Genomic DNA, 72,089 nt, shown 5'->3' on the forward strand with positions numbered 1-72,089 from the left:
CTATCAGAAATGGACAGATCCAGTAGGCAGAAAATGATGGAAGGACATGGTTGAACTCGGGCAGCCTGGGTGGCTCAGTGGTTTAGCGCCTGCCTTCGGCCCAGGGCATGATCCTGGAGACCCGGGATTGAGTCCCACAATGGGCTCCCTGCATGAAGCCTGCTTCTCCCTCTGCCTGTGTCTCTGCCTCTCTCTCTCGCTGTGTCTCTCATGAATAAATAAATAAAATGTTGTGTTTTTTTTTTTTTTTTAAAGTACATGGTTGAACTCAAAAACTCAGTCAACTGGACATAAGGGACATCTATAGACTACTTCATATAACAATAGAATATACATTCTTCTCAAGCTCACATGTAACATTCATCAATATAGACCACATTTGGGGGCAAAAAACATCAAGTTTAAGAGTAGAAATCATACAATGTCTGCTCTTAAACCACAATGAAACAACTAGAAATCAATAACAGAGAGCTGGAAAATACCGCAATACTCAGAAATTAAGCAACATACTTCAAGTAACACAGGGCAAGAACTCTCAGAAATTTAGAAATGTTTTGAACTAAATGAAAACAAAACTTCTTAAAAGTTGTGAGACACAGTGAAAGCAGTGCTTAGAAGGAAATGTATAGCATGGAATATGTATATTAGAAAAGAAGAAAGAGCTAAAATCAATCATCTAAACTTCCATGTTAGGGAATTAGGAAAAAAAGAGCTAATTAAATCCAAAGTAGGGAGAAGAAAGAAATAATAAAAATTAGAAGTAAATGAAATTGAAAACAGGAAATCAGTTGAGAAAGTCAACTAAAACAAAGGCTGATTCTTTGAAAAGATCAATAAAATTGATAAGACTCAAGTCTGGCTAAAAAAAAGAGACAGATTATTAATATCAGAAATGAAACAGGGGAACTTCCTCAACTTGATAAAGACTGTCTACAAGACTGCTATCATATTAATGGTGAGAAACTTGAAGCTTTCCTGTTAAGATCAGGAACAAGGTAAGAATGTCCCCTCTCACCACTGCTTTTTAACATTGCACTGGAAGTCCTAGATTACCTAGGGTAATGCAATCAAGGAGAGGGAACTTAAAGCATACAGATTGGGAAGGAAGAAATAAAATTGTTCCAGATGATATGATCATCTATGTAGAAAATGTGAGAGCAACTATCAAAAAAGCTTAAAAACAAAAACTCGTGGAACTAATTAGCAATGGTAGCAGAGATGCAGGATGGAAGTTAATACACAAAAGGCAATTGCATTCCTATCTACCAGCAATGAACACATGAAATTTGAAATTTAAAACACAATATTATTTATATTAACACCCCCCAAATGAAAAAAACTAGGTATTAATCAAAATACATACAAGACCCATATGGGGAAAATAACATTCTGATAAATCAAAAAAGAACTAAATGGAAAGATATTCCATATTCATGGATAGGAAGACACAATATCGTCTGGATGTTAGTTCTTCCCAGCTTGCTCTTTAGATTCAGTGCAATCCCAATCAAAATCCTAACAAGTTATTTTGTGGGTATTGGCAAAGTGATCCTAAAGTTTATATGGAGAAGCTTCTGGTGGCAGGGTCTGTGAAAGGGGTGCAGGTGCCATGCCTGGATGTGAAGGTGGCAAGAAAATGCCCCTCAAGTGGCCCAAGAAGCAGGCCAAGCAGATGGATGAGAAAGATAAGGCATTCAAGAAACAGAGGAGCAGGAGAAACTCCAATGAGCTAAAAGTGAAGGCTGTGGGGATGGGCCCTGGGGTCACAGGGGAATTAAGATATCTGACAAAAAAAAAAAAAAGAAAAAGTAATCTGACAAAAAGTAAGCTGTTCCTTATGCTTGAGACAATGGTGATTCGTAATTCCATTCTTGTTAAACATCTGGATTCCCTGTCATGTATCTGTTGCCACCTGTAGCTAGAATGAACTGTTAGATCCTGTTGCACATTTAAGAATAAACTTCGGTAAAAAAAATAGTAATAAATCACTCCTTAAACAAAATAAAGTTTATTTTTTTTTAATTTTTATTTATTTATGATAGAGAGAGAGAGGCAGAGACACACAGGCAGAGGGAGAAGCAGGCTCCATGCACTGGGAGCCCGACGTGGGATTCGATCCCGGATCTCCAGGATCGCGCCCTGGGCCAAAGGCAGGCGCTAAACTGCTGTGCCACCCAGGGATCCCCAAAATAAAGTTTATATGGAGAGGCAAAAGACCCAGAATAGCCAACACAATATTGAAAAACAAAGGAGGATAGACAGTACCCAACTTCAAGACTTGGTATAAAGTTACAGTAATTGAGACAGTGAGAATTGGCAAAAGAATAGGCAATACTGAATAGACTGAATACAGGGCCCAGAAATAAACCTACATACATGTAGGCCACTCATTTTATTTTTATTTATTTATTTTTATTTTTAAAAGATTTTATTTATTTATTTGACAGAGAAAGATGTAGCTTACGGTATTAAGTAAATGATCCTATTTCTTCATACAAAAAGCATGTTACTGTGTCTTCTTTATTTTTTAAAGATTTTATTTATTCATGAGAGAGAGAGAGAGAGAGAGAGAGACAGGCAGAGACAGGCAGAGGGAGAAACAGGCTCCAGGCAGGGGGTCTAATGTGGGACTCAATCCCAGGACTCTGGGATCACACCCCAGGCCAAAGGCAGATGCTCAACCACTGAGCCACCCAGGCGTCCCAACATCTTTTTTTTTTTTTTTTTTTGTCCCGACATCTTAATTTTAAATCTGCATAACTAATTTCAGACTTCAGACTTCTAGAACTCTAACATTTACAGAGATTTAGAAAGATTTGCAGTAACTAATATATTCCTATATAAAATTATTTTTATATTTTTTCAGCAAAAGAAAATTGTAATATTCATACAATTCCTAGTGAATAAAGACCATGCCTAAAGCAAAAAAAGAAAAAAGAAAGAGAAAGAAAGAAAATAAAGGTGTAAATCTTTATCATCTTGGTTTAGGAAATGGCTTCTTAGATATGACAAAGAGTACAAAGCAACGAAAGAAAATAATGGATAGGGATCCCTGGGTGGCGCAGCGGTTTGGCGCCTGCCTTTGGCCCAGGGCGCGATCCTGGAGACCTGGGATCGAATCCCACATCGGGCTCCTGGTGCATGGAGCCTGCTTCTCCCTCTGCCTATGTCTCTGCCTCTCTCTCTCTCTCTGTGACTATCATAAATAAATAAAAAATTAAAAAAAAAAGAAAGAAAGAAAATAATGGATAAATTGGACTTCAGCAAAATTGAAAACTTTTGCTTCAAAGGACACTCTAGAAAATGAAGATACTCAATGGGAGAAAATATCTGCAAATTGTGTATCAGATAAAGGTCTCATGTCTAGAATATAAAGAATTTATGTACACTCCACAACAAAGACAACACAGTTTTTAAAATGAGCAAATAATCTAAATAGACATTTTTCTAAAGGAGATAAACCTATAAATGTCCAATCAGCCCATGAAAAGATTTCAACATCATTTGCCCTCAGGGAAATGCAAATGAAAACCACATTGAGATACCACTTCACACCCAGGTATGGCTTAATAAAAAAAGATGGACCATAGCAGTATTTGCTAAAGAGTAGGAAAACTGGAACTTGTGGTTGATAGAATAGTGCTCCCCTCAAAAGATGTCCTTACTCAGGGATCTGTGAATGTGTTACCTTACTTGGCCAAAGGAATTTTGCTTTATGAGTAAGTAAAGGATCTTGAGATAAGCGATGATGTGGATTATCCAGGTGGGCCACATGTAATTACAAGGCTTTTATAAGAGGGATTCAGGAGTGTCAGAGTCAGGGACGCTGGGTGGCTCAGTGGCTGAGCGTCTCCCTTCAGGTCAGGGTGTGATCCTGGGGTCCCGGGATCAAGTCCCACATCGGGCTCCCACAGGGAGCCTGCTTCTCCCTCTGCCCCCCCCCCCCCGTGTGTGTGTCTCTCATGAATAAAAAAATCTTTAAAAAATAAAAACTACAATTGTGCAGTCACTCTGCACATAATTGGTAATGCTAAGAATGGGTAGGATTCCTAACCTAAGGGATTAGAACCTGTAAATCTCTGTTACACAGGTGAGAACACTATCAGTCAAAATCAAATTTTTCTTGCCCAATTTGATGCACGATGAACTCTAGTCATGAAAATATGATTATAGTATTCTGATCTAATGTCATTGAGATCACGTACAGAAAATTCAGGAAATATGGTACATATAGCATTTCAAGTGTTTTACTTCCATGTAAACTTAAAAGAACATACATTTCCCACAAGGAAGGATTAGTCTAGGTCATTGGTGTATATTTACAAAACATTTCATCACTACAAATGCTAAAAGTTTCAAGATGGGACATTGGGAATGTTTTGCTTCCATGAGAAAAAAGATAATATGATAGAAAGCTGTAGCTTATGATATTAAGTACACGTCCTTATTTCTTCATACAAAAAGCGCATGACTGTGACATATTAGTTTTCTTTTTTTTTTAATTTTAATTTTAATTTTTAGATAGTCACAGAGAGAGAGAAAGAGGCAGAGACACAGGCAGAGGGAGAAGCAGGCTCCATGCACCGGGAGCCCGATGTGGGATTCGATCCTAGGTCTCCAGGATCGCGCCCTGGGCCAAAGGCAGGCGCCAAACAGCTGCGCCACCCAGGGATTCCGACATATTAGTTTTAGATCTGCAAAACTAATTTCAGACTTCAAACTTGTAGCACTCTAATATAAATGTGTTATTTTTACACCAGAAGGTGGGGGTAATAGAAAATAGAATAGGGGTTCCCTGGATGGCCCAGCGGTTTAGCGCAGGCTTCGGCCCAGGGCGTTACCCTGGGGTCCTGGAATTGAGTCCCACATCCGGCTCCCTGCATGGAGCCTGCTTCTCCCTTGACCTGTGTCTCTCATGAATAAATAAAATAAAAAATAGAAATAGAAATACCAATACCAAACCCTGTTCCTTTGCTAGGCGGGAATGTAAGACATTGCAGGCAGAGAACAGTTTTGGCAGTTCCTCAAAGTGTCAGACCCAGGGTTACCCTGTGATCCAGCAATTCTACTCCTAGAGAACTGAGATTTTTTTTTAAAAAATTTTTTTTTTTAATTTTATGATACACAGAGAGAGAGAGAGAGGCAGAGACATAGGCAGAAGGAGAAGCAGGCTCCATGCACCAGGAGCCCGACATGGGATTCGATCCCCGGTCTCCAGGATCGCGCCCTGGGTCAAAGGCAGGCGCCAAACCGCTGCGCCACCCAGGGATCCCGAGAACTGAAATCTCTACACAAAGACTTGGACGTGAATGTTCAAACCAGATTCATAATAGTCAAAAAAAGTGGAAACCAAATTCATAATGGTCAAAAAAAGTGGAAAATAGTCTATTCATAATAGTCAAAAAAAAGTTCAAATTCATAATAATAAAAAAAAAGTGGAAAAAACCCCAAACATCCATAAATCTCTTGAAGGAATAAACAAACGTTCGTGGAATGGAACATTATGCAGTCCTAAAATATGAAATGTACCGATGGAGGTACCGTCACCCGGGCAGCCCCGGCGGCGCAGCGGTTTAGCGCCGCCTTCAGCCCAGCGCGTGATCCTGGGGTCCCGGGATCGAGTCCCGCGTCCGGCTCCCTGCGTGGAGCCCGCTCCTCCCTCTGCCTGTGTCTCTGCCTCTCTCTCTCGGTGTCTCTCGTGACCAATGATAATAATAAAGTACCGACACGTGCTACTCGCCTGAGCCTTCAACACGATCATCTGTGAACCCCGCGGAGGCCGCACAGCAACCGGCAGGCGTGAGTGCGTCTGCTCGCTGCGCGCAGAAGCGGCGGGTCGGCGGCGACCCGGGTGGTGGCTGCTACCGGACTGGAAGGGTGTTTCCTTTGGGGTCCAGAAAGGGGTTCTGACAGTAGCGGTGATTAGCTGCACCTGTGCGAATATACTGAATCCCAGTGACCTGCGGCAATTCAAAAACGGGGCGGGGCGGGGGGGGGGGGGCTCGGCGGCGTTACTCTCTGCACATCCTCTACGAGCCCAGCTCGACCTCGGCATTCCGAGGGACTCCCCGCAGGAGAACACCTCATTCCGCGTAGACGTCTACACGCCGGCGCGTGCTGGAAGCGGCTCCGCGCGGTGTCCCCGCGAGCGCCCACTTCCGGCGAGGAGCCCAGACCGAAATCTGTAACCAAGGGAACGGGGCGGCCCCCGGAAGTGGCGTGCCGCGCAAGTTCCGGTCCCGCCCGTTCCGGGGCGCTGGCCTACCGGGCGTGGCCGCGCGGCGCACGCGCGCCCCTCCCCTCCCGCCGGGTCCGCGTGGCCGTAGCCATGGACGCTCTGGACCGAGTCGTGTGAGTGCGCTGGGGGCCCTCTCGGGGGTCGTTGGGGAGCGGGACTCCCGCGGGGGGAAGGAGGGCGGAAGCCTCCGCTCCGCCGGGCTGCCCCTCGCTCCTCCCGCTCTTTGGCAGTTGGGCGGGCCTGCGGCGGGCCGATGGGTGCCCTCGCCGGGAGCCCGAGAGCGCGCCCGGATGGTGGCCGCTTCCCTCCCGGCCGGCTGGAGACGCCCTGGCTTCCCGAGCGCTGTGAGGACGCGAGCGGCCGAGGCCTCGGGAGCCGACGGCGGAGGGGACGCTGCGGGTCCGGGCGCGGGCGTCAGGTGACTTTGGGCCCGAGGTCCCCCGCCCCCAGCGCTCGCGGACGTGGAGCCCTGATCGCGCTTCGTGGAGCCGCGAGAATTCCTGGCGGGGGTAGAGCCTTCGCTGCGCCGCACGCAGGAAAGGGCGCGAGCTTTTTCGTTCTCGGGTCGATGTTTGTTTTCCGCGCGTTCAGAAAATATTTATCGATCTCCTACATCGTCCCGCTGCTGCGTCTTGGGAGACGCCTGGGTCGAGACCCCATCAAAACGACAGATTCTTCTTTTGGTCATTAACTCAGAGATTTTTGCGCATCTTCTCTATGTCTGATGGGGGACAAGCAGCTGATCAAATACATGTGATTTGCATTGGCTGCTGGCCAGGGACAAGTGACAGCTCACACGGAATATAGAGCATAGAGCCCTTTTTTCTTTTTGGTATAGACATACCAAACATTTCGTGATTTTTTTTTTAATTTTTTTTTTATTTATTTATGATAGTCACAGATAGAGAGAGAGAGGCAGAGACACAGGCAGAGGGAGAAGCAGGCTCCATGCACCGGGAGCCCGACGTGGGATTCGATCCCGGGTCTCCAGGATCGCGCCCTGGGCCAAAGGCAGGCGCCAAACCGCTGCGCCACCCAGGGATCCCACATTTCGTGATTTAACACACCTGTGTCTTCATCAAACAGTACATGATTGGAAGCTTTATATTGTTTGACGCTTTATCTGGAGGAGAATTTTTTTTTTTTTAAGGTTTTATTTATTTACTCATGAGCGACAGAGAGAGAGAGGCAGAGACACAGGCAGAGGGAGAAGCAGGCTCCATGCAGGGAGCCTGACGTGGGACTGGATCCCGGGACTCCTGGGTCACGTCCTGGGCCCAAGGCGGGCGCTAACCCACTGAGCCACCCAGGGATCCCCCTCTGGGTGGTAAATTAAGTATGTGTATATTCTGTTTTTCTTTTTCTGCCCAAAGTGTCTACAGGACTGAGAGGAGATTGGAGGGTCATAGTTCCCTAAGAGAGGAGGAATTCTTTCAGTAGATGGGAGAGAACTGTTGGAAAAGCAAGATACACGGTGGAAGCAGAAGTGAAGCCCTTTTTCTGAAAACAGAAATGTATAAAAACATTCTATTCCTGCTGTCCCATCATAAAAATCAGGATAATGAATTTGTGGTCCCTTCATATTTTGCAGAGTGATTTGTCTAGATGAGTTTTCATATCTAGCTCATTTTGAAGATTGGCCTACTTGTGAATAGTGTGACCTTGGCCAAATTACCTCCCTGGCCTCAGTTGCCTCATCTATGAAATGAAGATAAGTTTACCTGTGTCCTGGGATCTTGGTGAAGATAAGCATTAAGAGTGGCTCTATAAAATGATGAGTCATCATTATCCCCCCCTTTGGTGGCAATAATATTTGACTATTTTGCCTGTGATGTTGGAGTGGGGTATTGTATACTTCCTGGTAAGGATTGTGGTCTTAAAACGGGACGGAAGATAGGCAGTTAGTAGCCTCTCTGTGTTTAGTGACTGCTCACAGATCGCTCTTTGGTGTGCAAGACTGCAGAAAAAATAATGCAGTAAAAATAGCCACAGGATTCATTAAATCTTTAAAGACATTTTTTTCCCTTTTCCTTTTTTTTTTTTTAAGATTTATTTATTTTTTCATAGAGAGCGAGAGAGAGGCAGAGACACAGGCAGAGGGAGAAGCAGGCTCCATGCAGGGAGCTGGACGTGGATCACCCCCTGGGCCCAAGGCAGGCACTAAACAGCTGAGCCACCCGGGCTGCCCACATTTTTTTTTTTTTTAAGTTTAGAAAAAAGCAGTAATAAGAATTGCTGGGGATATAAAAAAAAGGAAAGCCTTTTTTAAAAAACCAAAAGCTAATAAAATTAACAGTTAATAGTAACAACTAAAAACCCTCTACTAATATCTCCCTGAAAAGTGAGATTTTGTTTAATGGTAGAATCCTAACTGATAAATGTTATGTAATATTTGTTGGTTTTTAAGAATTTGCACCTTAGCCAAGTTGTGGTTTTGTACCATGAGGATAATGTTTTAAGTTATTATAAATTGTGATTTTTCTGAACAGAAAGCCCAAAACGAAAAGAGCAAAGAGATTCCTTGAGAAGAGAGAACCGAAACTCAGTGAAAATATTAAAAATGCAATGTTGATTAAAGGGGGAAATGCGAATTCAATGGTGACACAAGTACTTAGAGATGTGGTATGTATATATATACACTTATTTTTTTAATTTTTAAAAAAGATTTTATTTATTCATGAGAGACACACAGAGAGAGAGGCAGAGACACAGGCGGAGGGAGAAGCAGGCTCCAGGCTCACGCCCTGGGCCGAAGGCAGGCGCTCAACCACTGAGCCCCCCAGGTGTCCCTTATTTTTTAATTTTTAAAGATTTTATTTTTAAGTAATCTCTGCACCCACCAAGGGGCTTGAACTTAACAACCCTGAGATCAAAAGTTGCACAGTCTACTGACTGAGCCAGCCAGGCACCCCTGCCCACTTATTTTTCAGATGGTTTTGAAATTATTTTAGGAAGTTTTCAGCATAGTAGTTTAGGCTGCTGGAGAAATACATAGATAAGTTTGCCCTGTCCTAAGAACTGCTAGTCTTAGAGAAAATCTCAAGTTGGAGGTTATTTGCCTTGGCAGGACACTAACCACTGATTTTCCTTAAAGCAAATACTGTAGTTCCCTTAGTAAATTTCACCTGATTTAGATTACTAGAATTTGGCAATTTAAAGGAACATTTAAGGGACTTACCTAGTTTGTGACCTGAAATAACTGCGTATCACTGTCTATTCCTTCAGCAATACCAAGTACTGTGCTAGGTGCTGAGGATTAATAGTTAATATAAGACACACCTATCCCTTCAATGAGCTTGATAATGGAGACAGGCAAGTAAGAATTATAAACTATAGCATTGTGAATTTAGTGCTGCGGTGAAAGCATGTACAGGGTGGGATGGGAGGCAGAGTTAAAATCCCATAGGGGCAGCCACACACAGGTTGCGCTTACCAGAGGAGATACTTAAACTTCCTTTTGGAGAAGGAGTTAGAGCAAGTAGGAGGAGAGGGAGAGGAGGAGGAAGTCTTCCAGGGCTGAGGAAAAAACATGTGCGAAAGGGAATGTGAACGATCATGATGCATTTGGGGAACTGCAAATAACTGGGGATGGCTAAAGGAAAGTTGGCTCAGTGGAGCTAGAGGAACAGACAGGAACCAGATAGTACATGGAGTTTGAGCTTTGGTCTGAAAGCTCTAAGGAACCATTGAAAGATTGGAGATGACAGATATGATCAGCCCTTCTTTTTTTTTAAGTCTATTTTTTATTTTTTAAAGATTTTATTTATTTATTCATGAGAGAGAGAGAGAGAGGCAGAGACGCAGGCTCCATGCAGGGAGCCCAACGTGGGACTTGATCCCGGAACTCCAGGATCATGCCCTGGGCTGAAGGCAGGCACTAAACCGCTAAGCCACCCGGGCTTCCCATGATCAGCCCTTTTAATCAGTTTGACCAGAGAAAACTGAGAGCAAATGTAGGAAACTGATTCAGCCATTGCTGTTATTGAGATCATGAGTATCTGGAGTGTGGTAGTGCCAGTGAAAATGAGAGATGATCGGAGAGACTGGATGTTGAGGGTAGAAGAGTGTGGCCATGGTGTCTGGATTGAATTCTTGAGTGGCAGTGCCAATTCGAGAATATACCAGGTGGAGCAGGTTTAGAGAGAGAAGTGATAATGTTCAGTTCAGGTCCTATAATTATAAGTGATGAAGATAAAAGTTTTATGTTTTTTTTCTACCTCCATAACCTGATTTTTAGCCCAGTTTGTGGAACATGGTAGATGCTCAACAAATGTTTAATCAGTGATTGAAAGGCACAAGTCTATGGAGACACCTAGTTGGTGGTTGAATATTTAGGCCTTGAATACAACAGGTTCTTTGAGTGAAATTAAGTAATTGAATAGATTTTTATACTTGACTAAACTCAAAAAGCTTGTTAAACACTATAGTTTGGATATCTGAATGTCTAATACATGCTCATCCTTTGTGTCAGTGTCATTGTGTTGGTAGGATTCTGGCCCTGTATTTAAGTAAGCCTTGGGAACAGAACAATATTACAGGTTATTGCAGTAGTTAACATTCATATTGATGATTCTTGAGTTGTCACTGTGGTAACGTGCATGACACCAAAGCAGGGAACCACTTGGTCAAGAATTATCAAAACTTGTAGTACTGAAGGGACACCTGGCTGACTTGGAAGAGCATTGACTCTTGATCCTGGTGTTGTGAGTTTGAGTCCCACGTTGGCTGTAGAGATCACTAAAACAAATAAAACTTAAGAAGATTTAGTACTTAAAAAGAGCTTTTACTGCTGAATTTCCCTTGTTCATCAATTCTGATTGTTGATGAATGATCATTTTTCTTTTCATTATTTCCCTTATTTACCCCTTTCCCTAATGCAAGGGGATGCCTTAAATCTTTTTTTATTCCTTATGGTAGAGCAGAACTGACCCTAAAGGTAATAAGTGATTATTAATGAATGAGTGGAAAGAAGTAAGAAAAAAATGAGGGTTCAGTGACAGGAATTTTTTAAAGGGCTGTGTTTTAAACTCCAACTAGCGTTCTGATTGTCATTTCTGGGACTCTTTCTCTGGTCTTCAGACAACGTTACTTCAACTCTTTCAGCCTTTCCTGATAGGATTTATTTTTTATATTTTCTTTTGCTTTTCTTTCTACTGTCAAAAGAGTTTGCCTGGAAAGAACGGAATGGGAATTTAAAGAAATGAAAGGAATTATTTGAGTTGTATAGATTTTTGAAAGGACGTAGAAACTTTGAGAAAGTCCAGTCTAAGAGGATATTAAGCTTATGTTGCAGGGTTATATAAGTGATTAAAAGGGAGCCAAGCAGAAGACATTAGAATAGGACCCTGGGACCCTGTGATCCTGTATAATGCCTGATACAATGCAATTTTACTTTTACTTCTGCTTTTCTGAATGTAATTTGTTTTGAAAGCTATAAATTATGTTTTACAGTATGCACTGAAAAAACCTTATGGTGTTCTGTATAAAAAGTAAGTACTGACTTATTTTAACTTACATTGTTCTATTATAAAAGTAACAGTTACCTTATGGGAGATTCAGAAAACTATTTTGTTTAAAAAATATGATAGTTCTTTATATATCTATTAGTATTTTTAAATTTTATTTTGTTCCAGTTTGTGTTTTTACTTGTATTAAATATGATTACATAGTTAGAATCTTAGTACATATATATTATTTTGAAACGATTATGGCCTTCCAGAAAAGTTAACAGAAATTAGTAGAGTTCTCATGACCTTCAGGCACTTAATGTTGCATCTTGTGTAACCATAGTTATCAAAAGAAGTTAACATTGGTATAATAATGTACTTGATTTGGTTTGCACCAGTTTTTCCAGTAATATCCTTTTTCTCTTCCAGGATCCTACATTGCATTTAATTGTCATGTCTCCTTGCTCTCCCATTTGTGATAGTTCCTTAGTCTTTCCTTTTTTGATGACTTTGACAATTTTGATGAATACTTGTTAATTATTTTGTAAAATATCCCTCAATTTGATTTGTCTTAAATTTCTCATGAATAGATGGAGCCTTATGCATTTTTGGCAAGAATACCAGAAAAGTGATGTGCTTTTCTCAGTAAATTATAACAGGGAGCACAGGATATCTTATGCTGGTAGCATTAACCTTGGTTAAAGTGGTGTCTGCTTGGTTTCTCCACTATACATTAACTATTTTTCCTCTTATAATTAATAAATGTTTAGAGGAAATATTTTGAGACCATGCAAAGACTATGCAAATAATCCTTTCTCTCCACACTTTTTCTTATAAATTTTAGCATCCATCGATGGATCTTGTCTACAGAGGTGATTGCTCCTGGTGTTCTGATAGTGGTTTTCTATCTTCCTTGTTATATATTTATTAGTTGGAATTTTATGAAGAAAATCTCTCCTTTCTCCTTGTTGAATTACTCATTTATATTAGTGTGGATTTACAGTTATTTATTCTTTGGAGTTACAGTCCAACGTTATTATTTTGTTGCTCAACTTCTACATTTGGCCGTTGGGATCTCTTTCAGTTCGGCTCCTGTCCTCTTTCAATATGCTCCTTGTATTTGAGTACTTCCTTTCTGGTGCCACAAGATGCTCCAAGCTCATCTTTACTTTTTCTTTGTGGCAACCCTGAAATCAACCCCTTCTCTATGGAGACCTGTTTCTGTATATTGGAAATTGATAATTTAGAAATAAAGATCTGGGCACTAAGTATACTCTGTTGCTGTGGGAGTGTCATTGTCCCTAGATGCCTATGCATGCACACATCTAAATTTATATTTACCTATATTTGAAAAACTCTGAGTTCATACTGATACTTCCTGAAGAATCATGAGTTCATACTAATACTTCAGTTCCATTCCAATGCCACAGACTTCATTCCAGCCTTTCTTCTTTTCTTGTAACTTTTCTTCTTCTGACAGTAGGAAACTTGGCTTTCTTTATTGATAGTCCATATATATTTATTTGTATCATTTTAGTACATACATAGTTTCAGAATTTCTAGCCCTATAAGAAACAAATTAACAAAATAACTAGAGGATAAAATGTGTAAATAGTTCTTTTTAAGTTTAGAGTATCCAGTACAAATACTGTTTTCCAATGTAACATAAGTTAGGTTTTTTCTGCCTCTTTAATGTGTCTGTGTTGTTCCTTTAAAATACAGTTAGGGTCATTTATTATAGTTTGAATTCTGTTTTGGGTTTTTCTCCACATCCTGGTTGTTGTTTTTTAAGATTTTATTTATTTATTCATGAGAGACACACAGAGAGAGGCAGAGACATAGGCAGAGGGAGAAGCAGGCTTCATGCAGGGAGCTTAATGTGGGACTCAATCCAGGGACTCTGAGGTGTCCCTCCTGGTTGTTGTTTTAATTTACGTATGTAAAATTTACTCTGTGGTATACACTTTTATCGGTTTTGAAAATGCATTGAACTGTGTCGGCCACTACAGTTCATGATACAGAAACAGTTCCATCATCCTGAAAAATTTTTTTTTAATTTTTATTTATTTATGATAGTCACACACACACACACACACACACACAGAGAGAGAGAGAGAGGGAGAAGCAGGCTCCATGCACCGGGAGCCCGACGTGGGATTCGATCCCGGGTCTCCAGGATCATGCCCTGGGCCAAAGGCAGGCGCTAAACCGCTGTGCCACCCAGGGATCCCCATCCTGAAAATTTTTTAGTGCAGTGTGCTCTTGTTGTCCTCCTCCTCCCCGTTAACCAGTGAACTGTTTTTCATCCTTATAGTTTTTCCTTTTTCAGAATGTTACATAAATGGAATCATATAGCCTCTGGAGTCTATCTTCTTTCATTTAACAAAATGCCCCCAAATTACCTGTGTTGTTGCCATATGTTAAATTTTATATTAAGCCTTTTTTATTTATATTGTAACTATTTTCCTATTGATAATTGATCCTTTAGGTATTATTTTCATTGCTAGTATAATGTCTATTAAGTGGTTACACTAAAATTTACTTGTAACTTACCTTAATTTGGGGGAATTTGGGTTTTTCTTTTTTGCTGTTCTTATAATGCTTAAATGACCATTTTTACAGGAATGAGTTATCCTTTTGAATTAGTTCCTATATGAGATTCTTAGACATAAAATTACCGGGTACAACTTCATGCCCAGTAGAGCATATTAATTATATTACTTTTTGAAAAGATTGTCCTTTTGGCAGAGTGCTATATACAAGTTCCATGGGCCATTACCTACTTCTGGTTTATTTATTTATTTATTTATTTATTTTTTATTATTTTTTAAAATTTTTATTTATTTATGATAGTCACAGAGAGAGAGAGAGGCGCAGAGACACAGGCAGAGGGAGAAGCAGGCTCCATGCACCGGGAGCCCGATGTGGGATTCGATCCCGGGTCTCCAGGATCACGCCCTGGGCCAAAGGCAGGCGCCAAACCTCTGCGCCACCCAGGGATCCCCTGGTTTATATTTTTAAGCTAAGAAGTAAAAATCATACTTTGTTTAATCTGCATTTTCCATGTTTCCAACAGGTTATATTTGCTAATTTGTGAATTATAGTTTGCTATTAATCATAAATGCTGCAATAATTTTTCTTTGCCTTGCATCATTAAAAATAATACTTTTCTTCTATGAGAGTAATAAATATTTCTCTTAATTAGATTAATGTAATAATCACCCATAGCACTATGTACATTCTGACATATTTTTTCCTGTACATTTTTTCTTTTTTTCATTTGAGTATAGTTGACACACAATGTTACATTATTTTCAAGTGTAAAACCTAGTGATTTGACAAATGTGTACATTATGCTCTATACTCACTACAAGTGTAGCTATCTTCTGTCACTGTTATAATGTTTATGCTGTGTCTTTTATTTCTATGACTTTTTTTTAATATTTTATTTATTCATGAGAGACAGAGAGAGGCAGAGACACAGGCAGAAGGGGAAGCAGGCTCCATGCAGGGAGCCCAATACGGGACTCGATCCCGGGACTCCATGATCACACCCTGGGCCAAAGGCAGGTGCTAAACCGCTGAGCCACCCAGGGATCCCCCCATGACTTTTTTTTTTTTTTTTAAGATTTTATTTATGAGAGACACATAGGGAGAGGCAGAGACATAGGGAGAGGGAAATGCGGGCTCCCTACCGGGAGCCCGATGCAGGACTCAATCCCAGGACTCTTGGGATCCTGCCCTGAGCCGAAGGCAGACGCTTAACCACTGAGCCACTCAGGCGTTTCTATTTCCATGACTTATGGATTCCATAACTGGAAGCTGGTATCTCCCACTCCCCTTCATCCCTTTTCACATCTGTACAGATATTTCACGTCTTTACGTTAATTCTTTTTTAAAGATTTATTTATGTTTACATGTGTGCGTGCATGTGAACAAGGAGAGAGATGGAGGGAGAGGGGGAAAGAGAATCCTTAAAGCAGATTTCCCTCTGAGCATAGAGCCCAGGGTGGGGCTTGACCCTGGACCCTGAGATAATGACCTGAGCTGAAATCAAGAGTCGGCTGCTCAACTAACTGAGTCACCCAGGAGTCCCATTTTATTCTTTAAACAAAATTGAGATCATGTTATATATAGATTTTGCTTCCTAAAAATTATGAACTTTTTTAAATAAAAGATTTTATTTATTTATTCATGAGAGACACACAGAGAGAGAGAGGCAGAGACACAGGCAGAGACACACATACAATCTCAAGCACACTTACTGCTTCCCTGCAGGAAGCCCCATGTGGGACTCGATCCCAGGACTCCAGGATCATGCCCTGAGCCGAAGGCAGACACTCAGCCGCTGAGCCACTCAGCATCCCTGAACTATTTTATAGAAGCTTTGTTTACATGATTGGAAATCAAAAATTATAAGTGAAAATATACTCTTCTCAGAACAACTACGTCTCAGTTTATCATGTATTTTACCAGAATTTCTTTATGCATATTTAAGCAAAGAAAAAAATATATTTGTATTTCTTTCCTGTTTACTTGAAAAATAGCGCGTTTTATTCACTGCTTCTTCAGTTCTACTAGGGTTCTTGGTCCAAAGCACCATTTATTTCTCTCTCTCCTGGATTTCTGTGATAGCTTCTTATTAACTCTTTCCAGTCTTGCCATACTACAGTGCATTCTCACACTGTGGACAGAACAGTCCTTTAAATAGAAAATTTGAGTCTGATCTTTTTTTTTTTATTTTTAAAGGTGAATTTATTTTATTTAAAGATTTTATTTATTTATTCATAGACACAGAGAGAGAGACACAGACACAGACAGAGGGAGAAGCAGGCTCCATGCAGGGAGGAGGATCTCCAGGATCACACCCCAGGCTGCAAGCGGCGCCAAACCGCTGCACCATCGGGGCTGCCCGAGTCTGATCTTTTTATCACTCCTTCCTGAAACTCTTTAGTGCTTCCTGTTACTCAATATCTACGTTCATTACCTTGACCAACAAGGCCCTATATCATCTGGGCCATGTCTACATCTTTGATCTCATGCCCCACCATTTTCCCTTTGGACACCAAGCTTCAGTGATACTCTCCTTCTTTCCATTTCTTGAATAGTCTAGGCTTGTTTCCATCTCAGGATATTTGCTTATTCTGTTCATTCTTCTTAGAATGTGCTTAGCCTCAAAACTTTTGAACAGCATATTCTTCATCTATCAAATCTCAGCTCAAATATTCATTTTCTACTCTTCATAACAGACTACCCTATTTAATTTTGTCCCTACAGTTACTACTTTTTGAAATTTAATTTTTCCACTAGAATGCTCCACGAAAGCAAGAATCTTGTTTGTTTTCTAGGATCCTTAGCTCTTATAACAGTGCCTGGTACGTGATAGGTACTAAATACATGTTTGAATGAATGAATATCCCTCCAGTTTCATTTTTGATCATCTGAACATTAAATTATCTTAATATATTACTTAATTGTTATGGGTGAATAGCTTAAGATTATTGAAATTAAGGTAACCTTTTAAAAATATTCTTAGGAAAAACATTACAAGACCATTTGAGGATCAGACATCATTGGTGAGTACAACAATCTTTTTGTTTGTTTTTTATTTTAGGGCACATGGAGGGAGGGTAGGACCAGAGGGAAAGGGAAATACAATCTCAAGCACACTCCAAGATGAAGGCAGACCCCAATGCAGGGCTTGATCCCATGACCCTGAGGTCACAACCTAAGCTGAAACCAGGAGTCAGTCACTTAACTGTGCCATCCAGGCACCTCAAGAATCTTTCTGATTTAAGAGAGCGTATAAATAAATGATTACTCAAACTAATTACTACTCCTTTGGTATTCCTAATTTGTGATGTTTTGAATTAGAAATCATCCTATATGAGGTAATTTTAATACAAAGTGGAGGAGAAATAAGATATTTATTATTTTGAAATAAGACTTATACTTTCAAAAATATGACTATAGATCTTACATTTCACTATGACTAGTATTACTATTCACTGCTTGCAAATACATTCACAATTTTTAAAAATTGAATTATATTTTATGTGTATAATTAGTAGATTATCTAAAGGAAGCTTGTTACAGGTCTTTTTATAAAGCAGGTTTTATTTTTCAAAACCTGACTTCTTTCTTTGGGTATTTTTAGAACAAGGAATGCTGCTTGAACTGTTGCTAACAGTTGTCAGTTGTTTACTAATTGAATTCCTTTTTGAGTGTATTGGCAACCAAACTAAATGAAAAAAGCTAGTGAATGAAATTAGAAGATAAAGAATAGTGTATAGTAAATAGTGAATAGTGAATGATGGACTTTGTGCATGTGATTTTATTGCTTCCTTTTAAAGAAAATCTTAAGGGAATAAGTGGGTTAAAATAAATTGAGCTTAAAAAAGTCAGAATGGGAGATGCCTGGCTGGCACAGTCAGTAGAGCATGTGACTCTCTTCTTTTTTTTTAAATTTAATTTATTTATTCATGAGAGATACAGAGAGAGAGACAGAGACAGAGACAGAAGCAGGCCCTCTGCAGGGAGCCTGATGAGGGACTCCCATCCTGGACCAGGGATCATGCCCTGAGCCAAGGGCAGATGCTCAACCACTAAGCCACCCAGGCGTCCCGAGCATGTGACTCTTGATCTCTGGGTTATGAGTTCAAACCCCACATTGAGCCTAGAGCTTACTTTAAAAAAAAAGGAAAGTAAAAGATACTGAAAAAAAATCAGAATGGAATTATGTTCTCCTAAGGGGAACACCATTACTTATTTGTTTTTCCTTTTAGTTAGTGAATTTCTTTTATTTCTTTATTTAAATACTTACTTTAGAGAATGCGTGCGCAGGTACGCACATGTGGGGGAGGAGTGGAGGGAAAGAATCCTCAAGGAGACTCCCTGCTGAGCATACAGAGCCCACCACAGGGCTCCAGCCCAGGATCCTGAGATCATAACCTGAGCTGAAATCAAGATTCAGATGCTCAAACGACTGAGCCACCCAGGCACCCCTGGTTAGTGAATTTAGAAGAAAGAACTTTTGAATAGAATCTTAGTAATTAATTAGAAGGCAAAATTGGACATCTTAATTCCAATGTAGCAACTAACTACTAATTAAAAATTATAACATTTTTTTAAGAAAAATCAAAATTTAGTTTTTGAAAAAAATTTTTTTTTCATTTTATTTATTTGAGAGAGCACAAGCAGGGAAAGGGGCAGAGGGATAAGCAGACTCCCCACCAAGCAGGGAGCCTAATTTAGGGCCTGACCCCAGGACCCCAGGCCCATGACTTGAGCCAAAGGCAGATGCTCAACTGACAGAGCAACCCAGGTACCCCAATATTGAGGGGTTGTTTAAAAGATTTTTATTTATTCATTCATGACAGAGAGGCAGAGACATAGGCGGAGGGAGAAGCAGGCTCCATGTAGGGAGCCTGATGTGGGACTCGATCCTGGGACTACAGGATTATGCCCTGAGCCGAAGGCAGATGCTCAACCACTGAGCCACCCAGTTGTTCCAATATTCAGTTTTTTACAAAATTACTTTCATTGTAGTTTTGAGTTTTCAGTCATTTGTTGAAGAGATTATGAAATTGAAAGTAAGGGCTCTAACCCAAAATTCTGTCTCTCATATACTGCTTATCAAGGGCTTGTTTTGTCTAGGCACCATGATGCTTTTAGTTGAGTGATCACTTTGTAGCAGTGATGTGATGTAGAATTTGTAGCATTCTGTACTTCCTTTTCTTTCTTGTTTTCTTTTTAAAAGATATTTATTTATTCATGAGAGACACACACACACAGAGGCAGAGACATAGGCAGAGAGAGAAGCAGGGAGCTTCGGGACTTGATCCCCAGACCTGGGATCTCACCCTGAGCCAAAGGCAGACGCTCAACCACTGAGCCACCCAGGCATCCCCGTACTTTTTTGTTTTTTTTTTTTTTTTTTTTTTTTTTTTTAAGATTTTATTTATTTATTCATGAGAGGCAGAGAGAGAGAGGCAGAGACACAGGCAGAGGGAGAAGCAGGCTCCATGCAGGGAGCCCGATGCAGGACTTGATCCCTGGACCCTGGGATCATGCCCTGAGCTGAAGGCAGACACTCAACCATTGAGCCACCCAGGCGTCCACCTGTATTTCTTTTTCAATACAGTTTTGAGGGCAGCCTGGGTGGCTCAGTGGTTTAGTGCCGCCTTCAGCCCATGTCGTGATCCCGGGGTCCTGGGATCGAGTCCCACGTCAGGCTCTCTGCATGGAGCCTGCTTCTCCCTCTGCCTGTGTCTTTGCCTGCCCCCCCCCTCTCTCTCTCTGTCTCTCATGAATAAATAAATAAAATCTTAAAAAAAAAATCTAGTTTTGATACGACAGCTTTTCTTACACTTGAAATTGTGAGTTTTCCTCTCTTTCATCTCCCACTTCCAGAGATAGCAGATATTTCACTGGACATAGAAAATCTCAGATTACTAGAACTCAGAATGGCTGTGGAAACAGTGGTCATGTTGGAAATGTGGTTGAATTCCTCCTCCTGACCATGTATCCCTCCAGTAGCACTTTTTTTTTCCAGTAGCACATTTCTTATACTACGATCTTGGAACTGCTTTAGAACAGAGTTGGCAAATTTGTGGGCCAAATCCCTGTTTCTGTGAGATATATAAACTACGAATAATTTTTATATATATATATTTTTAATTTTTATAATTTTTATATTTTTAAAGGGTTTCTTTCTCTTTTTTTAGGGTTTCTTTATTTAAAAAAAGCTTGTAAAAGGCTTAAAAGTATTTACTGGCCTTTTGCAGATAATTTGACAATGTTTTCTCTAGTTTGAACAAAAACTGGACTTCTTATGGAGAACAACAACAGATGAGTACTATAGTTATGTGAGAGGTAGCTCATGGATGGCTTTGGGGTGTTAGTGATAGTAAGAATGTAAAAAAAAATTTTTTAAGAAAGCATTTTCATTTATTTGGACACTTAAATTTTTTTTTTTTTTTTAAGTGGGTTCCACACTGGGCAGACTAGAGCCCAGTGTAGGGCTTGAACTCCCGACCCTGAGATCAAGACCCAAGCTGAAGTCAGGAGTTGGACATCAACTGACTGAGCCACCCAGGCACCCCTAAGAATCCTTTTTTGGAATGCCTGCTTTGTACTAGACACAGGATAAGGTACTTGCCCATATGACTTTCATGTGGCCTTTGCAGATTTTTGTAGGAAGGTCTTATTGTCTGCGATTTACACATGATAAAACTAATTCTTAGAAAGGTTGACCAGATCTGACAGTAAATGGCAGAGCCAGAATTCTTGGACTTTCTGACTCTACATCCTCTATATCAGGTGGATAGGCAGGTTTGGTAGTTTTTTGCCCTGTTTGCTTCTGCTTAAACACTGGAATGAATGAAAACCAAACTAGGAGTCCACACCCCAGGGAGTCTTGTAACCTGTAAAGAAAACTTGAGGATTATGATCGTTTCATCTAGAGTTAGAGGTTTAGGGACCCCTGTGTGGTTCAGTCGGTTAAGGTCTGCCTTCAGTTCAGGTCATGATCTCGGGGTCCTGGGATTGAGCCCCACACCGGTCTGTGCTTAGTGGGGAGTCTGCTTCTTCCTCTCCCTCTGCTCTTCTTCCCTGCTCATGTTCCCCCCCACCTTGCTCTCACTTTCTCAAATAAATACATTTTTAAAATCTTTAAGAAAAAAAAAGTTTTAGGCTTTTTGAACCCTGAAGTGTCCCTATTCATGTGTATTTTAATGCATGGTAAGATGTACCATTGATGATAGCAGTAATGTCTAATGAATAAAGGCGTTTATTCAACAAATGAAATAGTGTGTTAATCCAAAGCTGCATAGTTGAAAATAGTCTCATTTAATTTATTAACCTAAACTTTCCAGTATATTTTTAGTCTTCAATTTATATATTTTTCTTAGGTACCTCAAATCAGAAAAATTGAAGTAAAAAGCTAGAAATAAAGTCCTTTTCTATTGTTTATTCCTATCTAGTTCATTAAGTATTCATTACTGTTTTTATTTTTATTCTTTTTAAAGATTTTTTATTTATTTATTCATAGACACAGAGAGAGAGGCAGAGACACAGGCAGAGGGAGAGAAGCAGGCTCCATGCAGAGAGCTTGACGTGTGACTCGATCCTGGGTTTCCAGGATCACGCCCTGGGCTGCAGGCAGCACTAAACCGCTGAGCTACCGAGGCTGCCCTCATTACTGTTTTTAAAGTTCTTATATTAATGCATTAACTGGAGTTTTTTTGGTTTTACAGGAATTCTTTTCAAAGAAGTCAGATTGTTCTTTATTTATGTTTGGCTCCCATAATAAGAAGCGGCCAAATAATCTAGTAATAGGTAAATATCATTTACTTTATAAATACTGTTATTTACAGCTTGTGACTCAGAATAATTGATGGTATTGCGGGTTCAGGAGTAACAAGTGAGTGCTAAGCTAGTTTTTTAACATTTCTTTGTGAAAATGTTTCCTTTTTTCTCTCTCTTTTTTTTTTCCTTCTTGTGACTTTGAATAAAATTTTTTATCTACCAGACTGCAGGTAAAGAATAGGCATGTAAATACTACTTCACCTAAATTTGCAGAAATTTTCCTAATATAAAACATATGTACCTCTTAAATCAGTGTTAGAGAAAAAAACAAAGTAGTACACCTAGCCATATAAATTAACCCTTCCCTGGTAAGTATTGACACTTGGTCTGGCATAGTCACTGGTGTAAGCAAGTCCCTTTCCCTCTGTGGGCCTTTATTTACTCATAAAATAAGGGAGTTTGGTTAAATGATTTTTAAGATTCTTTCAAGGCCAAGACTGCAACAATTTATTTATTCTAGATAGAATTGAAAGCTTAAGAAAGAGGGAACATATTTGGTGGGGCCTAAGAAGAAAAAAAGAGGCAGATTCTAACATTTTGAACATGCCAGTTTGAACATACCATTAAAGTTGGATGTTTGGGAAAAATAAATGCTAACAAGAAAATGTATTTTCCTTCGAGGTCGTATGTATGATTACCATGTGCTGGATATGATTGAATTAGGTATCGAGAAGTTTGTCTCTCTAAAAGATGTTAAGGTAAGATAGCATAAAAGTAAAAAGCATTTTGTAATATTGCTCTTGGGCAGTAGTGACATCTTGTGGTGAAGAGTACTGTTACAGTTGTGTAACTTAAATAAGAATACTATTTTTATTCTGTGCTCGGAGATTAAAAAAAAAAAAAGCGAGTTTCATTTTATCTTTTAAAATAAGGTCTGTTGGGACTCCTGGGTGGCTTAGTGGTTGAGCATCTGCCTTCAGCTTGGGGCATGATCCCAGGGTTCTGGGATTGACTCCCACATCGGGCTTCCCACAGGGAACCTGTTTCTTCCTCTGCCTGTGTCTCTGCCTCTCTCTGTGTGTCTCTCATGAATAAATAAATTTTAAAAAATATATATTTTTAAAATATATCTATATCTATATATAGAATATAATACATATGGGGATCTCTATATTTAAAATATATCTATATTTATCTATCTATATATATAGAATATAATACATATGGGGATCTCCTGACAGACTTCAGAGTGATTATTAACTCTTGTCTGGGCCCACAGTTTACATGCTATCCTCTCCCTCTGAATTGTCACAGAACCTATTTTATGGAATTTCAGAAATACCAGAGTTTTAAAAGTGAGCCCCGTTTGAAACCTAGGATACTTTAGCTGATCCTACAGTAAGGCTGCTGGCCACCAGAATGCTAGTTCAGTACTTAAGTTTTGCATCTTTGTGACTCCTTTGTTTGAATGTTATTATAAAATAGAAGGTAGTAAATAGTCTTAGAAAGGCAAGAAAACTGTCCTGATTTTGCTTCTGGGTCCAGTCGGGGTTTCTGCTCTCTCAGAATTCTGCTTCTGGCTTCTGTTCCATCAAATAGTTACTTCATTTAGATTTAGGAGGTACCCTGTGTAAGCCTGAAATTACTTTCCCTATTAGGTAGATTTGGGGATTAAGCCACAGAGGAATTCTCTTGGTGACCTGGAGTCATACATGTAGTAAATGGTATAACCAGAGTGTTGAAAGAATACATACTGAATTTTGTAATGGAAAATTACATAATTGTTCTTATTTGTGGGTCTTTGAGGGTCATGGTATAGTTGGGAATTATAAAATATATAAAATATATAATTAATATATAATTAATTGTAAAATAATAAAATATATAATTTTACTCCTTTGCCTAGGCTCCCTTAAAAAGAGGACTGCCTTCCAAGTTTTCAGTGGGTTTGAGAAAGGCTCTTACCAGTTCCTTACTTAGCGACAGCAGCTTCTTCAGGTACAAGGTAGAACAGTGGCCTGAGATTAGATTTAGAGACAGAATGTTTGGGTTGAAAGCTTGTGTTTGCCATTTAGATGATTTTTTGTGACATGACAAATCAGTTACTTCCTTGACCTTCAATCGCAATCAAGTATTAAATAGGTATATAACAATATCAGGCGCACCTGGGTGGCTTAATCAATTAAGTGTCCAACTCTTGATTTCTGCTCAGGTCATGATCTCAGGATCGTGAGATCAAGCCCCTTCAGGCTCCATGCTCAGTGGGGAATATGCTTGAGATCCTCTTCCTCTGCCCCTCCTCATACTCTCCCCCTCTCTCAAATACATAAATAAATCTTTAAAAAAATTAAATAGATATAACAATATCAAATGAGATGATATATGTGAAAATGCTAATCAGTGAAGATGATACTTTGGAAGGTGTTTGGTAAAGTGTGTAAACTGATGCTTTATTATGGTGGGAGCTATCATTTTATTACAGCTTATCTTTAGGGCAATTCATGACTCCTTGGAGATGAGCACTATATCCCCATTTCACCTTCACTGTTGCTAACTTGGTCACCAGTTAGTGGGGTGTGAGCACTGGCTGATTATGCATGCCAACTCCTCCACTCTTTGCATTTCACTTCCTAAGCAAAGAAATACTTCCAATACCGTGTAGCTTCTATATCAGACCACAGAACTATTATTGTCAGATCTTATTCTTAACAAGAGCCATTTAAATTGAATACTAAGTGTTCACTTGTGAAGCATATCCATAACTGTAAAAGTCACTATGCTTACATTGGCAGTTTCTACACAGACTATTATTTTAAGTTTATTTTTTTTAATTCTTACATTTTATTTATTTATTTATTTATTTATTTATTTATTTATTTATTTATTTATTTATTTATTTAAAGATTTTATTCATTTATTCATGAGAGACAGAGAGAGAGAGGCAGAGACACAGGCAGAGGGAGAAGCAGGCTCCATGCAGGAAGCCTGATGTGGGACTTGATCCCGGGTCTCCAGGATCAGGCCCTGGGCTGAAGGCAGGCACCAAACCTACTGAGCCACCCAGGGATCCCTGATTTTATTTATTTATTTGAGAGAGAGAGACAGAGATAGCAATACAGATGGTGAGAGACAGCATGAGCAGGTAGGAGAGGAGAAGCACTCCCCTATGAGCAGGGAGCCTGATATGGGGCTCCATCCCAGAACCCTGGGATCATGGCCTGAGCCGAAGGCAGATGCTTAACCGACTGCACCACCCAGGTGCCCCTTTACTTATTTATTTGAGAGAGAAAGAGAGAGCATGAGCAGGGGGAAGAGGGAGAGGGAGAAGCAAGCTCCCCACTGAGCAGGGAGTAGGACACAGGACTCTATCCTGGAATCCTGGAGTCATAACCTGAGCAAGCCAAAGGCAGATGCTCAACTGACTGAGCCGCCCAAGTACACCCCCCACCCCCTCCCACCGGACTACTAGCTAGACCTTCACTTTCACCTCATTATTCCATTATAGCCTTCCATTTTTAGTTTGTTTTGGAATTGCATGTTACATTATCTCTTTTTCACATTTACCTCCTTATTTTCAAGACCTCTCCACCAGTATTTCTTTTTTCACTTGCCTGTTTTTATTGCCAGGCCAAACCTCATCCTCCTATTTACTCTCAAGCAACAGGTGATTCAATTCTACCAGGAAATTGAGTCATTCTAGGAATCTATGTTCTAAGATGTGGCCAAACTTCTAGGGATGGTTATTTTATGTAAAATTAGCCTTAATGAATGAGATGATTAAAATTTAAGGCTAGTTGGTTTTATTTTAGATAGGATAAGATATATATTGCAGATGCCTGGGGACATTTTATTTCGTAAGTATGTATATGATTTATTAGAATTATTTCCTTTTTTCTGTTAAAAAAAAAGCTTAATTCAGGGGCAGTAGGTTGGCATAGTAGGTTAAGCATCTGACCCTTGATTTCAGCTTAGACATGATCTCAGGGTTTTCAGATTGAGCCCCACATTGGGCTCCATGCTCAGCGCAGAGTCTGCTTAAGTTTCTCTCTCTCCCTCTGCCCTTCACTGTGTATGTTTGCTTGTACTCTCCCTTTCTGTCTCTCAAATAATCTTTTTAAAAAACTTAATTCAGACTGTTAGTTCAAGAATGTCACATAATTACGATGTTTTTAGTTTATTATAGTCATAGTACTAATATAGTGTTTTGAATTTTTAGTGCCTTCCAGACTATTCAGATAAAGCTCATCTGTTGTAGTTTCTTCTAGTTCTGGGTTTTCACACTGTGAAAAATATTAGTGACCGAAATGTTAAATACTGTTTCATATAACTTGTTAGTTATATTTTTTTGATGTGTATTCTGGGTCATAGAATGATGCTTATCACTACACATTGTGGTCAGGATGTTGTGTCACTCTCTCCTACCGTCTGTACACTTAACAGGCCCCATAGACCTGGGAGCAGGAGCAGCTGGGAAAGGGTGGCACAGACAGTAAGTGGAAGAATCACTGGGTCTGGTGGGTCCACTCAGGCCCCAGATCACACAGACAGATCTTAGGCACACGTCCTAAGTGTAGAGAGTTAAGGTTCAGAGTTTAAAGCAGAGAATGTCAAGAAAAGTCATGGTGAACAGGGAAGCAACAGGTGACATCTGGTCCTAGGGCAGAGGATGTTTGTTTCTTGTCTGTTTCTAGATTTGTACAGTCCTTAATTGGAACCAGAGTAGAGGTGCTTAGAATCAATGGAAAGTTCAGACTAACACCCATTCGCCTTCATAAACTCATCATTCAGTTAAATAATTTTTTCTATTAGATTTTTTTCTTTTATTTTGGTGGCTTTTAAAGGTTTTTATTATTCATATCACATTCTTTGTATACAAAATCCCAAACTGGTGAAAATCTTTTATAGTAAGAGCTTCAACCATGTTGAGTAAGGATTGCCCATACTATAGGTTGTATGAAATTCTGTTACTTCATGTGAATGTTTAGTTGGTTGTTTACATTAGCTTTCATTTAAAAATACTGTTTATATGATGCAGTAGGAAAGGCAACAGTGGTAGTAAATAATTTAAATAAATAATTAACTCTGGGATGCTGGCTCTTAAAGGGCTATGTATGTTTTGCAGCAGTTTTAGCTTTTTATTTTATTCTTAGTATAGAATAATGTTAAAAAGTAGCCTGTGTCATTCTTGGACCACTAATTCATTTGCAATGTGAGGGAATGAAACAAAAAATTATATTTTAGCTTAAAAGTTGAAAATACAGTCTTAAGTCTTTAGCTTTTATTCTCTGTTCATAAATATAGTTTTAGGATAGTCAAAATATGAGAACGAGTCACTATAAGTATTGACTACTTACAAAATAATTTTAATTTTTTGGGAAGAGTATTAAGTCGCTTTTTTTTTTTAAGTCACTTATTGATAACACATGATAATGGACGATACACAAGCTTTAATCCTATCTATAATTTTACCTGATACCATAATTCGATTTAGATATATTGCATAGGATGTGTCAAAATCATAATAACCAAATAAACTCCAGGACTTTGCTTGGGCCACCTTTTGAACGGTGAACTCCAGGTCACAACGCATTAACTGTCAGTTCACCTACACTGAGGTTTGTGGAGACGGTGGCTTCTGTGCCCAAACAGGTTGCAAATAAATTTAGGATGGAACCTGGCGTCACCCTGAAGGAATTCTAACTTTGCACTGGTTGGGTAGTTTACCAAGATAGTTTCAGAGCAGACTAACTTTACACGGCACATTTTTTAAAAAGACACATTTACTCAGCGTCATGATCAGACTTACCACATTTAGCAATCAACAGCATGAGTGCAAAAAAAAAAAAAAATCTACATTAAAACCCTTTGTTGCTGGGCAGCCCCGGTGGCACAGCGGTTTAGCGCCGCTTGCAGCCCGGGGTCTGATCCTGGGGACCCTGGATCGAGTCCCACATCAGGCTCCCTGCATGGAGCCTGCTTCTCCCTCTGCCTGTGCGCGTCTCTCTCTCTCTCTCTCTCTCTCTCTCTGAATAAATAAATAAAATCTTAAAAAAAAAATATCTTTGTTGGAATGCTTTACATTTTCCACAGAACAGAAACTAACCTGTTACACAATTATTCACAAATACTGTCCTCGAGTTTTTTTTGCCCATACGCATGAGTAGTGTCTGAATATCTCTTTTTTTTGTAGCAGCTACACCCTGCCACCACTATGCTTGGCCGAGTTCATAGATCTGTTGTAACCTGTAGCTTCCCTGTCGGTTCTTTGCCTCCTGTTAAGGTTTGTTTCCTGGCAGTAATTAAAACCTTCTGTCACTGCCATAGCTGCTGCTGCTGCTGGAACCACTGTAGCCACCCTGGTTTTGTGGTTTGGCAAAGTATTGGCCTCCACCACCATAGGGGCCTGAGCTTCTGCCTCTAGAATTTCCTCCTTTCATGGGTCTAACAATTGCCAGAATCATTATAGCTTCCACCATCTCCCATCATTGTTGTTCCCATCATTATCAAATCTGTTAGAGCCATCCTCCTGCCACCATATCCACCACTACCTCGACTGCCACTAAAGCCACCTCACCCAGTGAAGTTCCCTCCACGACCAAACTTGTCATTCCCACCAAAACCACCTCCACGACCACCACCAAAGTTTCCAGAACCACTTCGACCTCTTTGGAGGAAGCACTAGCCATCTCTTGCTCAGATAGGGCTTTTCTTACTTCACAGTTGTGGCCATTCACAGTCTGGTGTTTTTGAATGTAATTGTCTACAGAGTCATGGTCATCAAATGTTACAAAAGCAAGACCTCTTTTTTTGCTACGGCCTCAGTCATGTCATGATTTCAGTCACTTCAATTTTCCTATACTGTTCAAAATAATCTCTTAGATGATGTTCTTGAGTGTCTTCTTTAATGCTACCATCAAAAAGCTTTTTCGCAGTTAAGTGGGCTTTGAGAATCTTCTCTTGAGATGTCCCTCTTTGGTCCCGCAACTCCTCCATCCACTTGGTGTGGTCTTGCATTCATGGCTGCATCCACCTCCTCCACAAAGGCATAGGTGACCAAAGCCTCTGGAGCGCGTGATGTTTGGATCCCTCATTACACACAGTCTGTAAGCGTTCCCCATTGCTCAAAATGGCTCCTCAGACTTTCATCAGTTTATTTATTTTTAAAGATTTTTATTTATTCATTCATGAGAGACACAGAGAGAGAGGCAGAGACACAGGCAGAGGGAGAAGCAGGCTCCATGCAGGGAGCCCGACATGGGATTTGATCCCGGGTCTCCAGGATCACGCCCTGGGCTGAAGGCGGCGCTAAACTGCTGAGCCATCAGGGCTGCCCTCATCAGTTCTTTTAAAGCTCAAACCTCTTACAGAGATTCTGAAGCTGCTCAGACTCTTTGGGAGATGCTGACTTAGACATGACAGCAATGGGAGAGGAGACTTGAACAAAGGTTACTCAGTGGCGTCCACCGCCATAAAGGAAGTATTGACTACTTTCAAATCAGCTTATAAACAATTTAGAGTTGATAATTATATAATTTTTTTTTCATTTCCTAGAATAGTAAATGTCCCGAGGGAACAAAACCCATGTTAATATTTGCTGGTGATGATTTTGATGTAACAGAAGACTATAGAAGGCTGAAAAATCTTCTTATTGGTAAGCATTTTAGTACTTCTTAGCCCCAGGGTAGCTGAGGTAGGCAATCTAGGGCTGTCATTGGTAGCACTTTGCCACTTGACTGTAGATACACAGCTTTTTCTTTATTATGATCTCTTTCTTTTTTCCCCGTTTTCATTATTTGCTTTATTCCCCACTAGGAGCAGGGGAGAAGTTAAGGGATTCTTTACTGCATAGACCATTATTATTTTTTGATGTTATAGTAACTTCAGTATCAACCTATTTATAAAGTGTTTTATGCTTTATGAAATGCTTATACCCATTTCCCATCATTATTCATCATTAAAGTAAATTTAGAAAATTGAAAAGTTAAATTTTAAGATAATTATATATCATCTGCTTTGAACTCAAAAGCCTCTATTAATTTTTTAATTTTTCTTAGTCTTATTTTTCTTAGTCTGGGCTTTTTACACTATAACTCTTTATAACTTAGTTTTGTTTTGCCTTTTCTAATCTCTCCTAATTTCCTCCCTCCTTTTTCCATTTAAAAAGTGGCTTATTAAAAAAAAAAAGTGGCTTATTCAAAATATATTAGGTACATTCCTATTTTTTTTTTTTTTCTGATTTCATTCTTATTTACCTAATTTCTTTGATTCTTGCAAGTTTCAGATCAAGTTTCTTCCCTGGAAACCTTCAGTGACTTCCCAGCTCTTTTTCTTTTTTTTTAAGATTTTATTTTTTATTTATTATGAGAGGAACAAAGGGAGAAGCAGAGACGTAGGGAGAGGGAGAAGTAAGCTCCCTGCAAGGAGCTCGAGGTGGGACTCAATCCCAGGACCCCAGGATTTCGCCCCGAGCCGAAGACAGATGCTCAACCACTGAGTCACCCAAAAGTCCTGACTTCCCAGCTTCTTTTATCTCATTATTATTGTCATCCCTAAGTGCTAGGCGTGTACTAGGTACTTTATATGTAGCTTGATTTTCATAAGCTTTATTCTCATAATCTTGTAAGGTTGTCTTACAGGTTACTTAGTTACCGTTGTTCCTAATGATTTATGTATTGACTGTATCTTTTCCTAAGTGTTCAGAAGTCACCTTAAAATCCAGCATATAGTTATTGTCATTGTCTGGGATTGACATTAAGTTTATCTTTTTTTTTTTAATTTTATTTATTTATTCATGATAGTCACACAGAGAGAGAGAGAGAGAGAGAGAGGCAGAGACATAGGCAGAGGGAGAAGCAGGCTCCATATAGGGAGCCTGACGTGGGAGTCGATCCCGGGTCTCCAGGATCGCGCCCCGGGCCAAAAGCAGGTGCCAAACCGCTGCGCCACCCAGGGATCCCAAGTTTATCTTTTTTTTTTTTTTTTTTTTTTAATTTTATTTATTTATGATAGTCACACAGTGAGAGAGAGAGAGAGGCGGAGACATAGGCCGAGGGAGAAGCAGGCTCCATGCACCGGGAGCCCGACGTGGGATCCGATCCCGGGTCTCCAGGATCGCGCCCTGGGCCAAAGGCAGGCGCCAAACCGCTGCGCCACCCAGGGATCCCCAAGTTTATCTATTTTAGATCACTTTTTCTCCCCTTTATTGAAAAGCTGCCATTATTGTTCTCTAATTTCTTAAAGGTTGCTAATATTAATCCTACTTAAAATTTTGTGATCACATTTGCCAGCTCTTTTCTAACTCTGGAGGGTAATTTAGTTTGTCCCTAGGGATATAAACTCTTCTGATATGCTAACATTTTTTTCAGGTTTAAATAATTTATTCCATTTGAGTTTTTCTTACACCATTCTTACAAGCTTTGCTGCAGTGTTTTAGTTGCACTTCTTTTGGCTTTTTTTTTTATAGGCATTTTTTTTTTTAAAGATTTTATTTATTTATTCATGATAGTCACAGAGAGAGAGAGAGAGAGAGAGAGAGAGAGGCAGAGACACAGGCAGAGGGAGAAGCAGGCTCCATGTAGGGAGCCTGACATGGGATTCGATCCCAGGTCTCCAGGATCGCGCCCTGGGCCAAAGACAGTCACCAAACCACTGCGCCACCCAGGGATCCCTTCTTTTGGCTTTTTATATATACTTTGCCCTAGACTACTTTTGGAAAGTTGATGGAGTATATGTTACAAATAAATTATTATTTTTTGGTGCACATTGTTTTTATTAAAGAACAGGAACAGGACCTATGGGCAGGAAAAACTACCTATTATAAATAAATTAAATTAGAGACATGCTCTTTATGAATCTAAGCCAACTGGGGTCCTTGGGTGTCTCAGGCAGTTAAGCAGCTGATTGAGGTGGTGATCTCCGGTTGTGATCCCAGAGTCCTGTGTTGGGCTCTGTGCTCAGTGGGGAGTCAGCTTGAGGATTCTCTCTCTCCCTCTGCCCTTTTCCCCCACTTACATTCTCTTTCTCTCTAAAATAAATAAATCTTAAAAAGAAAAAAAAAAAAAAACCTGAGCCAACTGAAAAACATTTGTGGGCAGACACATTGCTTTCATTTTCCTTGTGATTATTTATGGTCTTATTGTTGGGATTGCAATTTTCAAAACTTCTGATTTCTCTCGTTAATAATGGCTATTTGGGGGGCACTTGGCTGGCTCAGTTGGTAGAGTATCAGACTCTTGATCTTGGGGTCATGAGTTCAAGCCCTGCATTGGGTGTACAGATTACTTTAAAAAGTAATTAAAAAATTATTTTTTAAGAAGAAAAAAAAACCCTGAGTAGTGTTGTAACCTGTTAAAACCTTACTAAAGCTCTTGAGTTTAGTGATACTCCATTTTACAGGTGGGAAATTGGAAGCTTAGAGAGGTTAAGAGCTGTTAAGTAGGTGAGCCAAAATGAAAACCGAAGCCTGAGTGAGCTTCTCTGCCTCCACTGTCTTGCCTATGCTGAACAATTGACTCATTGCAGCCTTTGCTATAGATTTACTTGAATTTTTCATGAATTAAAAAAAATGCATGAAAGGCAGTGACCAATATTTCCTTCTTTGAATATTACACATCCCAAAATATCAAGGGTGATTTTTAGTCAAGATTTCCTTTTTCTTGTACTCCATTGGTGCAGATTTTCTGCCTTTCTTCCCCCTACTTCTTCTGTAGAATTGTTAACTGTCAATACATACTTATTAAGAGAGAGAAGGCTTTCATTTGCTTTTAAGTGGTTTTTATAAAAACTTATTTCGTGTTTCCACTAGATGGCAGGAATAACTCATATAATGCAATGGTGAAGGGAAGGGAGTGAAAACTGAAAAGGAATCTGGGGAAAGAAGAAAGGTAGAGGAATGAAGTGAGATTGTCAAGTCCCAAGGGAAGTTAGTTTTTAACATAAATAGGAAGTAAGACCAGCTGCAGAGTCCTTGGTGTATGTTTTGTATTCATATGAAATAAAGTAGAACAGTAGGTAAAGAGAATTTTATTATCAAGGGCTTCCTTTGAGGAAGTTTTGGGGTTTTTTTGTTTTTGTTTTTTTTTTTTTTTGCAATTGGTCAGAAAGAAAAGTTAACTTATTAATAACTTCAGTGTTTTTATGCCTGGTACCCATGTTCATTCTGAATTTTGTTTTTGTTATGCTTTCTTAAATATACTCTATAGATTTGTAGTGAATCTTAGTGGTCTTGCTTTTCTTTATAGGAAATCAGTAAAATATCTTTTTTTAGATTGCGTCCTAATTTTTATGGTTACTTTTTTTTTTAAGATTTTATTTATTTATTCATGAGAGTCAAAGAAAGAGAGAGGCAGAGACATAGGCAGAGGGAGAAGCAGGCTCCCTGCAAGGAGCCTGATGAGCGACTTGATCCCAGGACTCCAGGATCACGACCTGAGCCAAAGGCAGATGTTCAACCACTGAGCCACCCAGGCGTCCCTGGTTACTTTTTGATAATACTATTTCTTATATACAAAGATGACAGTATATCAAGTAATAGGTTAGTTTTATTAAATGTTCCTTTAAAGTCTACCTTAAAATTTAACTACCTAACTGGGTTGTTTTTTTCTAATTGCCTTTCTCTATATCAGTGGTGATATTAATTTTTTTAACCTTTCTCATTTCCTAATTCTTACTCGAAAAAAATATATTGATGAAAATGACTGCCATAGATTAGGTCAGGTAATCTGCGACTTTACAAAGGTAATCATATTAGTCTACTTGGGCTGCTATAAAAAATACCATATACTGGATGGCTTTTTTTTTCTCAGAGTTCTGGTGGCAGAAGTCCAAGATCAGAATTTCTGATGAGGACTCTTACTGGCTTCTTGCTGTGTACTCGCCTGGCTTTTCCTTCATGTCTACGTGGGAGGACGGAAGGGAGAGAAAGGAGGGAGAGTGTCAGCTTTATAGGTTCTCTTCTTAGGACACTATCCAATGGGACCAGAACCCAACCTTCTGACATGCCTCATTTAACCTTACTTTCTTCCTTAGAGGCAGTTTCATTAGGAGTTAGGACTTTAGCTATGAATTTGGCAGGGATTGGAGGGTAGAGGGAGCAAAAATCAGTTTATTATGGTAATATTCCCTTGTAGATGAAGAAATTGGGATCAGTTAACTTATTTGTCTAAAGTAGAGAATCAGGATCTGATGTATTTATTCTCTAACTTCAGATCTCTTGGTCTTTCCTATCAATGTCCTAATGAAACTTCTGTGCCCTTTCTCAGTTTATTTACTCATGGACACACAGCCACACCTGAGATCTTATTTTTACTTGCAATTGATCCATTGAGAAAAGGTCCAAGCTGGGGCTTTCCTTCCAACCATTACCAATTTATCTTCTATTTAACCAGGTTATCTTTATCTGTACTTATTAATATCTCTTTTTTTAATCTCAACCGTCATTCCTGCCCATTTTAGGATCAGTCTTTTCAGCAATATTCTGAGTTTCGATACCTTTTAATTCATTGTCCCTTTGATTTTTTCAGATTCCTCCTATACTTTCATTGCTCCATTTCTGGAATCACCTGTTTCTCCAAGGAGCCCTGAACTTTTTTAAATTGAGAAATTATTTTAGAAATCACAGTCTGTGTGCTAGGGATTGTTTCATGACTGGTCTTGTTTGTACACTTTTTTAATGAACAGAACTATCAAATCTGTTTTGTTTGTTAAGATAAAACATATTCCTCAGTTCATATTGAAATTTCTAACTCAAATTTAGGACAATAAGATCTTAACTTCATTGACTTCACGTATGTACCTTCTTTCATCCATGACAAAAATCCAGGTTCTCAGTGATCCAATGTAGTAATGTATTTATTTTATATTGTACTAACCATACATAGTCTCAATAAAATTCATATTATTAAGAATAATATGAATATTGAGTGCAGTTGAAAGTTTTGTGGTTTTGTTTTTGGATTTTTTGTAGAAAATATATTCTTTTTTAAGGATTTTATTCATTTTTAAAGATTTATTTATTTATTCATTCATTCATTCATTCATTCATTCATTCATGAAAGACACAGAGAGGTAGGCAGAGGGAGAAGCAGGCTCCCTGTGGGGAGCCCGATGAGGGACTCCATCCAGGACCCCAGGGTCACAACCTGAGTGGAAGGCAAACACTCAACCACTGAACCACCCAGGTGTCCCCAGAAAATATATCCTGTTAAGAATATATGGTCAGAGATACTTGGATGGCTCACTCAGTTAAACACTCAACTCTTGATTTCAGTATCTGCTTAGGTCATGGTCTTGGGGTCATGAGATTGAGCCCTGTGTCAGGTTCCTTTTTTTTTTTTTTTTTTTTTAATTTATTTATTCATAGACTCAGAGAGAGAGGGGCAGAGACACAGGCAGAGGGAGAGGGAGAAGCAGGCTCCATGCAGGGAGCCTGATGCAGGACTCGATCCCGGGTCTCCAGGATCACACCCCAGGCTACAGGTGGCACCAAACCGCTGCGCCACCAGGGCTGCTCTGTGTCAGGCTCTATACTGAGTGTGGAGCATGCTTTGGATTTTCTCTGTGTCCCTCCCCCTGCTCTGCTCTTGCTCTCTCTCCCTTAAAAAAAAAAAGAAGAAAAAGGAATATATGGTCAAATCACTGTGGTTTTTGTTTTTTTAAAGGTAGATTTATTTATTTATTTAGAAAGCATAAGGATGGGAAGAGGGAGGGGGAGAATCTCAAGCTGACTCCACGCTGAGGGTGCATCTCTACGAGGAGTTCCAGTCCCAGGACCCTGAGACCATGACTTGAGTAGAAATCAAGAGTCGGACGCTAAACCGACTGAGCCACGTAGGTGTCCCAAAATCACTGTGTTTTGAAGTCACTTGAAATAGTTCTTTTCTGTATAATCATGATCAGTACACAGGTTCATTGTTTATTTTTAAGGATTACTTTACATTTTTTCATTTTAAATTATAAACAACTTTTGAGGCATAATTTACATACAAGGAAGTCTGCGTATTTGAAGTTTTAAAATTTGATGGATTTTGACATGTATACACCTGTGAAAACACCATGGAAGTCAAGATACAGAACCAATTACACCCAAAAATTAGCCTGTGCCTTTTGCAATCTATCCTGTTTCTGTATTCTAAGCAAACATTAATCTGCTTTCTGTCATTATGGATTATTTGCATTTTGTAGAGCTTTAGGTAAATAGGATCATACAGTATGTAGTTGTTTTGGTCTGGTTTCTTTCACTCAGTTTTGAGATTTGCTGTATCATTAGTTCATTTCTTTTTATTGCTGAGCAGTATTCTACTTAGAGCTGTTCCTCAATTTGTTTATTTCTTCATCTGTCAGTGGACATTTAGATTGATTGCAGCTTTTGATTAGATTAAAATTTTAGTCAGGAAACACCTGGGTGGCTCAGTGCTTGAGCATCTGCCTTCTGTTCTGCTCAGGTCATGGTCCCGGGGTCTTAGGATCAAGTCTCACATCAGGCTCCCACACAGAGCCTGCTTCTCCCTCCGCCTGTGTCTCTGCCTCTCTCTTTATGTGTCTCTCATGAATAAATAAATTAAATCTTAAATTTTTTTTTAATCAGTTGAGCTGCTGTGACCATTTGTGTACAAACTTTTGTGAGGGCATAATGCTTTGATTTCTTTTGGGTAAATCCCTAGCTAGGAATGGAATACTTGGGTCATTTGAATAGTGTTTGTTTAACAGTTAAAGAAACTATTCTCTAATATGGTTGTACCATTTTACATTCTCAGGAATAGTATATGAGAGCTCCAGCTGTTCCATGTGCTTGCCAGTACTACATTATGCTGATAGTAGTGTGTTTCTAGAGTCAAATCTACAAAGTAAAGTAGTGCTATTATTGAAGTTGTAATTTGAATTTTCTGATGACTAATTATGTTAAATATCTTTTCATGTGCCTATTGGCCATTCGTATATCTTTGGTGAAGTGTCTATTCAAATCTTTGCCTTATTTATTTATTTTTGGAGGTTACTTATCTTCTTGGGCACTAAGAGGGGTGTGTGTGTAATAAAGTAGGGATATGAGTGTGTGAGAGAGAGATCCTTTGTCTCTTTGACATGTAATTTTTGAATGTTTCCGCCCAGTCTGTGGCTTGCCTTTTTCTTTTAATGATGTCTTCAAAGAGCAGATGTTTTTAATTTTTGTGAAGTCTTTTTTCTATTTTTTTTCTGTAATGGTATGTTCTTCCTATATTACGTTTAAGAATCCATTGCTTATCCCAAGATCACAAAGATTTTTTTTCCAAGATTTTCTTCTTGAAGTCTTAAGAGTTTTAGATTTTACATTTAATTATGACCCATTTTGAGTTAGTTTTTGTGTATGGTGTGAAAGAAGAGTCGATGTTCTTAAACCTTTTTGCCTTCTTTTCATTCTTTTTTTCCCTTTGTGTTCTTTTCATTTGTTTGTTTACTTCTTTCAGAGGTGGGGTGCAGGGAAAGAAGGAGAGTGTCTTAATCAGACTGCACAGAGCTGATACCAAGAGTTTGACATTCAACCAACTATGGCACCCAGGCACCCCTTCCTTTGCATTTTTAAACGCTTATGGAAAAAAACACATATGCCTGTAGCATTTGCATTACAAAAGCTGTTTCAAGGTAAACGGAAATGTACATATCTTGTTCCCCAGAAAGACTGACTTTATTAGTGCTACCAACACAGTGAGCAGGCTTTATTAACTTGGCCCATGAAGGAGAGTCAGATTTTGACAAAATCATTGGAAACTTGTTCATTAATTATGTTGCAAATTTAGGTCAAAATACCTTGAGGGGCGCCTGTGAGGCTCAGTGGGTTCAGTGTTAAGTAACTGCCTTCAGCTCAGGGTATGATCCCAGGGTCCTGGGATTGAGTCCCACCTTGGGCTCCCTGCTGGACAGAGAATCTGCTTCTCCTCCCTCTGCCTGCCACTCCTCCTGCTTGTACTCTTGTGCGTGTTCTCTCTCTCTCTCTCTCTCTCTCTCTCTCTGTCAAATAAAGAAAATCTTTAAAATAGAGAGAGAGAGAGAGAATACCTTGAAAAAGTACATACTTTGTTTATAAAAATTTCCCTGAGATTTTTGTTTGGGAGAGTAGGGAAGGGTGGTGTATATATGTGCATATATACACTTGTGTCTATTTTATGCACGTTAGTGATTTTCTTTCAATTAACCACAAAAAAGAAAATGCAAACAACAAAGGATGTGCATGTCCATGCACAAGATGATTCCCTTCTGAGCTAATCAGAAGAGAGACAAAAAATGGTTGGGTGGCTACAAATTGGGACAATCTCTTTACCACATCACTTGCCTTGTAATTCTTCCTAAGTAATTAAGTTGAGTAAATATTTTTTTTTTTACATACAATCTTTTTTTTTTTTTTTAAGATTTTTTTTTTAATTTATTCATTCATGAGAGACAGAGAGAGGCAGAGACACAGGCAGAGGGAGAAGCAGACTCCATGCAAGGATCCTGATGTGGGACTTGATCCTGGGTCTCCAGGATCACGCCCTGGGCCGAAGGCAGGCGCCAAACCGCTGAGCCACCCAGGGATCCCCAAGTTGAGTAAATTTTTATGTGTAACTGTTTCTTAGCTAAATGTTATTTGTGTACTTCCATTTAGCCTCCTTGGGGTTCAGTCTACATAGCTGTATACTGAGAGGACCAAACTTGATTGCTGTTTTTCAGACTTCTTTCATTCCTATGCTACCTTCATAACACTAGCCAAGCCCATGTAGTGTTCATAGTGTTGTTCACTGGAGAGGTTTCTTTACCCTGACTCCTTTTTTTACAGGGAAACTTTATGTCTCTACCATGAATGGAAAATGGTATCTGATAAAATGATTAATACATAGTAAATTATATCTGTTTGTGTATCACTTAAGATCATCTCATGTGCTATCAGTGGTAGGATGACCACCACACTGTGGGAATACAGCCTACTCATGGATCTCTGTGGTTCTTTTCTGGTTTTAACAATTTAGTTTATTATCTTTGATCATATAATTGAGATTTCTTGTTAGAATTTTCTCCCATGCTGGCCTCTACTAGAAAACAAAGGCAAATTTGATTTAATAGTCAAAGTTTGAATAGCTGGGTTTTGTGTGTGTGTGTTTTAAGATTTTATTTATTTGAGAGAGATTACACATGCAGGAGGAAGAGCAAAGGGAGAGAGAGACAAGCAGACTCTGTTGAGTGTGGAGACCTACTTGGGGCTCACTCTCACAATCCTGAGATCATGACCTGAGCTGAAACCCAAGGGTCAGATGCTTAAGTAACTAAGCCACCCAGATGCCCCTGAACAGCTGTTTTAATAGAAACTTGCAAAAAAAAAAAAAAAATAGAAACTTGCCATCTTTTTTTTTTTTTTTTTTTTTTTTTTATGAGAGAGAGAGAGAGAATATAGAGGTGGGGGGGGGGCAAGAGGCAGAGGGAAAGGAAGAGAGAGAATCTTAATCTTAAGCAATGGAGGCCTGGGTGGATCTTATAACCCTGAGATCATGACCTGAGCTAAAATCAGGAGTCAGATGCTTAACTGACTAAGCCACCCAGGTGCCTCATAGAAATTTGCCATCTTGGGACGCCTGGGTGGCCCAGTGGTTGAGCATCTGCCTTTGGCTCAAAGGTGTGATCCTGGAGACCCCGGATCGAGCCCCACATCAGGCTCCCTGCATGTGGAGCCTGGTTCTTCTCCCTCTGCCTGTGTGTCTCTGCCTCTCTCTGTGTGTGTCTCATGAATAAATAAATAAAATCTTTTTTTTTTTAATTTGCCATCTTAACCTACCTGACTCATAGATAAAAATTTTATGCTTTGACTTATATTTTTTAAAAAGTTAATATAAATACAGTGTACTCCTATGCTAAGCATTGGCTTAGGGTGAGAACTTCAGAAGTCAAAAATTCCATGGTTCAACGAACTAACCAGTAAAGTCATGAGCTTAAATGGTAGAGGGATGGGACTGATATTCTTCAGGGATCAGTTTTTATGCCACCTTTTTATCTTCTTAGGTGAATATTGATACAATGTGGAGCATTTTACAGTGTGGCTTTCTGTAACTGGATTTACAAGCATGACAGTCCCATGTCAGTTTTGTTGTTGTTGTTGTTTTAACACTCTTAAATTTGTTTTCAGATTTCTTCAGAGGCCCCACAGTATCAAATATCCGTCTGGCTGGTTTAGAGTATGTTCTGCACTTCACTGCACTGAATGGGAAAATTTACTTCCGAAGCTATAAGTAAGTCATTTCTTAGCATATTTTTGAATACAGGGTTAGTACTTTAGTGTGACTTTTATAGAGCTTAAACTTAAAATTGGTGTTGGGTCAAAAGTTTGTTTGGAGAGCTTGCAAACTAGCAGTGGCACAGCAGATCTATGCTGATCCTCAAATCTGTCATTCCCCTGCCCACTTCTGCCTCTGAAACCCTGCTTTTCCAGGACCCCAGAGCATCTGATGCTACACTCCTCTGATCTTAGAACCTGATTTTCTTTGACCCTACTTCATGCAATATCTCCTTTTCTTTTCTTTCTTTCAATCTTTTATTTATTTGAGGGGGGGCTGAGGGGGAAGGGCAGAGGGAGGAGGAGAGAAAGTCCCAAGCACACACCCCATGGAGCCCAACACAAGGCTCGATCCCATGACCCATGAGATCATGACCTGAGCTGAAACCAGGAGTCGGATACTTAACCAATTGAGCCACCCAGATGCCCCTCCTTTACCTGACTGAATTTAGAGCACCTAGCCACAAGTCTTAGGCTAGCCAAAGCGAATCTCAAAACTCTGAACCTAAAAACTGGAATCTGAAAGGAATGAGAAGATTCAGTGGCTAGATTCATTTTACCCTCTTTCTCCAGCCTAGACCTAGCCCTGCCTCTACCACAATATAAATATAAATCCTAACACTGATTTTATTTTCATTGAAAAGCTTAATGACATGCTACAATTGTGCCTTTTGAGGTAAGCATGGTGTGTGTGTGTGTGTGTGTGTGTGTGTGTGTATTTTTAATTTAAAATAAATTATTTTTAAATATTCACTGCTTATCAATAATTCCCATTTTTGTCTTAACTGTATTGAGTCAGAGATACTCTTTTCACCATGATTAGATTAGTATCATTTCTTTTTTTTCTATTTTGCTTTTGTTTAGATAAATAATAATAGTAGGCAAAATGCAATAAAATATCTACATGATTGCCATATGTAATTAGAGATTTTATAATAATTTTTATTTTTTTAAAGCAAGATAGATTTTGTAATCTTTTGAGCTTGTTGAGATTGAAAGCCTTAAGTCTGTTTAAGTTTCCAAAGTTAGCTTTGGTGCTATGAAGAATATATTATGTTATAAAGTTAGAGGATGGGACACCTGGGTGGCTCAGTGGTTGGGTGTCTGGCTTTGGCTCAGAGCATGATCCCAGATTCCCAGGATTGAGTCTCACGTCAGGCTCCCCACATGGAGCCTGCATCTCCTCCCTCTGCCTATGTCTCTGCCTCTCTTTCTGTGTCTCTCATGAATAAATAGATAAAATCTTTAAAAAAAATAATAAAGTTAGATGACTCCAATTTATAGATTAAGAAAGATGAAAAATCAATAACATAAAATTTTTTTTGAAAACTTGTGTCAGGGGGATTCCTGGCTCAACGGTTTAGCGCCTGCCTTTGGCCCAGGGTGGGATCCTGGGATCGAGTCCCATGTCAGGCTCCCTGCATGGAACCTGCTTCTCCCTCTGCCTGTGTCTCTGCCTCTCTCTCTGTGTCTCTCATGAATAAATAAATAAAATCTTAAAAAAAAAAAAGTGTCAGCAGACCTTGGGGCTACAAAAGAGCATAAAAATATAAAAATCAAAATCTTTGAGAATGAGAGATGAATTATTATTCATCAGTAATCTAAAACTCTTTCATTGTAAACAGTTTCAAAGAAGAGTATTCACTTGTATCAAAACTTCTATTTAGTGAGAAATATTAATTTGTGAAGAAAGAAATGCAGAGAAAATAAAACAAAATGGACAGAAAATTAGCAAATCAGACTTCAGAACATGGATAAATTAGCAGTGTAATTCCATATATCCACCCATCCACTTACTTTAAGAAGTATTGTTGGAATTGCCATTAGGTTAGCATAGCATGCCCCATAGTGAAAAAAATAAGTTTGAACTTTCAAGATGAGAGACCCTACTGTAAATTTAATCCCAGGTGTTTTATGTAGGCCCTGTAAACCTACTAGCTATTGATTTATAATAGAAAATGGACTGTGTGATTGAGAGCAAGCTGTTAGTAAGGGGGGAAAAATCATTCGATGCAGATTAGGTTAGTCTGCAGAGGCTGTGCCACCCTTGGGAGAGGAAGGAAGCAGTGGTCTGAGGAATGAGCATCACCTCTGAGCAGTGAGCTGGCTCTGGGCCAGGCTTAGCCACATTATCTAAGCAGGTCACTTCATAACCTAGGCCTCCATTTTTCTTTTGCAAAAGGTGGTGATACCATTTAGGTAATTCTGCAGTCCCTCTAAGATCAATAGTAATTCCTTTATAAAAGGGAGAGGGTTGCGGATAGAGGTGGGAGTATGCCAGAGAAGTGGTGTGACCTAGTGTGGCTCCTTAAGCACTCTTGCAGGGTATGCTTTCTTTGGTGTCCTGCCCTCTTTCTTTTACTTGGAATCAGCCCTTAAGTAATTAGTAAAAGGTAACAGTTAACATTGATACACATTATGAAGATTAATACGCTTAATCTTAGAAAATGGCTTTGAATTTTTTGGATGAAAAAGTATAAACATGAAATTATGTTTGTATAACCTTTGATCTGACCTTTTGGGAGGGAATGAATCATTGTACTGACCTCTTCCCATGTATCTATCATATGCTAATTAATTCTTCATTTGCAAGTGACCATTTATATTCCTTGGAGAATTTTATTCACTGTAAAGTCAAAGCCATGAATATAATACAGGAAATTTTTAGTAACTGACACATTTGCCTTTACCATGGCATTCATTAGGTTCTGTGGGGAGAAACATGCAAAACAAGGAAGTATTAGCATACCTTAAAAAGCAAATAGCATCATAGGCAAGGAGTTTAAGTAATGAAAACATCAGCAGAAGAGAGAGTTATGGAAGGGAGAAAAATAGGGAAATTACAACTTGAACAAGATTGGTACTGGCAGTCTTTCTCAAGAAATAGGCAGATAATGTTTTAAAAGATACAGAAATTACCCATCAACATCTCTAATAGCCTGAGCCCATGTGAGAAGGAAGGAGTTGGGTTGTCTTTGTGTCCCTGCGTCTTGTACCATACAGTCTTGCAGAATTGAATGTCAGTTTTGATTTAGAGCTTATAGGGAGACCAAAGGAAATGAAGCTTAAGGTTAGGATCTGAGATGGAGAGTAATAGGCATTTGATGTAACAGTTTTGGGTGTAGGTATTTGGCTAGAGACATGATGGCCTGGAAATGAAATGTCTATCTTTAAAAATAAAGTGCAGTGTGTATGATGGGATGGAAGTGAAAGAAAGGGTTTTAATTTAGTTTTTTAATGAGTCAGTGTCAGTCTCTTCTTTTTGCTTAGAGGGATCACAAAAATCATTTGTAAGTCTCTATTAATACATTTGCTCTGGGGCTCCTGGGTGGCTCAGTCGGTTAAGTGTCTGCCTTCTGCTCAGGTCATGATCCCACAGTCCTGGGATCGAGCCCCATGTTGGGCTCCCTGCTTGGTGGGGAGTCTGCTTCTCCCTCTCCCTCTGCTGCTCCTCCTGCTTTGTTTGCTCTTTCTGTCAAATAAATAAAAACTTTTAAAAAATATTTTATTTATTTATTCATGAGAGACACACAGAGAAAGAGGCAGAGACACAGGCAGAGGGAGAAGCAGGCTCCATGCAGGGAGCCCGACGTGGGACTTGATCCCTGGACTCCAGGATCAGGCCCCGGGCTGAAGGTGGCACTAAACCGCTGAGCCAGCAGGGCTGCCCCTAAATAAAAACTCTAAAAAATACATTCCCTCTGAGAAGGAGTAAACAGATTGTTCTCTTAAAAGACTAATAATAATTTTGGATTCTAAAATAATAATTTTAGATTCTAGATTTCACTGTTAAAAGTTTAATAAAGAAGAAAAATTAAAAATTATAGGTCTATTACCAGAAACCTTACATAGAAAACTAAAAACTGAAGAAAGTTTTCTTGTAAACGTGCCCATCGAAGAAATTATTGGTAGGAGGATACTTGTATGGATAAAAGGTGCCTGGGTAATGTGAATCCATCAGACATGCATGCCATGGGTTGTTCTAGATCTACAACTTTTCCGTTTAGCTGAAAATTAGCATCTTAAGTGGTAGAAACATTTTTAGTTTGCCATTTTTATATATACAGTTTCCCTGATTTCTTAAGTCTACTGAACACAAGATGCTAATCAAGATACTAATCAAGATACTAATCTTGTTAGGAGTTCAGTTTTATAAATACCATTTATTTGGAGGTATTGAAAATGTGGATGCAGAAGTACATGAATTACAACAGAGTCAAAGGGTTACTGCCACCATATGCTTTGAATCAGCTTTTAGGAAAGATGCCCTGATATCACCAACTTGAGCTTCTAAAAATATTTTCCCCCACAGTGGCCCTGAGATAGGCAAATTCCCCCATTATGCAGAGTGGCCTAAGGGCTCTTGTTTTGGCCTTTTCCCCTCAAGTCCCATATGAATATTCATGTTATCTTTTACTGTTTGTTGTTGTTAACACTTCTGCTTTTTATATATCCTAGGTTGATATTTGTTTTGTTTTTGCCTTGTTCGGTTTGGTATAACTAACTGTCTGATACGGCATATTTATCATTAAGACTTCTTAAAGCGAGTAGGTGCACCTCCCAATGGGTGGACTGTCTGCATGTCATGCTTTGGGGCCCAAAGGGCTGTTAATGAGCATCTGAACACTCACTTCTGCTTCCTGGAGTTTGTTGTTCCTTGGTATTTCTTACTGTGCTTTTACTCTCTCTCATGTCATTTGTTGCCTCTCTCACATTCCACCTTTAGTGTGAAAAGTTTGATCTTTTATAAGCATTGTTATTCATTAAATTCTTTTTTTTCCATCTTGAGATCTGGCCACTATAACAAATTGAGTCAGCTCAAATCTTCAGGTCTTTGAGCTGTTCTTGTGGTATCACTCACAAAAAGAATTTGTTAGTTTCCCCTCCTCCTGACTGTGTCCCTCATCTATTTCCACATTCAGAGCTATTTGGACGTATGGAATCTAGAAAGTTGTGGTTTTGTTATATTAAGATTTTAAAGTTCATTCCAATCTATAGAGATCAGTAGGTGTCTGTACTATGGACAAAAGTAGATTCTGAATGGGAGTCTTAGAGAAATGAGAATTTGTTAATTATGTAAATGTAATATTTCAAAGGCCCGGTTTGAAATTGTTTTTATAATTATGTAAATCTATAAATAAGATGAAGAAATCAAATCAAAGGATTCCATTTCTGGGGTGCCTGGTTGGCTCAGTTGATTAAGCATCTGCCTTTGGCTCAGGTCATGATCTACATCCAGGTCCTGGAATCAAGCCTTGTGTCCTCATCTTTGGGCTCCCTGCTGAGCAGGGAGCCTGCTTCTTCCTCACCCCCTATCATGCTCATCTCACTTTCTGTTTCTCAACAATATATATATATTTTGACCTTTTTTTTGTACTTCATACAGGTTGCTGCTGAAGAAATCCGGTTGTAGAACACCAAGGATTGAATTGGAAGAGATGGGGCCCTCGTTGGATCTGGTTCTGAGGAGGACACGTCTGGCTTCAGATGATCTTTATAAATTATCTATGAAAATGCCAAAAGCCCTCAAGGTTTATAACTTGCATATTGTTGCCATATTTATTTGTAAATTCCACTCTTCTTTCCAAAAAGGGTTTGTAGCATAGTACAGTAAAGGACAGACAGAAAGAGATCAATAATGGAGATAAAATTAGACTCTCAGAGCAAAGAAAAGGAGGAAGCAGCAAGTAAGCCAACCATAAAGGATAATAAGAGAGTTGTAGAAACCACGCGTTAGCTGTGGTTGAGAGCTTTCTGGTAGCAAGACTGTCAGTTTTCAGCAAGAAAGAGAATTGTTTGAGGCATTGTGGAGATTGGGAATTTAGAGCACAGGCTGTGTAAACCATACTGGGATAAAATGTATTTTGACTTCTGAATGGTTCTTAAAAACAAGTAGAAATGGCATCTCTGGAATGCCCATAAAGATCGAAATGATAGTCACAATTCCTTAAGCTAAACACAGGAAATTCTCTCAGTGCATGACAATGGTTAACATAGTCTATAGTGTTGTTGTCCGAAGTGTGGTCTGACAGTTTACCTGAGAATTCTTAGAAATGCTGAATCTCAGGTCCTACTCTAGACTTGTTGAATTATAACATGCATTTTAACAAGATCCTCAAGTCATCTGTATGTATTTGAGAAGAAAGGTCTCTAGAATAGACTATATTCTTGAATAGGTGCTCACTAGTGGGAATTGCTAGTAACATAGTTGTACACTAGATTTTTACAAGGCTATGATAGTAGATACTATTATATATATTTATATACATCTATATATTCTTATTTCACAGCCAAAGAAGAAGAAAAATGTCTCCCATGATACTTTTGGTACAACTTATGGAAGGATTCATATGCAGAAGCAAGACCTAAGCAAACTACAAACCAGGAAAATGAAGGGGTTGAAGAAGCGACCTGCAGAAAGGATAACAGAAGACCAGGAGAAAAAATCAAAGAGAATTAAAAAAAATTGATAGAGGGATCCCTGGGTGGCGCAGCGGTTTGGCGCCTGCCTTTGGCCCAGGGCGCGATCCTGGAGACCCGGGATCGAATCCCACGTCGGGCTCCCGGTGCATGGAGCCTGCTTCTCCCTCTGCCTGTGTCTGCCTCTCTCTCTCTCTGTGACTATCATAAATAAATAAAAATTAAAAAAAAAATTGATAGAATTAGCCAATAATGTTAATTGTAGTCTGTTTTCTTTTTTTTTATTTTTTTTAATTTTTAATTTTTTAATTTTTATTTATTTATGATAGTCACAGAGAGAGAGAGAGAGAGAGAGGCAGAGACATAGGCAGAGGGAGAAGCAGGCTCCATGCACCGGGAGCCCGACGTGGGATTCGATCCTGGGTCTCCAGGATCGCGCCCTGGGCCAAAGGCAGGCGCCAAACTGCTGCGCCACCCAGGGATCCCTGTAGTCTGTTTTCTTAAGAGAGTTATTAATCATCGGTCATCTCTAAGTTTCTTACAAGATTTTATTGTATATTTTTATAACATGGTTATTTATCTCTACTATGTATTATATATATTGTGAACAGTGATATACTAGTATTAAGTTGAAGGTCAGCCTCTTACATGAGACATATCCTGGTGGGCCATTTTCTCTCTCTGTTGTGGTATTACCTCTGCGCACCCCCAACCCCCTGCAAAGTCTCATTGGGTTGGTAGGTGAGGAGGGATCTCTGGAACAACCATTGATATTTTAAAGAATTTCTGGGTTAACCTTTCTATAAAGGGAGGAAGCCGTGGAAAGTGGAAGTGGCCCAAAGGAACTGAATATGCACTTAATATGAGTTACCTGGAAAGGTAACCCCATCTTCCAGCACATACCTACAACCTGACTTTTGTGTTTTACTCTTCTGTTATTTTGCCAGTTTCTTTTGAGATTTTTAACTTTGTGTCTTGAAACATTTCTCGAGCATGTCCACTATGTGACCATTGACATTACCGTACTAAGGGGTATCTGAGGAGATACTGCCACTGAGCCCCATCTCCCCTTCTGGGAGAGCAAAGCCGTTTTGGTAGGGCTGGAAGTGAGAAAGGGGAGCCTGGGGAAGGTGTGAGACCGAGCACTTCAGGGTGCTGAGTAGCTCTAGGCAGCTAACGGTAGGGTCCGTGAGGGCCCTGGTGTTTGTATACCAAAGAGGAGTTAGCCAAAACCTAACGGCTGGTTGTGAGGTTTTCTTGAAGATGTGCCTTATGCCTCCGGAAATGGGAAGCAGCTTTCTACTGCCTTTTCCTCTTTGCGTATTTGTTTTCCCTCACTGTTCAAATTTATCTTCCTGGTAAAGAAGCTCCTTTATACAAATACAAACCAACCATGTGGCAAAAACACAAACCTACAGAAACTAATTTGTTATAGGAGGTAGAAATGCTTTCTGTTTTTTAAGACTTTATTTATTTTTTAAAGATGTTATTTATTCATAGAGAGAGGGAGGCAGAGACACAGACAGAAGGAGAAGCAGGCTCCATGCAGGGAGCCCGATGCGGGACTGGATCCCGGGTCTCTAGGATCACACCCCAGGCTGCAGGCAGCACCAAACCGCTGCGCCGCCGGGGCTGCCCAAGATTTTATTTATTTGAGACAGAGATAGCAAGAGTGCAAGTGGGGAGGAGAGAGAGAAACAGGATTCCCCCCTGAGCAGGGAGCCAGACTCGGGGCTTGATCCCAGGTCCCGAAGACAGATGCTTGACCAACTTCGCCACCCAGGCGCCCCAATGCTTTGGTTTTCAATTCCATGTCAAGGAGTTCCTTCATGCCTGTGTGTGTGCACATTTACAAGAGTTTGCTGACATTCAGCAAAAGCTAGAGCCTCGATTTTCGTTATCTTTTCCCTTCTCTGATAAATCCATTCCTGATGCCCTACTTTGAGCTGACACTTAAGGAAACAGTGATTCAGCAAAGCAGTGGGTCTGGCTAGCCACCTACGTGAAGGACCCTGCCATCCCTTGACGTCTTTTAGGAACACTTCTCCCAGCAGTTCAGCTGGTAGAGATGGCCACATTTTTGGTATGTTGGACATTGAGTGTTTAATGTTTGTTTTTAGGTAATCTATACACCCAGTGTGGGGCTCAAACTCAGCCCCCAAGATCTAGAGTCACATGCTTAGCTGACTGAGGCAGCCAGGCACCACTGAGAGTGTTTGTTTCAATCGACCCTCTTTAAGATCTGGTCATGCAGCCTTTTGTTTCCTATGTAATTTTTATCTCAAGATGATAAAAGTAGTAAGTATTTGGATGCATCCAATTCAGTAAGAAAAGTATATAGTATTACTGAAATCTAGTTGGGAGACTTTTTTTCTTTGAAAAATTTTCGTCGTCGGGGGGACCGGGTAAAAAAAAAAATTTCGTTGGATTTGAGCCATCTGGAACCCCTGATCCACCATTTATTTTGCTGCTTCTAGGAAAAGTGCATTTTAATTTAATTTCCACTTGTCCTTGAACTTTAGGACACTACATACAGAAGTTGGAGAATATATATTCATTTCAGTAGAGGTGGTAAACTGCCTGTCTTGGTTTTTACTTAACTAAGTTATACTTAACCCTTTGGATTTTGGCAGGTTTTTTGGTTTTAAATACTAAATTTGTCTTTTTTTTTTTTTTAGGATGTTAATACTGATACCAAGCTATATACAATTTAATGGAATTTGGTTCCTTTTTATGACCTAAATGCTATTTGTTTTCTTGGTATTGAACATAATCCAGAGTTGTTAGTACTTAGGAAAGGGGAAAGAAGATACTACCCAAGTCAGTTTTCAGCTATCTGATCATCTAGCTTCTGAGCTCTCCTTCCTTTTGTTTATATTTTTAGCCATTTCGTGCCCCCACACACACCCTTTCCCCCATGTGGGGCCAGGAAAGAGACTTTACAATGGAAGAAGTTAAAACCACTGCTAGCATTTGACCAACAAAGGAAAGCTTATTTTTTAATTTTAACTGCCTTGGTTAAAGTGAAGCCATTTGCACTTTTCCTTCTCAAAGCCCTTTGGGAAAAAGTTTTAAAATAAGGGAAATATATTTGAACTCTGTTCTTGTTCTGCTTCTTTTAAACAAGTTCCCCTCTTCCCTCTCCCAGCCCATTTCACCCCCACCTCCATCCTTCACTCTGAGCATCAGAAAATAGGTCCCAAACACAGGGAGAAAGGTCCAGCACTGCAGGGTCCTGCTGAGAAGGCAGATGATGGGGAGATGCAAACCTGGCAGGTAGGGCTTTTACCAAGCACAGATCAAAGCACCTGAACTTTAAGTACTTTACTGGGTTTGGATTGATCAAACTCAAAATCAGGTTTCTGAGAGCTCAGCAAGAAGCAGGATGGCAGGGACGCCCCCCGGGGGGGCTCAGCGGTTGAGTGGCTGCCTTTGGCTCAGGGCATGACTCCAGGGTCCCGGGATCGAGTCCCACATCAGGCTCCCTGCATGGAGCCTGCTTCTCCCTCTGCCTGTGTCTCTGCCTCTCTGCCTCTCTCTCTGTGTCTCTCATGAATGAATAAATCTTTTAAAACGAACAATGGCAGATGTTGGCTCTGAGGGCTCATCCTCCCACTCCGCTGGAGCCCAAGGCTTCAGAGGCCACCTCTGGATGCCAGATAAGGGTAAGGGATTTGCAGCCAGAGTCGGGGCTGTATTCGGGTAACCCCTCTGCCCCTCTCAAAACACCGCAAGTGAGCTCAGAGTTTCCAAAAACAAGCTATTTACTCGGTGCATTGGATATAGACTTGGAAGATTCACATCCGTCAACTTGAGAAGTTATTACCCCAATCCCTGCGCTCCAGAGTCAGCTGACCAAGGAGGTGGCAAGGTGACCCCACAGATGAGAGCCATCACTTTAGATGACAACCTGTCATCTGGTAGCTCTGGGGTTTGGGGCACTGAGGGAAAGCACGAGAATTCATTGCTGTCCCCGCTAGGCCCCATTTCTCTCCACTTGGCTCATTAAATCTCACCCAGGTCACAAACAGTTTGAGTTTTACCGCCCGCACGTTCCTCCATATAGGGGGACCTTCAGGAAGGGTTAGGTGGAATCTGGAAAAATCAAACGAAACTCAAATGGCCTGGGAGCTCCTCAAGAACAGAATCCTGGCTGTGGATAGGGGACGCCTGGGGGCTCCGTCGGTACAGTGTCTGCCTTCGGCTCAGGTCCTGGGATCGAGCCCCGGGTTGGGCTCCTGTTCAGCAAGGAACTCGCTTCTCCCTCTCCCTGTCTCCTCTCCCACTATCTCCCTGTCTCTCAAAGAAACAGATCTTAAAAAAGACTTCGGCTGCGGGATACGTGGGAAGGGTGGACAGCAGGCAGGGCCGTGTGGGCGGAGGGGCAGTGGCTGGGTTGCAAAGAAACTGGAGTCCTCTGCCCATGCTCCCCGAGCTCAGCTGAGATTTAAAAGGACAAGGATCCAGTTACAGACAACCCCGCACCCTACCAAGGCGGTGGTGGTCTCTAAGTCGTGTTAGGGCGGTTGGGAAGCCCGTGTAGTGGCGGAGGCGGGGCAGAGTGTGACTTCCACCTAAGAAGGCAGGTGGCACAGTGCTAGGTGGCAGCTCTGGGCCATTTCCCTGCGGAGGCTATGAGGGGAAGAGAGCCATCGTGCTTGGCTCCAGAGGAGTCCTCCTGCTGTCCGGGGGGCTGACGTGACTCGGAGTCTCCATCCCAGAACTATTTGTATTTTTACTTTTTATTTTTTTTCCAAGATTGATTGATTTATTCATGATAGAGGGCGAGAGGGGCAGAGACGCAGGCTCCATGCCAGGAGTCCGACGCAGGACTCGATCCCGGGACTCCAGGATCGTGCCCTGGGCCAAAGGCAGGTGCTAAACCACTGCGCCACCCAGGGATCCCCATGTATTTTTACTTTTTAAAAATATTTGTTTATGAGACAGAGGCAGAGGGAGAGGAGGCTCCCTGCAGAGTGCCCGGTGCGGCACTCGATCCCAGGACCCTGGGGTCACAACTTGAGCCAAAGGCAGACGCCCAACCACTGAGCCCCCCAGGGGCCCCCAGAAGTATTTTCAGAAAGCATTTTCACATATTCATCTTATTTGCTGTTGAAAATCTCCCCTAAGACGGGTAGTGCAGTCAGTCTTACGTACGATTGCAGGCGAGGAAACCGGCTCAGGGAAATTAAGTAACTTGTCTGACGTCACACAGCTGGAAGATCCCCGTCTTCTCCTTTCTGGTCCAGGGGCTTCTCCAGCGGAAATCTGAGTCTCGGCGTATTCTTGTGAATCACTGGAGAGACGTGCTACAACTAGAACCCCGAGGCCAGCCAGCGCTGAGGGGCCGCTCCCCCAAAGGATGCTGGTGGATGAGCAACTCTGGCACCTGCAGAGGGAATCGCCGTCGGCGAGCCGCACGGCTCCGTCCTTGGCCTTCGTCTCCTAAACAGTCTAATCTTCCACTCGAGTGAAGACAAAGCAGACACACGTATTAAATCTGTGGATGACATAAAGCCGCGAGAATGTTAGATGACAAATGTGAAGTATCTTGGGATAGAAAATGTCTTGGCAGGCTGGGAAGGTGGACTGAAGCCAAGGGAGAAATTTAGTAAGATAAGTAAGAAGTTCAGTATCCAGAGGTGGGGACATAAACAGGGTAGGGGCGCCCAGCTGGCTCGGCAGGTAGAGCCTGCGACTCTCAATCTTGGGGTTCTGAGTTCAAGCCCCATGTTGGGCATAGGGATTACTTAAATGTGAAAAGCAAACATAGGAAAAGGGAGATCCGGTCCTACAGTTGGGAAGCGACCCAGGGGACAAACCCATTGTCCATCATCAGTGTGAGCCTTCCAGAAAGGTCCACAGAAACATAAGCTCAGATTCGCTGACACAGTATACGTGAGACCGGGAAGTCGGAAAACGGCACCGCCCGACAGGAATACGTAGCAGAAAGGCAGAGGGAACGGAGCCCCGGGTCTCGAAATACCCCAAACCACATGCACGGTGGTGATCCCAGTTCTGGGCCCTGCCTTAGAGGGGCCCGAGCTCCTGGAGCGTGCTCAGAAGATGGTGGTGAGGGTGACGAAAATCTCCAAACCTCGCCAGATGGGGTAGAAATAATTTCTCGAGGGGAGGGAAAAGGCATTCACTGAACAAAATTGGTTTTCTGTCAGCTGAACCGGAATATAATTTTTGTATAATAAAAGTACACCCATTTAGGGGTGCCAGGGTGGTGCCGGGGGTTGAGCGTCTGATTTGCTTTCTGCTCGGGTCATGATCTCAGGCTCGTGAGATTGAGGCCCATGTCGGGCTCTGTGCAGACTCTGCTCGAGGCTCTCGCCCTCTCCCGCTGCCCGTCCCCAACCTTTCTCTCTCTTTCTCTCTTTAAAATAAATAAATCTTTTTTTTTTTTTTTTTTTAACAAAGAAAGTACATCCACTTAAAGTATATCATTTGGCGAGTTTGGGCATTTGCACATTATATCCATGACAGCACTGGCACATTAAAGATGGGAACATTTTCATTACCCCAAAAAGGTTCTTTGTGCTGCTTTGGAGTCCACTATCTCTAAGCCCCACGCCCAGGCAACCGCTCATCTGCTTTGTCACTACGGACTAAGGAAGATTTTCTGGAATTTTTTTTAAGATTGTATTTATTTGAGAGAGAGAGAGAGAGAGAGCGCCAGAGCACACGGGCAGGGGCCGGGAGGAAGGAAGATGGGAGAGGCAGATCTCCCTGCTGACGGGGAGCCTGACACGGGCCTCCAGCCCGGGACCCCGGGGTCATGACCTGGGCCAAAGGCAGATGCTGACCTGACTGAGCCACCCTCAGTTTTCTGGAATGTTACATGGTCAGTGGAATAGAAAAGGGCAAGTCTTGTGACTGGCTTCCTTAGCTCAGCACGAAGACTTGGCGGTTCATGGGTCTTGCAGGATCCGTGAGCAGCTCAGTGCTGGGCGCGAGCCCCCCGCGTGGACGCCCCACCTTCTGGCCTCCTAGTCACGTCTCTGGACACGGGGGCTGCCCTCAGCTTTTGGCGACTATGAACAAAGCTGCCCTGGACCTTTGTGTCACACGTTTCTGCAGACGGATGTTCTCGCTTCTCCTGGGGGGAGACTCCCAGGCGTGGACTGGCTGGGCTGTCCCGGGCACGCGGCCCACCAGGCAGCCAGCGGGCGAGCGCCAGGCCCTGAAGCACGCCAGCCCGACAGGACGGGGTTTAGGCCGTGCTGGTCGTGAGAGGCCGACGACCCAGCACGTGTGGGGAGTGCCGAGGGTCTGCCCCGCTAGAAGGACCGGGAACGAGCCCTCTGGCAGTGACGACGCGGTGGCCCGGAGCCCTGAGTGCCGAGCAGAAAGCAGCCTACGAGGCTCTGGGGCGCACAGCCGGGGAGGGGAGGCCCGGGAGCCGGGACGTGGGTGAGCCGAGGCGGGAGGGGTCTCGGGTACCCGAAAAATAATCAGCAGGAAGGGGCATTTACACTCATTCCACGAGACGTCAGCGTCATAAATGTGACCGCTGAGCGCCAGTTAGATGGAGAAGGTTCTGGTTCACTTTAACCTGTTAATAGTGGGACGTGGAACATGACCAAGGTCCAAGTTCTTTTTTGTTGTTGCTGAGGGTTTTTTTTTTTCTTCTTTCTTTTTCCTTAAACACACACACACACACACACACACACACACACGCGCACACACTTCCTACTAGATGGGACCGAAGCTTGGCTGTGCCTTTGGTCCCTCACAGGGAGTTCTGGAGCAGACACGAATCCAGCTTCCGAACCCACCGCAGCGCTTTGCACTAATTTGCAAGGCAACTGGTAGAAAACAAAACAACCAACATTTCTCTTTCCTCCTCAGTCTGGGTTTAACCACAGGGACCCAGAAAACAGGGCAGCCCTGGTGGCTCAGCGTTTAGCGCCGCCTTCGGCTGGGGTCGTGACCCCGGGGTCCCGGGATCGAGTCCCGCGTCGGGCTCCCCGCGTGGAGCCTGCTTCTCCCTCTGCCTGTGTCTCTGCCTCTCTCTCTCTCTGTGTCTCATGAATAAATAAATATAATCTTAAAAAAAAACAAACCACAGTCAAGTATTCCTTGGAAGGCTGGGAGAGGAAGGACGTGTTATCTTGCTTCAGTCAAATGACGTCTTCTGTGGTTCTGGGTAGGAAGCAGGGCACGTGTTAGTAACAAACGGGGCGGGGGGACCCCGGCGTTTACCTGCACCTGCCCAGCCGAAAGCAGTAACAGGGATTTCACGTGACACCGACTGAGGCTGTAACCCAGGTAGATGGTGGAATCACAGCTGCACAATGTGCAGGACGGCTAAGCCACACAATGAATTATGACTGTCGCGCAAACTTAGGAACAAGGAAGGAACAGAAGGAGGAGGAAAAGGACGAAGAGGATGAGGAGGAGAGAGAGAAGGAGAAGTTAAACGTCCCGTGGTCATAAAACTGCTGCTCTCATTCCTCCACAATCTCCTTCAGCCCTTGCCTAAAGGCTTCTGGAACCATCAGGTAAGAGGCCAGGCCTAATTTCCATATTATGGAACTTTGTGGCATTTTGATTCAATCAAAAGAGTGTTCTGAGAATATCCTCATGGAAGTTTTTGCTGCATTTATTGAAGGATATCGTGGGGACTGTCATTTACTACATTTCGAAGGATCCTCTTTAGGGCCCCTGGGGGACTCAGCGGTTGAGCATCTGCGTTCAGTTCAGATCGTGACCCTGGGGTCCCGGGATCGAGTCCCGCATTGGGCTCCCTGCAGGGAGCCTGCTTCTCCCTCTGCCTGTGTCTCTCTGCTTCTCTCTCTCTGTGGCTCTCATGAATAAATAAATAAATAAAATATTAAAAAAATAACAGGTCCTCTTTAGGGATCCCTGGGTGGCGCAGCGGTTTGGCGCCTGCCTTTGGCCCAGGGCGCGATCCTGGAGACCCGGGATCGAATCCCACGTCGGGCTCCCGGTGCATGGAGCCTGCTTCTCCCTCTGCCTGTGTCTCTGCCTCTCTCTCTCTCTCTTTCTCTGTGTGACTATCATAAATAAATTTTAAAAATTCAAAACAAAACAAAACAAAACAGGTCCTCTTTAGAAACATCTGTAGGAGAAGCATCTTTGGTTTCAGTACCAGGAATAGTCGTAGCATTCCTCCATGGGAGTAGTTTGCTTTTTTTTTTGTGTGTGTGTCACTCTTAATTTTTTTAATAGTTTTATTGAGATATAACTCATATACCATATGGTTCACACATTTTTTTCTTCCAGATTTTTGTTTAAATTCTAGTTGGTTAACATAGAGGGTAATATTGGTTTAGGGAGTAGAATATAGCGATGCATCACTTCCAGACAGCCCATGCCAACAAGTGCCCGCCTTGGTACCCATCACCCAGCTAGCCCATCCCCCCACCTTTCTCCATCCAGCCTCACTTTGTTCTCTCTCATTAAGAGTCTCTTACGGGGGTGCCTGGGTGGCTCAGTCAGTTGAACGTCCAGCTTTTGATTTCAGCTTGGCTCATGATCTCAGGATTGTGGGATAGAGCCCCACGCCAGTCTCCGTGCTCAGCGCAGTCTGCTTGTCCTTCTCCCTCTGCTCTCCCCACTGTCTCTCTCTCTCAAATAAATAAATAAATAAATAAAATCTTAAAAAAAAAAACAAACCAACAAGTCTTATGGTTTGCCTCCCCCTCTCTCCTTCCATCTTTCCCCCCTCCCACGTGTTCATCTGTTTTGTTTCCTAAATTCCACATAGGAGTGAAATGATATGGTATTTGTCTTTCTCTGACTGACTTATTTTGCTTAGCATTATACACTCAAGCTCTGTCCCTGTTGCTGCAAATGGCTAGATTTCATTCTTTTTGGTGGCTGAGTTTCCATTGCATATACATGCAGTGGAATATTATATATAATACATCTTTTTTATCCATTCATCAGTTGATGGACACTTGGGCTCTTTCCATAGTTTGGTTATTGTTGATAATGCTGCTGCAGTCATGGGGGTGCATGTACCCCTTCGAATCCGTATTTTTGTGTCCTTTGGGGTAAATACCCCGTAGTGCGATTGCTAGGCTGTAGGGTAGCTTTATTTTTAACTTTTTGAGGAGCCTCCATACTGTTTTCCAGAGTGGCTGCCCCAGCCTGCATCCCCACCCACAGTGCATCCTCGCCAACATCTGTTGTTTCCCGTGTTGTTAATTTTAGCCATTCTCACAGGTGTGACGTGGTTGTCTCATTGTGGTTTTGATTTGTATTTCCCTGATGCCGAGTGATGTGGGGCATCTTTTTATGTGTCTAGGAACCATGTGGATGTATTCTTCAGAACAATGTTTATTCGTGTCTTCTGCACATTTCTTAACTGGATTACTCGTTTTTGGGGGGTGTTGAGTCTGAGAAGTACTCTATAGATTATAGATTTTGGATATAAGTTTTGTTGATTGTTTCCTTTGCTGTGCAGAACTTTTTATCTTGAGGAAGTCCCTATAGTTCATTTTTGCTTATGCTTCCCTAGCCTCCAGCGATATTTCTGGTAAGAAGTTACTATGGCTGAGGTCACAGAGGTCACTGCCTGTCCTCTAGGATTTTGATGGTTTTCTATCTCGTGTGTAGGTCCATCATCCATTTTGAGTTTAGTTTTGTGTGTACCGTAAGACAGTGGTCCCGTTTCGTTCTTCTGCGTGCTGCTCTCCAGTTTCCCCAGCACCATTTATTGAAGAGGCTGTCTTTTTTTCCCAGTGGGTATTTTTCCTGCTTTGTTGAAGATGAGTTGACCATAAAGCTGTGAGTCCATTTCTGGGTTCTCTATTCTGTTCCTTTGATCTCTGTTTTTGTGCCAATGCCATACATCTGGTAATATAACTTGACCTGATGACAACAGTTCTGTGATGTAACTTGAAGTCCAGAATTGCGATGCCTTTAGCTTTGCTTTTCTTTTTCAGGATTGGTTTGGCTATCTGGGGTCAGTTCACACATTTTTATTTTTTATTTTTTTATTTATTTTATTTTTTTAATTCACACATTTAAAGTGTTTCATTAAATGGCTTTTGGAATATTCAGAGTTGTGCAACTGTGACTACAATCAATTTTATGACATTTTCGTTATCCCGAAAGAAACCACCTTCCCCTGAGCCATCATCCTCCAATTTCCCTTGCCTTTGCCAGCCCTAGACAACTACTTATCACTTTGCTCTCTGTGGAATTGCCTAATCTCGATATTTCATATAAACCGTGATACAGTATGTGACCCTTTGTGACTGTCTCTTTCACTTAGCATAATCTTTTTGAGGTTCATCCACTCTGTTTCACTGATTTTAATCTGTTGAGAAACATTTGGATTGTTTTTGCCATTCAGTTATTGTGAACAATGCAGCTATGAATATTCATGTACATGTATTTATTTGAATTCCTGTTTTTGATTATTTGGGGTATATACCTAGGAGTGGGACAAATGAATGCTGATTATGTGGTTAATTCTGTGTTTAACTTTTGAGATATCTCCAGACTATTTCCCCAGCAGCTGTACTATTCTATATTCCCACCAGCCTTGTACAAGTGTTCCAATTTCTCACATTCTAACCAACATTTATTATCCTTCCATTTTTAAAAAACATTTATTTATTTATTTATTTGAGGGGGAGAGGGGCAGAGGGAGAGGGAAAAAGAGAAACTCCAGTAGACTCCCTGCTGAGTGCAGAGCCCGCTGTAGGGCTTGATCCCACAACCCCAAGATCATAACCTGAACTGAAATCAAGAGCCAGATGCTTAACCGACTGAGTCACCCAGGTGCCCCGTTTTTATTATAGCCATTCTAACAGATAAGAAATGCTATTTCTTTGTGTATTTTTGGATGCTTTTTATTTCATCTGCCAAAAAAAGGGATACTTCTTTGTCAGTAAATAACAAGTTGTCATAATGCTATTTTCAGGCCGATTTGCTTTTCGTTGTGATTTTGATTTGCATTTCCCTGATGGCCAGTAATGTTAAGCATCTTTTCATGCACTTATTGGTATTTTTATATTTTCCTTGGAGAAATGTCTACTCAGAGCCTTTCCTCATTTTTAAACTGAGTTGTCTTTTTTACTGAATTGTAAAGTTTTTTAATATATTCTAGATACTTAGGTCCAGGTCCCTTATTAGATATATGACTTGCAAATGTTTTCTTGTATTCTGTGGGTTGTCTTTTCAGGTTCTTGATGATGTCCTTTGAGGTACTAAAACTTTAAATTTTGAGGAAGTCCAATTTATCCATTTTTTTCTTTTGTTATGCTTTGGTGTCATGTCTAAGAGACCATTGCCTATTCCAATGTCACAAAGACCTACTCCTGTGTTTTTCTTTGAAGATTTTTAGAATTTTAGCTCTTACATTTAGGTCTTTGATCCAGTTTAGTTGATTTTGTATGGTGTGATATAGGGGGTCCAGCTTCATTCTTTTGCGTATGGATATCCAGTGTCCCAGCACCATTTGTTGAAAAGACTGTTCCTTTCCATTGAGTGGTTTTTCACCCTAGTAAAAAATGAGTAATATTTGTAAATATGGGGGTTTATTTCTAGACTCTTGATTCTGCTCCATTGGCCTATCTGTCTTTCCTTATGCAAGTACCACAATGTCTTGATTATTGTAGTAATGAGTTTTGAAACGGAGAAATGTGAGTCTTTAAACTTTATTCTTTTGGCCATTCTGGGTCTTTTGAATTTCCATATGAATTTTTAGGAGCAGCTTGCCAGGGCAGCCCCGGTGGTGCAGCGGTTTGGTGCCGCCTGCAGCCTGGGGTGTGATCCTGGAGACCCGGGATCGAGTCCCATGTCGGGCTCCCTGCATGGAGCCTGCTTCTCCCTCTGCCTGTGTCTCTGCCTCTGTGTGTGTGTGTCTATGAATAAATAAAATCTTTAAAAAAATGCTTCTCTTAAAAACAAACTACAATTCAACAAAAAGTTTACTAAAAAAAAAAGGAGCAGCTTGCCAATTTCTACAAAGAAGTCAGCTGTCATGTTGACAGGGATTGTGTTGAATCTGTAGATCACTTTGAAGATATTTCCATCTTAGCAATTGTAAAGTTTCTGTTGTTGTTTCTCCAAGATTTTACTTAAATTCCCAGTAGTTAACACACAGTGTAATATTAGTTATTAGTTTCAGGCATAGAATTTAGTAATTCAACATTTCCATATAATACCCAGTGCTCATCACAAGTGCCATCCGTAACCCCCATCACTCATTTAACACACCACACCCTAGCCCCCTGTAACTGTCAGTTTGTTCTCTGAAGTAGAGTCTGTTTCTTGGTTTTCCTCTCTTTCTTTCCCCTCTATGTTCATTTGTTTTGTTTCTTAAATTCCACATATGAGTGAAATCATATGGTATTTGTCTTTCTCTGACTGACTTATTTCGTTTAGTGTAATACTCTCTAGCTCCATCGATGTCTTTGTAAATGGCAAGATTTCAACAATTGTAATTTTTTTAAACGATTTTATTTATTTATTTATTTGAGAGAGAAGGAGAGAGAGAGAGAGAGAGAGCACAAGTGGTGGGGAGGAGTAGAGGGAGAGGGACAAGCAGACTCCCTACTGAGCAGGGAGCCCAACATGGTGCCTGATCCCAGGACCCCAGGATCATGACCTGAGCTGAAGGCAGATGCTTAACCAACTGAGTCACTCAGGTGCCCCTAATTTTAAGTTTTTTAATCCATGAGCCTATGATGTCTTTTCATTTATGTAGGTCTTTTTTTTTAAAGATTTTATTTATTTATTTACTTTAGAGAGAGAAGAGTACATGAGTGGGGGGAAGGGCAGAAGGAAAAGAGAGAATCTCAAGCAGACACCATGCTCAGGTGGATGGAGCCCAAAACAAGACTTGATCCCATGACCCTGAGATCATGACCTGAGCCAAAATCAAGAGTTGGACGCTCAGCCAACTGAACCACCAGGTACCCCTATGTAGGTCTTTAATTTCTTTCAAAGATATTGGTAATCTTCAGTGTAGAAGTCTTGTACTTCTTTTGTTAAAGTTACTTCTAATTATTTTATTCTTTTGATGCTATTGTAAGTAGAATTCTTTTCTTTATTTCATTTTTGGTTGTTCATTGTAACTATTGTGTAGAAATACAATTTATATTTGTTTTTTTAAAGATTTATTTATTTATTTGAGAGAGTGTGAGTGGGGGGAGGGGTGGATGGAGAGGGAGTGGAGGAGAAGCAGACTCCTGGGTGGTTGCAGAGCCCAATGCAGGGCTCAATCTCATGACCTCATGACCTGAGCCAAATTCAAGAGTTGGATGCTTAACCAACTGGGCCATCCAACTGCCTCACAATTTGTATTAGTACATTGATATTGTATTCTGCAAACTAGCTGAACCTATTTATTAGTTCTAATAGTTTTTTTCATGGCTTCCTTAGGATTTCCATATGCAAGATTACATCGTCAGTTAATAGGATAGTTTTACTTCTTCCTTTCTAATCTGGATGCCTTCTATTTCTTATTCTTGCCTAATTGCCTTGGTTATGATGTCCTGCACAACATTGACTAGAGGTGGGGTCTGGTTCCTCATCTTGTTCCTCACTCAGTCTCACATTAAATGTGATGTTCGCTGGGGGTTTTCTGTAGATGCACTCTATATGGTTGAGTAAATTCCCTTCTGTTCCTAGTTTGTTGAGTGTTTTTATCATCACAGTCTCTTGAATTTTGTCAAGTGCTTTTCTGGGTCTATTGAGAGGACCCCATGGGGTGTGACCTTTATTCTATCAATATGATGTAGTTTGAATGTTTTGTATGTTAAGCCAATCTTGCATTTGTGGGATAAAACCTACATGGTCATCATGTATAATCATACAAGACAGGGGCACTTGGGTGGCTCAGTGGTTGAGCGTCAGCCTTTGGCTCAGGTCGTGATCCCAGGGTCCTGGGATCAAGTCCCACAATGAACTCCCCACAGGGAGCCTGCTTCTACCTCTGCCTGGGTCTCTGCCTCTCTCTCTGTGTCTCTCATGAATACATAAATAAATAATTTTTAAAAAATCATACAAAATAAATCTGAGCCTCTAAATTCTGCTTTTTAAACACGGAAGAATTAAAAAGTGAATATTTTTATTACAAACATAATTATTAGTATTATAAGCAAAATTCAGTATTAGGATCCGTAAAATAGTTGGCATCTTTAGATATTAGATCATTCCATTTCCAAAAATATTATTTGCACAAAACCTTCCAGGAACACAATGATCCTTTCAAATAAGGCTCACCTATGGTTATGAAATGAGAAAAATGGGAGAGTTAATATTTGGATTTCTTTTAGAGGTAAAACCCTGATCTAATTATTGACAATTGGCCAACTCTGTCCATATTTTATTCATTTAGCAGAAACATGCAAATGTAATATTTTTGCTTCCCTTGAACCTGTTCAGAGGAACAGAATCATTTGGGTTAGAAACTACAAACACTTTTCAAAATAAATTTTATTAATGGAACTCCAATGATTTTTATTATGTCCTTATTTTTGGTTAGTTCGTCCCTCTGCTTTTGCACAAACTTAGAGTTTTGAAATAATATTGCATTGTTCCAACAATCTGGCAGGCATGGAGTTTTCAGACAAGGAGACATTTATGGCAGCCGAGGCAGGGCAATCACTGTTCTGAATCTTGAGGTTTCAAGTTAGATGTTGAGACTATAACAGACTCTTTTTACTCCTGGCTCAGTGTTAAAGACTTGGAGCAGATTCCAATTTCCACTATTAGTCTTCCCCCCACCCCTTGCCTTGCCCCACTGGTACTCTTTTGTTGAACAGTTCAACCTTTGTGACACATAATGGTTAGAATAATCTTCTCCTTCTACAAACTTTTTATTATTATTATTATTATTATTATTATTATATTTTATTTATTTATTTGAGAGAGACCTAGAGTGAGAGAAAGCAGGAGCAGAGAGAGGGAGAAGCAGACCCCCTCCATCCCACAGGGAGCCCAATGCAGGCTTGTTGCAGGGCTCAATCCCAGGACCCTAAGATCATGACCCGAGCCAAAGGTAGACACCTAACAGACTGAGCCACCCAGGCGCCCCTCTACAAAACTTTTAAAATAGCTTGAGTTTTGTTTTTTGTTGTTAGATTGTTGCAAAGGGAACACATAAGGGTTTGAATATATTTGGATGTCTTCATTTAATGAACTACGTAGAGTTTAGAGCAGAGTTAGAGGAGGATTTGCTATGGTTCATGAAATTCTGACCAAGCTGTTACTAGAATCATTAACAAGCCAACTGGAAGCTCGACTTCATTCCATGCCGAGGAGGTCAGTAAAAAGCATTAAATGGCTCGAAGGAAGCAGGAGAGTGTTGTCCTCCAAGTCCCAAAGGCATATTTGTAGGTGTTGATTATATCCAACTGCTACCCATCTTCCATTCCTCTTCTTATTCACACATAGTTAAAAACAAATTTAACCAACAGGAAATACCAGATAACATCCTGTTATCTCTTTCAGAAATTATTTATTGAAGGTATAGGATGTGCTAGGCCATAGGGACACATCTATGAACTAGACATGTTCCTGCCCTGATGGAGTTAGAGATACTTTACTGGAAAAGGCAAAAAAATGACAAAAATAACCAAATAAAATTATTACAAATCATAGTAATCTTTCATAAGACCTATGAAAGAAACATACCATGGTCTGGGATAGAGAATATCAAGGAACCACCTTCATTGCATGAGGCAGTCAAGGAGGCATCTCTGAGGAAGTGGTATGTTAGCTGAGATCTGTGGGACGGGGAGTTAGTCATTTAAAATGCAGGGTGAAGAGAGCTCTAGAGAGAAGGAACAGTGCACGCGAAGGCCCAGAGCCTAGAACAAGCCTCACCTGTTCTAGTAATCAGAGAAGGCCAGCCTGGCTGGAAGGCAGTAAGCAAGAGAAAATGGCATCAGAGGGAGTCTAAGGTTAGTAGGAACGCAGGTGTGCTCAGCTGTTAAGCAACTGTATTAGTTTGCTAAAGCTACATGTAGGATACGTGTTTTGTTCCCCAGATCATGAAGCAATTAACTCAGTTCAGACCCTATTTACCTGGAGGCAGCATCAGATCTTATAGGTTAAGGGCTCAGTCCTATAAGATTGCCCCATCCCTTCACCCTCCAGATGCCAGTTGCCAAGTCCAAGTCATCACCTGTGCTTCTGACCAACTCGGCTGTAGATCAGAGGTTCGAATGATCCCCTCCTTAGGTTCAATTAGTTTAGACGGGCTAGAGTGGCTTATAGAACTCAGAAACATTTTACCGACTGGAACACTGATTTACTCTGAAAGAACATAACTCAGGAACAAAGCCAGATGGAAGGTATGAGGAAAGGCCACGGGGAGTCCCTGCTGTCTGGGTGTCCCTCTCTTCCTAAATCTCCACATGTTCGTCAATCTGGAAAGCTCTCCGAATGTGGTCTTTTTAAGGTTTTGTGTAGGGCTTCATTGCTTAGGCGATTGATCGAATCACTGGCCATTGGCATCATTCAACTTAACTACCTCTCTAAAGGCCTATCTCCGAATGCAGTCACATTCTGAAATTAAAACACAAGACAATAGGCCCAAAAATGGAATTGCTTGTGCTAAGCCTCCCGTCACCAAACCAAGACTTCACTTACAGTGAATGACAGTTTCATTTCTCTCAGAAATGGAAATTTACACCAACCGGAATTTTTTTTTTTTTTTCACCAACCGGAATTAATTGCCTGATTAGCACAAGTTAGGTGATTTGCCTGATGGGCCCCTGCCATTCCCTAAAGGAAAGTAAACTTGTAACAACCAACGGCCTTTACGCCTAGAATAACTTCCTCGTTCCTGCTCCCTTATGGCGATGAAAGTCATTTTTGTACAGCAACTCAGAGTTCCTTTCTATCTGCTAGATTGGATGCTGCCCAATTTGAGATGATTTTTGCTTAAATAAACTCTTAAAAATTTCCATATACTTCAGTTTATCTTTTAATAAGGGGGTGGGGGGAGTAGGGGGGCCCAACTCAGTCCATAACAGCACAACTTTAAGGATTTCAGATTCGCTTTTTAAGAGTAGTGAAAAACCATTGAAGAGTTTGAGGCAGGGGCTGTGCCGAAGGGAATGTAGCCAATGCTTTTAGGTATTAATTTTTTGCCAACAAAACCTTGGTTTTTGCTCAAGGCATTGATGTGTTCAGCCAAAAATGCAAACTGACTGGTTCTCCTGGCACGAGGGGTGGCCATGTGACGGTGTTGCAAGTGGCTGATGGATGTAATTTGGAGGTCTACAGAGGGGAATCCAATGGTCTCAGGGAAGTTTATTGTTTTACTGATGAAAAAGTATGTCCCTTTGCCCTACACTCTTTCTTCTTTTTCCTATCTGGGAAAAGGATACAATGCCTGGAGATGCAGCAGCCTTCTTGCAACCATGAGGACGAAGGTTTTATGCCAAGGATATTGAGCAGGCACATGGAAGGAGCTTGGTGTTCAGATGACACCTTTGAGCAGCTATGTAAGCTCTGGTCAGCTCCCTCGCCCCCACTACTTTTTGCTACATGAGAACAATCCCCTGCTTGTTTAAAACACTGAGATGGGGGGACACCTGGGTGGCTCAGCGGTTAAGCATCTGCCTTCAGCCCAGGGTGTGATCCTGGAGATCCAGGATCGAGTCCCCCATCGGGCTCCCTGCATGGAGCCTGCTTCTCCCTAAGAAGAAGAAGAAAAAAAAAAAAAAAAACCCACTGCGATGGGGATTCTTGTTACAGCTGAATGCACTCCTAACTGATACAGAGGACTGGACCAGAAGAAGGAATGCCATTGAGGAGGTCTTGGCCAGAGTCCAGACCAGAGATAACAAGGACCTGGATTAGGAGGGCCGACTTAGAGCAAAGTGGATGAATTCCAGATTCAAGGTGCATTGCCTGAGCAGCCCCCATGTGGACACTACAAATTTTCCCTTACTTATCCAGGGCTCTTGAGCCCAGACTTGCTTTATTTGGCCTTCTCTTAAAGTCTTGTAGCATGTGCAGCCTAAGTAAACGTTTTTGGTACACCTACTTTGTGCTAGCTCTTATAGTTTTGAGGGATTTTTCCCTGGCTACTGAAATGCATATTGATCAGTTCTTCCTGGGAAGTCAGTTGTTTTCAAAATTTATAACCCACAATAATAAGTATATTTTCTAACACGGCCAGAACACAGGTAACTGGGAAAAAAATCATATATATGAGAGAGAGATATATATACACATAAACGTAAACATACAGATATATAACTGAAAAGGAGCTTTACAAAGCAATAATCAAAATACGTGCCACACATTCTATTCTACTCTATTAAAAAAGATTCTGGGCAGCCTGGGTGGCTCAGCAGTTTAGCACCGCCTTCAGCCCAGGATGTGATTCTGGAGACCCAGGATCGAGTCCCGCATTGGGCTCCCTGCAAGGAGCCTGCTCTCCCTCTGCCTGTGTCTCTGCCTCTCTCTCTCTCTCTCTCTGTGTCTCTCATGAATGAATACATTTTTTAAAAAAAAAAAGAAGATTCTGGTCACATACACCACCCACTAAATTTGCTTTCATGATCAAGTGAGGAATCAAGAACACTTGATCTAAATTATTGTTTTGAGATTCATTTTTTACCACCTCGTGATAGCTCTTGCATTGGTATTTGCTCTTCATGCCAATGTCTTGTCTTACCGCCTGAACCATGATGCTCTCCCCACCTCGATTTTGTATCTGTCCATAGCGCCTAGCACCGTGCTAGGATTGTGCACTCTTTGAGATCAAGAGCCATGTAACATGGAATTTGGGGGTCTCCTCGATACTATAGATGCAATGAACCACTCTTTCCATTTGCCTGGGGTTGGATAGTTCAGGAAAATAGGACAGTCTCGTTCCCAACAAATGCTTCAAGCTGCTGTCTACACTTCCCTTCAGTAATCGCCCTCCTTTCAGGACTCTGTATGATTTTTTTTTTAAATTTTTTATGATAGTCACAGAGAGAGAGAGAGGCAGAGAGAGAAGCAGGCTCCATGCACCAGGAGCCCGATGTGGGATTCGATCCCGAGTCTCCAGGATCGCGCCCTGGGCCAAAGGCAGGCGCCAAACCGCTGCGCCACCCAGGGATCCCCCTCTGTATGATTCTTATGTCAAACCTTAGATTTCGAGTGCCTTTCTGGGTATTTAGTGCATGGATTCGTTGATTAAAATGCTAGCAGGATAAAGCTAGGGCAGAAGGCTGTGCCTCTAACTGGAAGCTGTCAAGCAAATGAAGAGAAAAGGGCTGTGGCAAGGAGATGCGGGGACGTTGGTGGGCAACATTGTCGCACCATCGTGGGGTGGCCCATCTGTGTTCGAAGCGCTGGAGTGGCGGAAGGCTGGGGGGTCTGGGGAGGTTCCTGGAGCACGGGTGCTCCCACAAGCTAGTGAATGTGAGACAGAAAACAACCTCATTTAGGGGATCCCTGGGTGGCTCAGCGGTTTAATGACTGCCTTTGGCCCAGGAGTGAGCCTGGAGTCCCAGGATCGGGTCCCACGTCGGGTTCCCTGCATGGAGCCTGCTTCTCCCTCTGCCTGTGTCTCTGCCTCTCTCTCTCTGTGTCTCTCATGAATAGATAAATAAAGTCTTTAAAAAAAACCAACCTCATTTCTTGAGCAAAGTTCACTCTTCCTGTCTCATTTTCTGTCCTCATTCATTAACAGGACACATCTTGGTCTCCGTGGCTGCTGAGCACCACAGCCTGTGGGCGGGGGATGGAAACCTCCGACTTGCCCTTCCTGGCTCTCCTGCATGAGCCGACTGGCTGCACGTTACTGCTTCCAGGGAGGCCCGGCGCTCTTGAAGAGCCGCTATTTGTTGCCTGCTAAGACATGGCATTTCCAGTAAGAAGAACAAGGCAGCTTTGATTTGGCAATCTGGAAAAGCCTCCAGGATGCACTGATAAGTGAAAAAAGCCAAGTGTCCACCGTGTGTATAATATGCCAGCCAACCTCGAGGGAGAGGGTGCAAGGAGATTTATTTGTAGGTGCCTGTGTGCACATGTGTGGCTTATCTCTGGAAGACCACACAGCAGACTGGCATTATATTTGAGGAGAACTGAGTGGCTGGGACATAAGCATGGGGGAGACTTATTATTCATGTGTATCCTTCCTGCATTTTGAGAATCTTAAAAAGATTCTACAGATTTTATTTATTTATTTGAGAGCGAGCAAGCGAGAGAGCACATGGGTGGGGTGAGGGCAGAGGGAGAAGCGGACTCCCTGCTGAGCAGAGAGCCCGACGAAGGGCTCGATCCCAGGACCCTGGGATCATGACCTGAGCTGAAGGCAGACGCTCTAACCACTGAGCCACTCAGGCGCCCCTGCATTTTGAATTTTTTTTTACCACCTACATATTTGAACCTATTCGAATAAATTATTTCCAATCGAAGCAATCTATGCAGCCCCTGAAAATATTTATGAACCATGTATGATAACATGTTTAAAACACCATTTTCAAAGAAAAAAAAAACAACACCATTTTCAATGAACCCCTATGGGGATGTCTAGAATAAACAAAAGTAACAATAAGCAAAATCCAGGACACTTGGGTGGCTCAGTGGTTTAGCATCTGCCTTTGGCTCAGGTCATGATCCTGGAGTCCCAAGATTGAGTCCAATTCAGGCTCCATCCATGGAGCCTGCTTCTCCCTCTGCCTCTGACTGTGTCTCTGCGTCTCTCATGAATAAATAAATAACATCTTTTTTAAAAAATAAGCAAAATCCTTTTGTATATAGAAAAAGATTGGAAGAAGGTCCACCATAAGTTTAATGGCAGTTTCTGAAACTATAGGCATTCTCTCTTTTTTCCCTTATTTCCAACTTTTCTTTTCTTGTATATTTTACTTCTTGATGGCCAAAACATAAACACATTTTCTAACTGTGAAAATAAGTTGCTTTTCCTCGCCAGGGTGCAGCAACTGAGCTGGCCGAGGAGAGATGTGGCCGCATCAGGTGTTCCTGGCTGGACACACGTACTCCTTTAACCTCTGTCCGTGCACTGGGTGCTCTCCAGAAGACACTCAGGGGACAGTGGACAACATGAGACGGTAGAGGTAAGGACTTCTGGCCCTAGCACACTCAATGGGTTTGAATTGTACACGTGTCTCCCCCTTGACAAACCTACCCCCCCACCCAGGGGTCTCCTAGATCGCCAGCCTTGAGGTTTCCCAGTCTTTAGTCCCATTCCTCTTTTATTCGTTTTTATTTATTTAGTTCAATTCGTCATTTTTATTTATTTTTTATTTACTTTTAATTTCTTTTTTTTTTAATTTTTTTCTTTATTTATTTATGATAGTCACATACACACACACACACACAGAGAGAGGCAGAGACACAGGCAGAGGGAGAAGCAGGCTCCATGCACCGGGAGCCCCACGTGGGACTCGATCCCGGGTCTCCAGGATCGCGCCCTGGGCCAAAGGCAGGCGCCAAACCGCTGCGCCACCCAGGGATCCCTACTTTTAATTTCTTAAAAAAGATTTTATTTGAAAAAAAAAAAAAAGACAGAGATAGCAAGAGTGAGCACAAGCAGGGAGGAGAGGGAGAAGCAGGCTCCCAGCCCAGCTGGGAACCCCACGTGGGGCTCGATCCCAGGAAGGTAGGCGCTTAACCGACTGAGCTGCCCAGGCGCCCTTTATTTTAACTTTTTAAGCCAGCTCCATGCCCAACGTGGGGCTTGAATGCATGACCCTGAGATCCAGAGTTGCTTGCTCTACTGACTGAGCCAGCCGGGCGCCCCATCCAATCTATCATTGCAAAACCAAAGTCTCACGGAGCAGCTCTCCTACTTACATTCTCCCAGCAGAGCTGCATTCACATAAAATCCAAATTTCTCGTGTGGTAGAACAGGTTCTTCAGAGTTATGTTCCCAGCTTGCCTCTCTGGCCCCATCCTCTACCGCTTCCTAAATTATCCCAGCCTTCAGCTTCTTCATGTTCTTTGAACAAAACATATTCTCTACAACTCTGTACGTTGGTACATGGTGTTTCTAGTACTTAGGGACCTCCTGCTCGACCTCACAGAATTACCTGAATGATCACCTCCTCCCCGAAGTCTTCCTAACTTCCCCAGGAGGAGGTTTCTGCAACTCCCTTCTCTGAGTGCTTTGTCTAGGCCTTAATCCTTAATCCGTGCCGCTGCATAAGAACAAGGATTGTGTATTATTATCTTTCATATCCCCAGAGCCTTCCTCACACAACGCCCAGCACACAGCAGGTGTTCAACACCTTACACGAAGGACGCCTGGGTGGCTCAGTGGTTGGGCGTCTGCCTTTAGCTCAGGGCGTGACCCCGGGGTCCTGGGATCGAGTCCTGCATCGGATTCCCTGCAGGGAGCCTGCTTCTCCCTCTGCCTGGATCTCTGCCTCTCTCTGTGTGTCTCTCATGAATAAATAAATAAAATCTTAAAAACAAAACACAAGAAACCTTGAATGAATTAGCAAAAGCTTTGCGTTTCCTCTGTATTGCCAGTATGTTATCCCGGCCCTCACCAGTTGTCAAACCCCTGGGTGAGACGGAGGAGCCATGAGCGGCTCTAGACGGAGGCGCTCGTGTGGCCTAGACAAGACATGAGCAAAGAAAAGTTTCCTGCACCCGTTCCCCGGCCTCTCCCTTCAGCCCTCTCCCCCCTACCTTTTCATCAGCAGACTGGTCAGTGTGGGTGGCGGTGTGCAGGGTAAAACGCCCATGCCTTTGATTTGATTCTGTTCTTAATTTTCATGCTACGCAACTGTGTTCTTTGTCAAGTCTTAATAAATCATGTGAATTCCCCTTGGCATCAGACTCTCGCTGGTTGGGCGGGGAACCCTCTGCGCAAACAGAGGAAAGGGGGGTGTGAAAATTGTGCTGGGAGGGAGATGCCTATCGGGCGGGGAAGAGGGCTGCCCACCCCGGCCTCTGGCTTTGATCTGCAGGCCTCCAGCGCACCCAGGTCTGCGCTTTAACCAGCCGCCTCTTTGTTTCTGTGCCAGGGAGGCAGGCCAAGGGGGCCCGCGCAGGAGTAATAAAGGATAACAACAACAAATTGCTGTCAGCTCGGGCGTCGGCGTCGGGTCGGTGTATCACAAGGGGGCGGCTGGGTCCTCACGGAGCAGGGAGCTGGGTGAGAGGCAGGAGCCACCTCGCCCGGATCTGGAGACAGGAGCGGGGGGATCCCTGGGTCCCTGGAGCCACGGCCCCTGCTGAGCCGAGGAGGCCCAGGCCTCCGGAGGGGCCCCCTCCGAAGGGATCAGCACCCCAGGGCCCCAAAGGGCGCTGCCTCTAATCAGTCCCTGGGCCCTCAGCGCCGCCACCGCCTCGTGGTCACAGGCACCCACTCTCTGAGTCTCCCGCTCATTCTGTCCCACCCTCCGTGGCCACCGCAGGGACCCGTTTGAAACAGGCCGAGGCGCGGCTGTGGAGCCCCACTAGAGCCCCCTCTCCGCTGGGCCCGTGCGTGCGCACCGGGTGGCAGAGGGGAAAACCAGGGGGATATCAGCTTTTCTTGACCCAAGATGACCCTGGAGCCGACGGACCCCCGGACGGTGTCCTAAGGACAGCATGGGCCGGGCCACCGCGGCCTTCTCTTTCACCACTAGACGTCCCGCGAGTCACCCCGTCTTTCCCCACCAGGGGCCTGCTCCTCACCCCGCAGTGTGGCCCCTTCACCTCTCTCCCGGGAAGACACCAAGGCTCCCGAATCTTCTCCGAGGGTGTCCTCTTGTCCTCTGGGAGAGCAGTAGCGCCTGTGACAGAACAAAGAGGGCAGGGGGCCTGGTCTCTCGGGCGCCGGCCGTGACACTTTGGTCACCTTCGCCCCTCGGAGCGCGGCCCCTGCCCTCTCCTGCGTGTCGCCCGGTGGTGGCCAGGCCCGCTGAGCCCCGCGTGGGGTGTCTCCAGCAGCCCCCGGCCGCCCAGCCTCGCCGCCCTGCGGGGCTCGCTCGTGGCAGTGGGGGTGCTCAGCTGCTCTCCCGCCTCCCAAACTGCCACCTTCTTCCTGCTGGTCGATGTCCTGGGGTTGCGAGGACGAATGTCACCAACTGAGGGCTTTAAAACAACACGGATGTATTGCCTCCTACTTCTGGAGGCTGGAAGTCCAGAGTCGAGGTGCCGGCCGGGGGGCTCCCTTCCAGAGGCTCTCCAGGAGGAGGTGCCCGTGGGGCTTCCGGGGTGCCAGCCCGCCCGGCCATTCCTCGCTTTGTAGGTGCAGCACGCCAGGCTCTGTCTCTGTGTGCACTGGTATTTTTTAATTCTTTTTTTAAAAAAGATTTTATCTATTTGACAGAGAGAGAGCATGAGTGGGGAGGAGAGGGAGAAGCAGGCTCCCCCTCCAGTGCAGGGAGCCCGACGCAGGACTCGATCCCAGGACCCCGGGGTCACCACCTGAGCCCAAGGCAGACGCTCAGCCGCTGAGCCCCCAGGCGCCCGGGGGGGGGGGGGGGGCTGTCTTCCCAGG

At 41.8% G+C, this 72,089-nt stretch overlaps 1 protein-coding gene across 3 annotated transcripts; it reads left to right on the top strand.

Moving 5' to 3' along the window:
* Nucleotides 1-6,244: 6,244 nt before the first annotated feature.
* RPF2 (ribosome production factor 2 homolog) lies at nucleotides 6,245-46,738 on the top strand. Of its 3 annotated transcripts, none has more exons than XM_038554957.1 (10): nucleotides 6,245-6,351; nucleotides 8,728-8,860; nucleotides 11,690-11,727; nucleotides 17,222-17,261; nucleotides 21,942-22,023; nucleotides 22,675-22,751; nucleotides 29,545-29,644; nucleotides 40,118-40,220; nucleotides 45,651-45,795; nucleotides 46,555-46,734. In XM_038554957.1, the coding sequence occupies exons 1-10, from the start codon at nucleotides 6,329-6,331 to the stop codon at nucleotides 46,732-46,734; spliced, it is 921 nt and encodes a 306-aa protein (XP_038410885.1). In that variant the 5' UTR covers nucleotides 6,245-6,328. The 3 variants fall into 3 exon arrangements, with proteins under 3 accessions (XP_038410885.1, XP_038410883.1, XP_038410884.1); XM_038554955.1 differs by lacking the exon at nucleotides 6,245-6,351 and adding an exon at nucleotides 6,394-6,656 and having other exon boundaries at nucleotides 46,555-46,738; XM_038554956.1 differs by lacking the exon at nucleotides 6,245-6,351 and adding an exon at nucleotides 7,612-7,752 and having other exon boundaries at nucleotides 46,555-46,738.
* Nucleotides 46,739-72,089: the final 25,351 nt, after the last annotated feature.

Source organism: Canis lupus, chromosome 12 (genome assembly GCF_011100685.1).
Source record: "Canis lupus familiaris isolate Mischka breed German Shepherd chromosome 12, alternate assembly UU_Cfam_GSD_1.0, whole genome shotgun sequence".
Taxonomy (NCBI): domain Eukaryota; kingdom Metazoa; phylum Chordata; class Mammalia; order Carnivora; family Canidae; genus Canis; species Canis lupus.

What these genes read in the sequence shown, in the direction of transcription:
- RPF2 (XM_038554955.1), top strand. Translation starts at nt 6,529, where the DNA reads ATGGTGGCCGCTTCCCTCCCGGCCGGCTGGAGACGCCCTGGCTTCCCG. An exon ending in TATGGTGTTCTGTATAAAAA is followed by an intron (nt 11,728 to 17,221) that starts GTAAGTACTGAC and finishes AAATATTCTTAG; the next exon opens with GAAAAACATTACAAGACCAT. An exon ending in GCTGAAAAATCTTCTTATTG is followed by an intron (nt 29,645 to 40,117) that starts GTAAGCATTTTA and finishes ATTTGTTTTCAG; the next exon opens with ATTTCTTCAGAGGCCCCACA.